Genomic DNA, 72089 nt, shown 5'->3' on the forward strand with positions numbered 1-72089 from the left:
TATCGGCCCAATGACCTAGGGTTGATTTCACAAAGAGATAGGACTAGTCCTAACTATGGACTAGTCCTAAGACATATTAAAAACGTATAGCTATTCTTCGTCCTAACTCGTTATAAGACTAAGACTAGTCCTAACTCTTTGTGAAATCCACCCCAGGGCACTTATGATAAGTGCATTGAGACTGTTATTGTGAAATAATTTGCGATATAAGAACTATTATTATTATTATGGTTCCTCTCATCTCCTACCTGATTTCTTTGGTCTAGTTCATGATCAAGCAATGACAGCATCTGCTTCACACTCCTCATCCTCAAGACACTGAACTAGACTTGAGTTCTTCTTCTGTAAAAAAAAAACAAAGAAAGATTAAGATGAAGGCAAAACCCCCTAATAAACTGTCACCAGGAGCACAATTATCCTTATCCAAAGTTAAAGGCAGTGGACACTATTGGTAATTTCTGAAAATAATTATTATCATAAGACCATTCTTGATTACAAGTAATGGGGAGAGGTTGATGGTATAAAACATTGTGAGAAACAGCTCCCTCTGAAGTGGAGTAGTTTTCGAGAAAGAAGATATTTTCCACGAATTTGATTTCGAGACCTCAAGTTTAGAAATCAACCATCTAATCGCACACAACTTCGTGTGAGAAGGGTTATTTTTTTTTCATTATTATCTCGCAACTTTGATGACCGATTGAGCTCAAATTTTCACAGGTTTGTTATTTTATGAATATGTTGAGATACACTAACTGTGAAGGCTAGTCTTTGACAATAACCAATACTGTCCACTGCCTTTAATATCATTCAAACTTGCTTCTTGTCACTGGAGGAGCTAATTGGCCTAGCAGCCAAGATCTACTCTAGAATAAGGAAAATGTTACTTGGCAGTGGATTTGTCTGCACTCCTATTTCTTTACTCTAAGACACACCACATGGTTCCTCTCATCTCTCATACCTGATTTATTCGGTCTAGTTCATGCTCCAGCAGTGACATCACCTGCTTTATAGCTTAAAACTCCCACGCTCGTCATCCTCAAGACACTGCACTAGACTTGAGTTCTCCTTCTGTAAAGAACAAAGTTGAGAAAGAGTGAGATGAGGTGAAAGTGAAATCCTGTAGAATTCCAACCAATGATGATCCTTACACCATGTTCAGAATCTCATTCATGAGAACCATCTTCTGTCTGAGGTTCATTTTTCTCCCCACAGGACTCTGAAAGCAGCGAGTGTACAGCGCTTATCACACATCAATGAGAGGGTCAAACCAATATTATAAGATTATTCATTATCCCAGCCAGGCTATCATGGGCAGCGCTGTATTGATACTTCTTGTCACTTAATGAGCTGCAAAACATTGCTGATGGTTACATTTGAATTGGTTTATAGGGAAATTTTTCGATTCATCCAGGATTGATGTCGATGGAAGGACACAGGGTTTGGGGGGGGGGCAATTGAAAAAGTGTCCCCCACCCTTTATAAAGTGGGGGACATGTGTCCCCCACTTCGCCCACAGGATTGATGCCCATGGCAGGACACAGGGTTTGGTCTTACACAAAGCACAAAGCAATACTTAAGCTTCATGACAAAGGTGGTCAAAAACTAGGGGGGGGCGCATTTGATAAAGTGTCCCCCAACCTTTATAAAGTGAGGGCGTGTCCCCCGTCGCCCCGAAGGATTGATGCTGACGGCAGGACACAGGGTTTGGGATACAGGGCTTAGGTCTTACACAATGCAATACTTGAGCTTCATGATAAAGGTGGTCAAACACATCGGGGGAGGGGAACACTTGATATTGTGTCCCCCACCCTTCACACCCCCCCCTTTTTTTAAGCTGGGGGGGGGGGCAATCTGTCACTGATGAAGCCTTTACAGCAGTGGGGACGGGGCCTCGCTGAAGGGCTCGGGAAAATTTTGCATTTTAAATTCATTTAAGGGGGGACACTTGACATAGTGTCCCCCACCATTCAAACAGTGGGGGGACACCCCCAGAAACGATGCCCATGAGCTTCATGATAAAGGTGGTCAACAAAACATGGGCGGGACATTTGATATTATGTACCCTACCACTGCCCCCCTCCCCAGACTCTGATTGACACCCATGTTATTATGCAGTACTGATAGGCCTATAGGTAATTGAGATTCCGTGGTGCACTCAGCAGCCACTGCCAGAAACACTGGGGCAAACCCCTTCTCTTAGCTTTGAGTGTAACTGCCTTCGATTTCATCAAATTCTTCCTAACTTATATGATTAATCTTAGGCTTTCAGACTAGTTAAGTTCCATTACCTTAGCAGCTACGTATAGGATACATTGAACACATGTATCCTTATTAGGACAAGTTACTCGTCCTAACTCAAGATATGTACATATATGTAGGATTAATCCTAGCGTTTCGTAAAATCGGCTTACATTACATAGCACCGGACCCACGACCCTTTGTTGCTATGGACAACAAATTCACAAATTTTAAATATGCAGTCAACCTAGACGGACGTGTTTTTGACTTGCTCCGTGGGGCTCTCCGTTTTCTGTCAATTATACACTCCGTCTCTCCGTTAAACCTCGGTTTTTTTCACCATCTCTGCCTTACAACATCGAACAGACTTCTAGATCAAGGTCATGCCTCCAAAAAAAGATAAAAGCAAGGGTTCAACTGGCTCAACAGACGAACCTAGTGCCAAGCTTCCCGCACCTAGCACGTCGGGTGACCAAGGGCCTATCACGAGATCACAGAGCCCCTCATCATCGGACAATGAGTTATCTTGCTTGCGGCGGGAAATTAAGAACATGGCAGTTGATCTACATTCTAAACTAGATCAAGTTATCAACAACCAGCAGGATCTACTTACCAGAATGGGGAAGATTGAGGCCGACCACGAAGAGATGGAGAAATCTATCCTATTTACCAACCAATCTGTTGAAGATCTGCAAGCAGAAAACAAATTACTGGCTGATGGGGCATCCAAGATGGCGAAGCAGTTGGACGAGGCCACGACGAACATCAGTAAGCTTCAGGAAACCAGTCTCCAGCAAAAACGCTATTCCCGAAGCTTTAACATCAGAATAGGCGGCATACCAGAAGCTCTCAACGAGAACCATATAGTCCCTTTTGAAAAGGCTATGCAGACCTTCGCAACAAAATTTAGCATGCCCGACGTGACTATCGAGAACGCCCACCGGACCGGCCGCTCACCGAGATACGCCTCAGACGTGACAGATAAACCTCGCCATATCCTGGTCAAATTCCTGTATCGGCCGGAACGACAGAAGATCCTGAAGCATGCCAAGCGAGCCCTTGCAAACTCCCCGTGTTCATTTTGGAGGATCTCCCTGCCGCCGACATTGCAAAGAAGAGAGAGCTTTGCGACATAATGAAGAAAGCGTATCAGTCCGGCGGTCGACCTGTCTTCCGCAACGGTGAACTATACATAAACGGCTCCAAATACATCAAGACCGACCCGTCTTCTTCTTCTTCTCCTTGAACTTCAGGGCTTCCTGGTATCAAGTTTATTTTCTTAATGGTTACATTTAACTTTACTATGATTCCCATGGAGCAAGTACTGCTCAATGTTTAATTCATATTTATCCATGTTTTGTGGTTATTCATGTACTTGTTTTCCGTTTGAGTTTACTATTCGTCTCGTATGGTATTACACGGCTACTACCAAAAGCTTACATAATAGTATAACGACTGAGGAATGTTGCTTAATCTGTGTTGGGGCAATTGTATATAGTATAATGCTATACTACACTTTTCAATGACTACTTATTGTGAGTTATGCAATAGTCAACTTACATGCCATGAGCACGCTTTGCCTTTTAATCACCTAGAAGATGACATGGATTTCCATGTAGCTCTTGTAGAGCTCCGAACCAATCAAAGATTTAACACTGATAGGCTTTCAAATCTCATACTTAATCCTTTAATATTTAACAATCAGTTTCCTGGAAACGCCGATGTCGATCCTGACAGTAACTTCTATCTTAACACACATCAAAACTCTGATTATTTATTCTGTGATCAATTTCAAGAACGATTCAAGCACAAACCTGTCAAAGATACCTTCTCTACCTTTCATTTAAATGCAAGAAGTTTTCATACAAATTTTGACAGTATTTGCGACTATCTTGATCTTTTGAATTTTCAGTTCTCTATCCTTGGTTTTACCGAAACCTGGCTCCATGAAAATAGCCCTCCATTTAAAATTGATGGGTACAATTTAATTTCTAATAATAGAAAAGACAAGGCTGGTGGTGGCGTTGCTTTGTACATACATGATTCTCTTATATTTAATTTGAGAAACGACATATTCCTAGACAATAACTATGTGAATCACTGTTTATTGAAATCCCTCGCTCGGGACAAAAGAACATTATTGTTGGTGTAGTATATAAGCCACCCAAGGTTAATCCTGCTACTTTTGTTGACTCATTTGATATTGTTCTCCAGCAAATTAACAAAGAAAACAAAAAGACTTTTATTATGGGCGACTTCAACGTAGATCTCTTGCAATATGGTTCCCATCGACCTACCCAGAATTTTGTTAATAGTATTTTTAGTAATTATCATCGGCCGTTAATAAATAAACCAACCCGTATTACTGACACGACTGCCACCATCATTGACAACATCATTTCCAACAATCTCGATGATGACATGTCTTGTGGTATTCTATTTACTGAAATTACAGATCATTTTCCCATCTTCCAAGTCTCATCATTAAAGGGCACTCACCAGCCCCAACATTGTGCTAATCAATCTAGAAGGATAATCAATGCCGGTGGTATTGCCAGATTTTCATATGATCTTGTTGAAACTGACTGGAGTGACGTTTTGTCTAATGAGGATCCTAACCAAGCTTTCAATTTGTTTCACTCCAAGTATACCTCAATGTATGATGCAAATTTTCCTGTTCAACAAGTCAAATCCAAAACGACTTGTAAACTTAAAAGCTGGATGACCACTGGTTTGATTAAATCTATCAAGTACAAACATAGACTGTATAAAAAATATATCAACAAACCAACTGAGCAAAATAAGCATAAGTATACAACTTACCGTAATAAACTAACCACCCTGTTAAAAGAAGCTAAGTCTAAATACTATAAAGATAAATTTGACCATGCAAAACATGATGTAAAGAAGACATGGAAGATTATTAAGCTCATTCTGAATAATAATACCGGTAGTCGTAAGTCAGACACAAAGCTTAATCACGAGGGTAGACAAGTTAATGATCCCCATGAGGTCGCTGATATATTCAATAATTACTTCACTAACATTGGCCCATCACTGAATAGTAAAATTCCACAAACAGATGTGTCATTTAAAGATTTTTAAAAATGTAATCACCCTGAATCAATGTTTTTCTACCCTACCGATCAAAAGGAGGTTTGCGATATTGCCAAATCATTTAAGAATGGTAAAAGTGCTGGGTACGATGACCTGAGCCCTGATGTTTTTAAGTCCGTTATTTCCAAAATTAGTCGGCCATTATGCCATGTTTGTAATTTGTCCATTTCTAAGGGTGTTTTTCCCGATAAACTGAAAACGGCCAAAGTGACCCCCATATTCAAAGCTGGAGACCAGTGTGAAACCGTTAACTACCGACCAATGTCTGTGTTATCATGTTTTTCTAAACTTCTCGAAAAAATAGTCTACATGAGAACTTCTTCTTTTTTATCTAAATTTGGTATTTTGTACAATGGTCAATACGGGTTTAGAAGTAATCATTCTACTGACATGGCTGTAATAGACCTAGTCCATGAAATTACTAAAGGTTTTGAGAATAACTGTATATCGCTCGGTGTCTTTCTAGACTTGTCTAAGGCATTCGACACCATCAATCACAATATTCTGCTTCAAAAGCTTAATTATTATGGTATAAGAGGTACTACTCTGAATTGGTTTTGTAGTTATCTTACGAACAGAAACCAATATACTAAAATTGACTGCTGCTCCTCTTCATTGAATAATATTACTTGTGGGGTACCACAAGGTTCCCTTCTTGGGCCATTGTTATTTTCTTTTTACATAAACGATATTTGTCATGCCTCAACGGTCCTCTCTTTTATCCTTTTCGCAGACGATACTAATATTATCTACTCAAGTGATATTAGACATGTAGGAACTATTATCAATGTACTTAATGTTGAATTAGACAAAGTATCAACTTGGCTCCAGGCAAACCGACTGTCACTCAACTTGAAGAAATGTACATTTATGGCTTTTTCAAAAAGTAAAAAGAAATTGAATTTACGTAATTGTCAAGTGAAAATTAATAATGAGCCCATACAGCGAGTGACTAATACAAAATTTCTTGGGGTTTATATTGACGAATGTCTTTCATGGAACATCCATATCAAAGAATTTGAAAACAAAATATCAAAAAAATATTGGTATCATGAGTAGATTGAAGTATACATGTACACTCCCATCGAGCATTCTGCGTACCTTATATTGTTCATTTGTTCTTTCATACCTCTCCTATTGTAACATTATCTGGGCCAATACATACACATGTACAAGTCAAATCTGGATAAGTTGATTAAACTTCAGAAAAAGGCTATTCGCATTGTATGCAAGGCCCCCTTTCTCGAGCACACCACTCCCTTGTCTAAGAAACATAAGCTATTGTCTCTTATGAATATAAATGTATTTCAGCAAGATGTTTTTATGTATAAGTTTGTAAACAACCAACTTCCTAAATCATTACTCAATCTTTTTGTTTTTAACAGCACCGTACATGATTACAATACTAGGTCGTCAGCTAAATTTCATGTTCCCCTATTTAGATCAACTCTTTCCCAACACACAATTTCTTTCACTGGACCAAAAAACTGGAATAATCTTCTACCACCAATTACTAATTGCCCCTCAATTAGCTCGTTTAAATACCTACTAAAACGTTTTTACTAAATTCCCAACATAATTGATCGATTTGCTTTTTTATACTGGTAGTTGGCTTAGCCGTTACTTACTTACCTACCTACTCGTCTATGTTTTCTAATTTGTATTGTTTGTTTTATTGTTGTCCCTTTGTTTACTTCACTTCATGTTCTGCTTCATAGTTATATTTACATTTGTGTAGTTATCTACCGTAGTGGTATGTATTTATTTATTCGTCTATTTAGTGCTGTATTCCTGTTTTGTTCTGTAATCCTGTAACGGGCACATCCGCCACAAGCCTCGGCTTTTAGGATGATGCCTCCATGTGATGTGAATGTGGAAATAAATGTTTTATTGATTGATTGATGGGTGCGGCATTGTACTGACTGAGTACACAGTGCTTACTACACATCTGTGTAAGGTAAACAAAAAATAATATGTTCATCACGAATGCAATTGTGGCACCCGCTACTAACACATACATGCAGGATTTGAACTGCCTCTATCCACTAGGGTCTAGTGGTAAGACATTGCCAATGGATTTTTTTCACAGCATTCAAGAAAGTACTGAGGCAAGAGTGCTTATTAGAGTAAGAGTATTAGAACTAAAAGTAATTTTAGTAAAGCCAATTAGTTATAGCAGCTAGTAGTTTCCCTTGAAGTCTGTAGTGACTTATCGATAAATACAAGTCATGCAACAGCAGTTGATTTTCTCATGTGCTTTAGTTTTTAGGCAATGTCATCTTATTTTGTGAGTTCACTGGTCGAGGATGGTTTCTGATGCAACAGTTCTCTGCTCCTACCGTTTGACTTTATAATTTTATTTAAGCTTCAGTTAGGGTAATCTGCAACCTCGTTCCCAAGGATGAGCGATCTCGCCGCACCATCTTTTCCCAGCATGACTAGCTCGATCATAACCCCTGAAAGTGTAACTAGAAAATATCTAAATATAAGGGATATAACAATTAGTCCTGTGGTTGATCCGTTCTGTGTTGGGCGTTAGTCGCGCACACGCTGGATGTGCTGTGTGTAATAAAAGTAACACACTTGCATTGGCGTTCAGTGTTGCGTGTTGCTTGACAAATAAAGTGAATACGCTCATCTTTATACACACGCGTTTCGGCAGTTTAATGGCGCCCATTTTGATATGTCAGCGGACGTGAAAGCAACAAATGCTTGCGAAAACCATTTCTTAAAATAATGTGTTAACCCATGGGCCTGATGACGACGCTACCTATTGATTGACATCCATTTCGGTTGGAACAACCTTGTTTTAAAAACTAAATCAAAACTACAATTTGTTATACATTTTGCTTTGTGCGCCGCGCCAATTATAACCACAAAGGGATGAACGGCATGCCGCATGTTAGAATTTAGAAAGTGGGTGACCGGACCATGATGATCGGACGGTCTCCGTGTGCAATTTTCAAAACGAAAAAAAAAAAAAAAACCAAAACCCACAGTTTTGGACGTTCTTATCCCCAAATTATGGCCCTAAATATTACTTTTTCCATCAAAAACCATTTCCATGAATTGGTGTTCCGCCGTTAAGAACTTGTTTGTAATAAAATAATCAAGATTCATCGATCGGTAACGCACCGAACAATATTTATTTATCAATGAACTTTGCCCCGCATTGCGCAAGCCCTAAAGGGCAAAAGTCAACATCGAGGCTGTACATTTTACCATTCTGTACATGCGTGCAGCACACTGTATAGCAATTCTTTGTCAGTTTGTGAACGTGTTTATTGTGTTGGAGTCTATCAATGGCCAATCACAGCGTACGGACTGTTCATGCACTATGCTTGCAGTGGGTATTCCCATGGTCTGGGGGTCGTCGACGTGTGCGTGGTGTGTGTGCATTGGTTGGTTGATGCACTCGGCATATGAACCATGTGCCGTGTGAACATCGTGTTTTAATGTTTGTTTACGATTGCATTCCTGATGCTATGATTTTGAAGTCGACTCTGGCTTGTCAGCTACTCGTTTGATCTTATTAAATGCAGTCTTAAAATAGTCTCTTTGTCCTTTTTTGGGCAGGGCAGCCAATAATTTTAGCAGGGCGGCAAATTCTTTGTCAGGGCGGCCTAAATTTAGGAGGGCGGCTCGCCCTCCCAATTTACGTGTGTGGAGAACACTGACTTCCATTTGAAAACATTGACCAGTCTCTCATTGGTTTCCCTCTATGGGTACCTCTAATTGTCCCTAAAACAAAACACCCCATCCCTTAAAGGGAAGGTACAAGTTTGGTAATTACTCAAACAAATATTAACTTAAAAACTGACTTGGTAATGAGCATTGGAGAGCTGTTGATAGTTTAAACATTGTGAGAAACGGCTCCCTCTGAAGTAGTGTAGATTTTGAGAAAGAGGTAATTTCTCACTAAAATATTAAAAGACTTCTAGCCAGAAGTCTTTCATTCCTATCTGAAAACACACAGGGTGTTTTCCTTCATCATTTTCTTGAACTTCGATGACCAATTGACCCCAAATTGTCACAGGCTTGTTATTTTATGCTTATGCTGGGATACACCCACCAAGTGAGAAGACTGGTCTTTGAAAATTATCAAACGTGTTTAGTGTATTTAAAGAGATAAATCATAAAATATTCTAAACTCCCCCCACCTGACATGCCTGAGGTAGACTGGAGATGTTGCTGGTCAATATGTGTGATTGTGTGAGGCTCAGGCTGGATCCTCAGCAAGGTTCCACATCTTGGCATTGAAGCGCCCAACACCAGTCCACAGTCTCTCGAGTCTCACCCATTCCAGATGCATCAAACTGACGACCAAACTAATCTATGGAAACAACAATGTTTACCGAGAAAATCATAAAATAAAAAGTTTGCTAATTGTTGTGCACCGTTACACATAGCTTTAAAGGCAGTTGTCACTATTGGTAATTGTCAATGACTAGTCTTGTCTCTTGGTATATCTCAACATCCTTGTATGCACAAAATAACCAACTTGTAAAAAATAGAGCTCAATTGTTTGTCGAAGTTGCGAGATAATAATGAAAGAAAAAAACACCCTTTAAGTTGTATGCTTTCTAGCTGATGCTTGATTTCGAGACCTCAAATTAATTCTAAATCTAAGGTCTCGAAATCAAATTTGTGGAAAATTACTTTCTCAAAAACTACGTTACTTCAAAGGGAGCCGTTTCTCACAATGTTTATACGTCAACCTCTCCCCATTACTTGTTACCAAGTAAGGTTTTATGCTAATAATTGCATTTTGAGTTATTTCCAACAGTTGTCAACTGCCTTTAACACCTGACGTCACTCTTTAATGATAATAATAATAATAAAAATAAGACTTGTAATGCGCACATATCCACCCTGCTGGGTGTTCAAGGCGCAGTAAAACCAAAAAAAAAACAAGAACAAAACACAAGAAAAACAGACACAACAAAATTAGTCATTGAAACCTGTGACATAAGATAAGTTATGAGAAGAGACTTGAATTTTGCGGTACAAAGACAAGATCGAAGATTAAGTGGTAGAGAGTTCCAGATGCGTGGCGCGACTGAAGAAAAAAAAAAAAAAAAAGGCTAACAAACACCAGAGAGTGGACTAACAAAGGATAATCCCTGTCAATCTTTACCTTTCACCTACATTCATTTCACATAGAGATACATGTACACCGTCAAACTCTACACCAACATTACATGCAAGTACACGCACACATGCATGTACATGTACTGTACATAACACACACCCGGACACAGCATGCAGACGACCGAAAGTAAGCTTTCCATATCAGTGTTTTGATTGGTTCAAGGTGATGTTTGTCAGCTACACAAACATTGCCTCTGGCCAATCAAAACACAGATACGGTAAGCTTTTAGTCACTGCACGTTTATCCAATGACATCATTGTAAGCAATGGAATCACTGATTCTGAATAGCAAGTACCAGTCTTTATCCTATGTTGCGGATAAAGACAGCCCGGACTAGTCTAGGTTACACAAACCGATCAGCCTTCCATGTATGTTTGACAGTGTGAGGGCGCTCTATATATACCAATTACTTCCCCGGGGTATGTGATTATCATCAACTTTCTGTCCTACTTCTGTGACATGGGGTAGTTTAACCCTTTCAATACCATTGTCGAGTTTACTCGACTGCGCAATGCAAGCGCTTCCTTACATTGTCGAGAAAACTCGACCATGCGTTGTGTAGTCGCTTCCGTACCAATGTCGAGAAAACTTCGACAGAAAAAAGCATTGCCTTTGAGAGATTGTATTTAATTTGTTTGGCGCCCTCTGTTGTTAGGTTTTATATAGACGGGTTGCTTGTTTACCAAGCATTGCAATGGGTATGTATTGTATAGGGGGTCGCCATTATGATTTTCCAAGAAAAGTACACCTCAAATTTCACGCTTCCGGTTTTTTTTCGTCAAAATCACCATCATGTCTGCTCATTGCACGGAGGTTTTGGCTTGAATGTTTGCCTATAGTGACTCTATAAAAAGACTTGGGAAGTTCTATCAAAGTATCTAGTGAACATTTAGCAACAAATCGTGGTATTTCGTCGCCAGACATGCAGTCAGATGATGACAAAACCGGACTATATACCAACGGTAGCTAACTGGACCGAGCACGTCACCCGTTCAACGCAGTGGGTTGGCGTGCATGGCGGGCGGGCCTGGACCCACTCGTGCTGGTCGAAGTGACCGTGGGTAGCTGAACACTTTCAAAACAGATAAGATTTTTCAGCAAAATAGGTTCCGATTATGGTACAAATGGAAATAGAAGCCTATAATAAAACGGTTATATTTTCTGAGAAGTTTTTACAAACTTTTCTTGAGGAAAATAGGTTGAAAAATCTTGTTGTTATTCTTGAGACAGAAATCCGAGAATAAAATATTAAGTGTTTTTTTTTCAGCCAGAAATCTTGCAAACAAAATTAAGAAAATATATACAAATTTGACATCGTAGGAAAGGTCATTTCATATTCTACAAATTGCATGCACAAAGTTTTTCAAAAAAATAATGTCTTTCCACAGAAAATCAAGATTGAAAACAGTACACACTGCAAATTGCGTTATATTTTTTTTAGTGTGAAAAAATACGGTACACAGCATTGTGACCTTTGTCAACAATGCGATATCCGGTTGGGCGCTTGCAATAAACAATGTGGTATTGAAAGGGTTAAGTTGCTTCAATTCATGTAGGTGGGTTATAAATGCTCAGCTTTAAAAGTCTTATATTTGTTCGTAAAGGCAGACGGAAACTGGCTTGACGCTCAACCATGCCATGGTGATTAGGCTGTTTTCCTGGTACATTGTAGGAATAATCTACATAACAACAGGTAACACGCCAATACAATTCACAGTATGCAAGAGACATACCAACTATTCCCCCACAAGCAAAGACTGCTTCAAATATTCATTCATACCCAAAACAGTATTAAATGTGTAAAAATTAGTTAATTATTTTTTTATTTTTTTAAATTGTCGGATTTTCATTTTCTGTTGCTGTTTAAAGTCACCTGGAAATATAATTTTTATTTTTTCAAATATAAGAGTGTATATTTAGGAACAATAAACAGTCACGATTTATATGTTTAAAACATAGATAAAGTTGTTTGGGGGGTTGACTCTGCCTACCCCTTTTGTGACGTCAATCGAGGCCGACTTCGCCTTGATGCATAGTAAACACACGTGCAAAGTACCGAAGTCCAAGTTGTGAGTTTGTAGGTTTCTAAAAAAATAGTTTCTTGCATTTTCCCGGCAATGCCAATCAAGTGTATTGCTGCTGGATGCAGCAAAACAACTAAAGATGGGGTCAGTCTGCATGGCTGGTCAGACTCACAAGAGCAATAGTGCCTAGTGGTCCGGTCCTATGTCTTTTTCCTACAGCATTTTCTCTTCAAATTCCTCGATTGACGTCCTGAACAGCGACCTCTCTGGTCGGGGCCTACTCTTAAACTTGTAAACCAGATAAGAACTAACTTTTTAGAACCTTAGTTAACTGTTTATTCACATTCCACTCATCAAAACACAATGATTAGTGACAAAAGCTTTGTTTTAAATTGACAAAATACCACTTCCAGGTGACTTTAAATATTTGTCAACATCCCCCACTGTGCACGTTCCATACTCAAAATCTTTTACCAAATATTAGTTGAAACTGAAAGGCATGGGCTGTCAAAACGGTGTATGGCATCATGCCAGGTAGCTCTTAGTATATTACAATGTATAAACAAAATAGCTTTTAATTATGACAATACCAGGGTCATAATTTCAGACTTACAAATGGTCCATGTACTATAAAAAGAAGATGCCTTAAAGCCATTGGACACTTTCGGTAAACAGTGTTGTCCAAGGCCCACACTTCGTGTATCACAACTTATATATAAAATATCAAACCTGTGAAAATTTAGGCTCAATTGGTCATCGGAGTCGGGGAAAAAATAACCACCCTTGTTTCCGCACATTCAGCACGTTTCGGCGTGTCATGACATGTGTTTAAAATAAATCTGTAATTCTCAATACCAAGAATTTATATTGTTTTAATGTTTTCTCAAAAAGTAAAGCATTTCATTTTATGGAATAATATTTCAAGAGAAGTCTTTCACCTTCTACTTCTACTTGTATACTCGGTAGGGTCCATTAGACAGGACGAAAGCCTTCTGTAAACCCTGTAAGTTATCTGTAAATCTGTGAACCTTTTTTTTCGGTTCTGAAAGTGTCCAATGGCTTTAACACAATTTTAACCTTCTTAAACAGGAGGTACAAACATAAACAAATTGCGATGAAGTGTGTGTTCACATTGTAGAGAATATTTATTCTCAGAACGTCAGTGCAATGGCATTGACGTCCTACTCCTAGCCTACCAATACCATGCCACTACATCTACATTGGATTTTCCCTACATTGTACCACTACCACCAGTATCATGTATGCAGTAAAGTACTGGACTAGGGCTACATGTAGATGGGACCCTGCTGCCGACGCGTTATGCCACAGACTTGGTCGTTAGTCCAACTAAACAGCTAACTAAAAACTAAAACGTGACAAGGAGAGGCAAGGAACAAGGAATTACGTACAAATAAGTACATGTACATTACCATTAACTTGTCACCTGTATTTGTCGAATGTCAGTCTCTCAACTCAGCGTCAAAACTCATAAAAACAGTGATGTGTTTTGGAGTCACTTGATCCTTGAGTTTCTGTTTGCGTAAAATGTACATGTACTGTACATGTACATTGGGTAGTTGTACAAATAACAAGACCATTGATTTGTCACATGCTAGACAAGAGGGGCGGGGTACCACATCTGACAGTAGACTGTTCCCATGCCCATGGACTTGCTGCGCCACTAGAGGGAGGTATAATAAGTTCGCCTGGATTCTCCATAGACCTTATCGCAAATACCAATGCGCAAGCGCAGACTGTTGAATGAGGTGCATTGTGGGATAGATATGGATCAAATTTGGATACCAGCAAGACCACAATGCACCTAATTCCAAGCTTTACGCGCGCGCCCCGGTATTTGCGAAAAGGTCTATCCAGGGGCGCACCAAACTAAAACAAACAAGAGTTTATTTTGAGTAATAACGTTTTGGGGTCATGTAAATAATAGATTGTGTAGAACTGGATACATTTTTAATTTAGACTTGAAAGTTTTCTGGTAATTAGCAAACATTCAAAACGGCTGACCCCCAAAAGTTTAAAGGAAATTTGTAGTTCATTTGTCGGAAAATAATGGGAGACTTTAAATATTGGTTGAATATTTTTGAATATCGTTGGTTGATATAGGAGTTTATTTTGTGTAGTGGTGAACCCGCCACTATCCACTAGGTGTGTGTGGGGGGGGGGGGGGTGAATGAACAGTAAGCCGGTCACAATAATGAGCACTTTTGGATTACCGTAGCTATCAAAACTGAATCATTAATACATTTAGTTGGCAGCAATTTAAACAAGTTTATATTCAATGGGCTTAAAGAATTAAACATATCATTTTAAGTGATTTTACAATTGTGTTTGGACTAACTTCAGAAAAAGAGAAACAGGCTTCGTATAGGGAGACGGGAGAAGATTTCTCCAACAAAAGGGCTGACAAATTAAGACGAAATTTGTGAACTCAAGAGAAAAAACTTCTGCCAAAGCTTCATCTTTGTATGCAATGGATGTGCTAGAGGAAACAAGAACACGTACAGATATTGGTTACACTGGTTCTGGGCCCAATTTCACAGCGCTGCTAACAGTAAGCAAGTTGCGTGCTTACTGTAGCAGAAAAATTTGCTTAAGCCTTAGCGTATTTCACAGGTTAGCAGAAAAATTGGGCGGCCATATTGCGTGATTTACCGTAGATTTGCATTGTGACGTCATTTATTCGTGCGGTAAGCACCGGAAGGTTAGCATGCCTTTTCGTTTGCTTACGGTTAGCAGCGCTATGAAATAGAAATCGCACAGTAAGCAATAAATCGGCCGCTAAGCAGCGCTATGAAATTGGGCCCTGTTTAGAGACCTCTATAGAATGCATTGTGGTTGAATTGCCTTTAATAGTTTGTTGTTTGATGTTATTAACAATGAACCAAGGCACGTCAGGTCAAAGGCTAACCCAGGATTGCTCTTTGTAGTCAAGATTTAGAGTTGTGTATATTGAGTTCTGCATAACAGCGGCAACTCGATCATTTATTGTAGTCTATTTATTGTAGTCTATATCTATTATATAATAAAATATGTAGACGTAAATGTACCATGCATTGAACGCGGGTTCGTGAAGGGACCTGTGACATACGAAGTTTCTGAAAACCTTTAATTCTACGCCTCCACACAAGCTTACTACGATCCTTAACGCGGTCCCTCACAGCAATTAAAACTGTCAATTATTAGGGTGCGTTCGTTTAGCTTCCCTGGGTCGACGACCCCGGTGTGTGACGGTTTTTTCCCCAGGACGAACGTGTGCAGATAATTACCCACGTTCGTCCTGGAAGAAAGAACCGCAACACACCGGGCTCGACCCAGTGAAGCTAAACGAACGCACCCATAGTTACCGAACGTAGTGTCAGGCAAACTTCCTTCCAACCTCGGTACGGTATGGATAATGCAGGAAATCCCAAAGAAACAATCGCTTGACATATTTATACTTCTTAAAAAGATTCAATAAGAAGTTTTCATAAGTTTGTTTATGATAAAAAGTATTTAGGTTTTATCAACGAACATTTCATTGAAGACCATTCAAAGTTGAAATTTATGTGGGGGTCTTCAAAAGGGATACATTTTACCAACTTTCGTTTATAGAGAAAAGGGGAAGAAAACCATCCACAAAATTATTTGAAAAAATCTTTAAAGTATCATTGCGTATTATTCCCACAGAAAAGTGTGTTAAAAAATTATATCAAATGCCTTTGTAGTGTTATATAACAGAGCAGACCAGTACAATACTAAGTTCAGGCAACCTTTAATCATATCCACAAAAAGTTTGCTACGGTCCCTATGTGAACACGGTCCCTCGAAGCAAATAAAAGTGTCAAATACTTAACAAGAATAGGGCCAGGCAATATCCCTGTCATATAGTTTTGGATACAAAAAATCAACGCAGAAATTACTATGACAACAAAATATATTGAAACGTAACTCAAGCTTTTAAGCATTGTTTTAAACCAATGTTTTTTAATGAACGAAAAAGGAGGGGGGGGGGGCAGGCATTATTCCTTCCATAAAAGTTAAGATATCACTTATTTCATGGGAGTGCAAAAAAAAGACAAAAAATATATTGCAAAATTAAATTCAAGCTTTTAAGAACAGTTTTAATTTATAAGTGACTTATTAGGAAAAAAAAAGCTTGAGAGAACAATTAAATGTTTATTATGAAATTAACTTTCAAATATTTCATCGGTGGACACTGGTTTCTTCTTTTTCTGTGTTATTATATCCAAGCCTGCCAAAGTGCCTTTTCGAACTTTCGGCAGTGATCTACATATCTATAGGAAGCAAAGACTAGCTACAAGGAACTGGCAACCACACCATTGTTCAAAAACCACGTCAACTGAAACCAACCTTTGTAGTGTTATATAACAGACCAGACCAGTACAATGCTAAGTTCAGGCAACCTTTAATCATACCGCAAAACGTTTGTTACGGTCCCTATGTGAACACGGTCCCTCAAAAGCAAATGCAAGTGTCAAATACTGATCAAAAAAGGGCCAGGCCATATCCCTTTCATATAGGTTTGGATACATTTATTTCACGCCAGGAAAATACTATGACAACAAATTATATTTAATCGTAATTCAAGCTTTTAAGCTTTGTTTTAAATTAATTTTTGTTTTCATGATAAAAAAAGAGGCAGGCACTTTTCCTTCCAAATAAGTTTGGATACACTTCTTTCCAAAACTAAATTCAAGCTTTTAAGATTTGTTTAATTTATATGTGAATTTTGCAAAAAAAAGGCTCATGAGTACAATTCAATATTTAATCTGCAATTAATTTTCAAAGAGTTTATCAGTGGACATTGGTATCTACCTTTTTCTTTGTTATTATACATATCCAAGCCTGCCAAAGTGCCCTTTCGTACTACTGGCAGTGATCTACATATCTATAGGAAGCAAAGACTAGTTACAAAGGAACTGACAACCACACCATTGTTCAAAAACCACGCCAACTGAAACCAACCTTTGTAGTGTTATATAACAGACCAGACCAGTACAATGCTAAGTTCAGGCAACCTTTAATCATATCCAACAAAGTTTGTTACGGTCCCTATGTGAACACGGTCACTCGAAGCAAATAAAAGTGTCAAATACTTAACAAGAATAGGGCCAGGCAATATCCCTTTCATATAGTTTTGGATAAAAAAAAATCAACGCAGAAATTACTATGACAACAAAATATATTGAAACGTAACTCAAGCTTTTAAGCATTGCTTTAAACCAATGTATTTTAATGAACGAAAAAGGAGGGGGGGGGGCAGGCATTATTCCTTCCATAAAAGTTAAGATATCACTTATTTCATGGGAGAACAAAAAAAAAGACAAAAAAAATATATTGCAAAATTAAATTCAAGCTTTTAAGAACAGTTTTAATTTATAAGTGACTTATTAGGAAAAAAAAAGCTTACGAGAACAATTCAATGTTTATTATGAAATTAACTTTCAAATATTTCATCAGTGGACACTGGTTTCTTCTTTTTCTGTGTTATTATATCCAAGCCTGCCAAAGTGCCTTTTTGTACTATTGGCAGTGATCTACATATATATAGGAAGCAAATACTGGTTACAAAGGAACTGGCAACCACACCATTGTTTAAAAACCACGTCAACTGAAACCAACCTTTGTAGTGTTATATAACAGACCAGACCAGTACAATGCTAAGTTCAGGCAACCTTTAAACATACCGCAAAACGTTTGTTACGGTCCCTATGTGAACACGGTCCCTCAAAGCAAATGCAACTGTCAAATACTGAACAAAAAATGGGCCAGGCAATTAGATTTATTTATTTCACGCCAGGAAAATACTATGTCAACAAATTATATTTATAAGCAATTCAAGCTTTGCTTTAAACCATTGTTTTGAATTAATTTTTGTTTTCATGACCAAAAAAGAGGTAGGCACAGTTCCTTCCATATAAGTTTGGATACACTTATTTCCAAAACTAAATTCAAGCTTTTAAGATTTGTTTTAATTTATATGTGAATTATGCACACAAAAAAGGCTCATGAGTACAATTCAATATTTAATCTGCAATTAATTTTCAAACAGTTTATCAGTGCACGTTGGTATCTTCTTTTTTTCTGTGTTATTATATATATCCAAGCCTGCCAAAGAGCCCTTTCGTACTACTGGCAGTGATCTACATATCTATAGGAAGCAAAGACTAGTTACAAAGGAACTGGCAACCACACCATTGTTCAAAAACCACGCCAACTGAAACCAACCTTTGTAGTGTTATATAACAGACCAGACCAGTACAATGCTTAGTTCAGGCAACCTTTAATCATATCCACAAAAAGTTTGTTACGGTCCCTATGTGAACACGGTCCCTCGCATCAAATGCAAGTGTCACCTACTGAACAAAAAAGGGCCAGGCAATATCCCTTTCATATAGTTTTGGATAAAAAAAAATCAACGCAGAAATTACTATGACAACAAAATATATTGAAACGTAATTCAAGCTTTTAAGCATTGTTTTAAATTAATTTTGTTTTGTTTTCATGAACAAAAAAGAGGCAGGCACTTTTCCTTCCATATAAGTTTGGAAACACTTATTTCCAAAACTAAATTCAAGCTTTTAAGATTTGTTTTAATTTATATGTGAATTTTGCACACAAAAAAGGCTCATGAGTACAATTCAATATTTAATCTGCAATTAATTTTCAAAGAGTTTATCAGTGCACGTTGGTATCTTCTTTTTTCTGTGTTATTATATATATCCAAGCCTGCCAAAGTGCCCTTTCGTACTACTGGCAGTGATCTACATATCTATAGGAAGCAAAGACTAGTTACAAAGGAACTGGCAACCACACCATTGTTCAAAAACCACGCCAACTGAAACCAACCTTTGTAGTGTTATATAACAGACCAGACCAGTACAATGCTAAGTTCAGGCAACCTTTAATCATATCCACAAAAAGTTTGTTACGGTCCCTATGTGAACACGGTCCCTCGCAGCAAATGCAAGTGTCAAATACTGAACAAAAAAGGGCCAGGCAATATCCCTTTCATAGGTTTAGATGCATTTATTGCACGCCAGGAAAATACTATGACAACAAATTATATTTAAACGTAATTCAAGCTTTTAAGCATTGTTTTAAATTAATTTTGTTTTGTTTTCATGAACAAAAAAGAGGCAGGCACTTTTCCTTCCATATAAGTTTGGATACACTTATTTCCAAAACTAAATTCGAGCTTTTAAGATTTGTTTTAATTTATATGTGAATTATGCAAACAAAAGGCTCATGAGTACAATTAAATATTTAATCTGCAATTAATTTTCAAAGAATTTATCAGTGGACATTGGTATCTTCCTTTTTCTGTGTTATTACATATATCCAAGCATGCCAAGGTGCCTTTTCGTACTACTGGCAGTGATCTACATATCTATAGGAAGCAAAGACTAGTTACAAAGGAACTGGCAACCACACCATTGTTCAAAAACCACGCCAACTGAAAACAACCTTTGTAGTGTTATATAACAGACCAGACCAGTACAATGCTAAGTTCAGGCAACCTGTAATCATATCCAACAAAGTTTGTTACAGTCCCTATGTGAACACGGTCACTCGAAGCAAATAAAAGTGTCAAATACTTAACAAGAATAGGGCCAGGCAATATCCCTTTCATATAGTTTTGGATAAAAAAAAATCAACGCAGAAATTACTATGACAACAAAATATATTGAAACGTAACTCAAGCTTTTAAGCATTGCTTTAAACCAATGTTTTTTAATGAACGAAAAAGGAGGGGGGCAGGCATTATTCCTTCCATAAAATTTAAGATATCACTTATTTCATGGGAGAACAAAAAAAAAGACAAAAAATATATTGCAAAATTAAATTCAAGCTTTTCAGAACAGTTTTAATTTATAAGTGACTTATTAGGAAAAAAAAAGCTTGAGAGAACAATTTAATGTTTATTATGAAATTAACTTTCAAATATTTCATCAGTGGACACTGGTTTCTTCTTTTTCTGTGTTTTATATCCAAGCCTGCCAAAGTGCCTTTTCGAACTTTCGGCAGTGATCTACATATCTATAGGAAGCAAAGACAGCTACAAGGAACTGGCAACCACACCATTGTTCAAAAACCACGTCAACTGAAAGCAACCTTTGTAGTGTTGTATAACAGACCAGACCAGTACAATGCTAAGTTCAGGCAACCTTTAATCATACCGCAAAACGTTTGTTACGGTCCCTATGTGAACACGGTCCCTCAAAAGCAAATGCAAGTGTCAAATACTGATCAAAAAAGGGCCAGGCCATATCCCTTTCATATAGGTTTGGATGCATTTATTTCACGCCAGGAAAATACTATGACAACAAATTATATTTAAACGTAATTCAAGCTTTTAAGCTTTGTTTTAAATTAATTTTTGTTTTCATGATAAAAAAAAGAGGCAGGCACTTTTCCTTCCATATAAGTTTGGATACACTTCTTTCCAAAACTAAATTCAAGCTTTTAAGATTTGTTTAAATTTATATGTCAATTTTGCAAAAAAAAAAGGCTCATGAGTACAATTCAATATTTAATCTGCAATTAATTTTCAAAGAGTTTATCAGTGGACATTGGTATCTTCCTTTTTCTTTGTTATTATATATATCCAAGCCTGCCAAAGTGCCTTTTCGCACTACTGGCAGTGATCTACATATCTATAGGAAGCAAAGACTAGTTACAAAGGAACTGGCAACCACACCATTGTTCAAAAACCACGCCAACTGAAAACAACCTTTGTAGTGTTATATAACAGACCAGACCAGTACAATGCTAAGTTCAGGCAACCTTTAAACATATCCACAAAAAAAGTTTGTTACGGTCCCTATGTGAATACGGTCCCTCGAAGCAAATGAAAGTGTCAAATACTTAACACGAATAGGGCCAGGCAATATCCCTTTCATATAGGTTTGGATATATTTTTTTCAACGCAAAAATTACTATGACAACAAAATATATTGATACGTATATCACGCTTTTAAGCATTGTTTTAAACTAATGTTTTTTAATGAACGAAAAAGGGGGGGGGGAGGCATTATTCCTTCCATATAAGTTTGGATATCACTTATTTAATGGGAGAGAAAAAAAACAAGACCAAAAATATATTGCAAAATTAAACTCAAGCTTTTCAGAACTGTTTTAATTTATGAGTGATTTATTAGAAAAAAACAAGCTTGAGAGTACAATTCAATGTCTTTTATGAAATTAAATTTCAAAGATTTTATCAGTGGACACTGGTTTCTTCCTTTTGCTGTGTTATTATATCCAAGCCTGCCAAAGTGCCTTTTTGTACTAGTGGCAGTGATCTAAATATATAAAGAAGCAAATACTGGTTACAAAGGAACTGGCAACCACACCATTGTTCAAAAACCACGTCAACTGAAACCAACCTTTGTAGTGTTATATAACAGACCAGACCAGTACAATGCTTAGTTCAGGCAACCTTTAATCATATCCACAAAAAGTTTGTTACGGTCCCTATGTGAACACGGTCCCTCGCAGCAAATGCAAGTGTCACCTACTAAACAAAAAAGGGCCAGGCAATACCCCTTTCATATAGTTTTGGATAACAAAAAATCAACGCAGAAATTACTATGACAACAAAATATATTGAAACGTAATTCAAGCTTTTAAGCATTGTTTTAAATTAATTTTGTTTTGTTTTCATGAACAAAAAAGAGGCAGGCACTTTTCTTCCATATAAGTTTGGATACACTTATTTCCAAAACTAAATTCAAGCTTTTAAGATTTGTTTTAATTTATATGTGAATTTTGCACACAAAAAAGGCTCATGAGTACAATTCAATATTTAATCTGCAATTCATTTTCAAAGAGTTTATCAGTGCACGTTGGTATCTGCTTTTTTCTGTGTTATTATACATATCCAAGCCTACCAAAGTGCCCTTTCGTACTACTGGCAGTGATCTACATATCTATAGGAAGCAAAGACTAGTTACAAAGGAACTGGCAACCACACCATTGTTCAAAAACCACGCCAACTGAAAACAACCTTTGTAGTGTTATATAACAGACCAGACCAGTACAATGCTAAGTTCAGGCAACCTTTAAACGTATCCACAAAAAAAGTTTGTTACGGTCCCTATGTGAATACGGTCCCTCGAAGCAAATGAAAGTGTCAAATACTTAACAAGAATAGGGCCAGGCAATATCCCTTTCATATAGGTTTGGATATATTTTTTTCAACGCAGAAATTACTATGACAACAAAATATATTGATACGTATATCACGCTTTTAAGCATTGTTTTAAACTAATGTTTTTCAATGAACGAAAAGGGGGGGGGGCATTATTCCTTCCATATAAGTTTGGATATCACTTATTTAATGGGAGAGAAAAAAACAAGACCAAAAAATATATTGCAAAATTAAACTCAAACTTTTAAGAACTGTTTTAATTTATGAGTGATTTGTTAGAAAAAAACAAGCTTGAGAGAACAATTCAATGTTTATCATGAAATTAACTTTCAAAGATTTTATCAGTGGACACTGGTTTCTTCTTTTTCTGTGTTATTATATCCAAGTCTGCCAAAGTACCTTTTTGTACTACTGGCAGTGATCTACATATCTATAGGAAGCAAATACTGGTTACAAAGGAACTGGCAACCACACCATTGTTCAAAAACCACGCCAACTGAAACCAACCTTTGTAGTGTTATATAACATACCAGACCAGTACAATGCTAAGTTCAGGCAACCTTTAAACATATCCACAAAAAAGTTTGTTACGGTCCCTATGTGAACACGGTCCCTCAAAGCAAATGCAAGTGTCAAATACTGAACAAAAAAAGGGCCAGGCAATTAGATTAATTTATTTCACGCCAGGAAAATACTATGTCAACAAATTATATTTATAAGCAATTCAAGCTTTGCTTTAAACCATTGTTTTAAATTAATTTTTGTTTTCATGACCACAAAAGAGGTAGGCACAGTTCCTTCCATATAAGTTTGGATACACTTATTTCCAAAACTAAATTCAAGCTTTTAAGATTTGTTTTAATTTATATGTGAATTATGCACACAAAAAAGGCTCATGAGTACAATTCAATATTTAATCTGCAATTAATTTTCAAAGAGTTTATCAGTGCACGTTGGTATCTTCTTTTTTCTGTGTTATTATATATATCCAAGCCTGCCAAAGTGCCCTTTCGTACTACTGGCAGTGATCTACATATCTATAGGAAGCAAAGACTAGTTACAAAGGAACTGGCAACCACACCATTGTTCAAAAACCACGCCAACTGAAACCAACCTTTGTAGTGTTATATAACAGACCAGACCAGTACAATGCTTAGTTCAGGCAACCTTTAATCATATCCACAAAAAGTTTGTTACGGTCCCTATGTGAACACGGTCCCTCGCAGCAAATGCAAGTGTCACCTACTGAACAAAAAAAGGGCCAGGCAATATCCCTTTCATATAGTTTTGGATAAAAAAAAATCAACGCAGAAATTACTATGACAACAAAATATACTGAAACGTAATTCAAGCTTTTAAGCATTGTTTTAAATTAATTTTGTTTTGTTTTCATGAACAAAAAAGAGGCAGGCACTTTTCCTTCCATATAAGTTTGGATACACTTATTTCCAAAACTAAATTCACGCTTTTAAGATTTGTTTTAATTTATATGTGAATTTTGCACACAAAAAAGGCTCATGAGTACAATTCAATATTTAATCTGCAATTAATTTTCAAAGAGTTTATCAGTGCACGTTGGTATCTTCTTTTTTCTGTGTTATTATATATATCCAAGCCTGCCAAAGTGCCCTTTCGTACTACTGGCAGTGATCTACATATCTATAGGAAGCAAAGACTAGTTACAAAGGAACTGGCAACCACACCATTGTTCAAAAACCACGCGAACTGAAACCAACCTTTGTAGTGTTATATAACAGACCAGACCAGTACAATGCTTAGTTCAGGCAACCTTTAATCATATCCACAAAAAGTTTGTTACGGTCCCTATGTGAACACGGTCCCTCGCAGCAAATGCAAGTGTCAAATACTGAACAAAAAAGGGCCAGGCAATATCCCTTTCATAGGTTTAGATGCATTTATTGCACGCCAGGAAAATACTATGACAACAAATTATATTTAAACGTAATTCAAGCTTTTAAGCATTGTTTACAATTAATTTTGTTTTGTTTTCATGAACAAAAAAGAGGCAGGCACTTTTCCTTCCAAGTTTGGATACACTTATTTCCAAAACTAAATTCAAGCTTTTAAGATTTGTTTTAATTTATATGTGAATTATGCAAACAAAAGGCTCATGAGTACAATTAAATATTTAATCTGCAATTAATTTTCAAAGAATTTATCAGTGGACATTGGTATCTTCCTTTTTCTTTGTTATTATATATTTCCAAGCCTGCCAAAGTGCCTTTTCGTACTACTGGCAGTGATCTACATATCTATAGGAAGCAAAGACTAGTTACAAAGGAACTGGCAACCACACCATTGTTCAAAAACCACGCCAACTGAAACCAACCTTTGTAGTGTTATATAACATACCAGACCAGTACAATGCTAAGTTCAGGCAACCTTTAAACATATCCACAAAAAAGTTTGTTACGGTCCCTATGTGAACACGGTCCCTCAAAGCAAATGCAAGTGTCAAATACTGAACAAAAAAAGGGCCAGGCAATTAGATTAATTTATTTCACGCCAGGAAAATACTATGTCAACAAATTATATTTATAAGCAATTCAAGCTTTGCTTTAAACCATTGTTTTAAATTAATTTTTGTTTTCATGACCAAAAAAGAGGTAGGCACAGTTCCTTCCATATAAGTTTGGATACACTTATTTCCAAAACTAAATTCAAGCTTTTAAGATTTGTTTTAATTTATATGTGAATTATGCACACAAAAAAGGCTCATGAGTACAATTCAATATTTAATCTGCAATTAATTTTCAAAGAGTTTATCAGTGCACGTTGGTATCTTCTTTTTCTGTGTTATTATATATATCCAAGCCTGCCAAAGTGCCCTTTCGTACTACTGGCAGTGATCTACATATCTATAGGAAGCAAAGACTAGTTACAAAGGAACTGGCAACCACACCATTGTTCAAAAACCACGCCAACTGAAACCAACCTTTGTAGTGTTATATAACAGACCAGACCAGTACAATGCTTAGTTCAGGCAACCTTTAATCATATCCACAAAAAGTTTGTTACGGTCCCTATGAGAACACGGTCCCTCGCAGCAAATGCAAGTGTCACCTACTGAACAAAAAAGGGCCAGGCAATATCCCTTTCATATAGTTTTGGATAAAAAAAAATCAACGCAGAAATTACTATGACAACAAAATATATTGAAACGTAATTCAAGCTTTTAAGCATTGTTTTAAATTAATTGCAAGTGTCAAATACTGAAGAAAAAAAAAGGGCCAGGCCATATCCCTTTCATATAGGTTTGGATGCATTTATTTCACGTCAGGAAAATACTATGACAACAAATTATATTAAAACGTAATTAAAGCTTTTAAGCATTGTTTTAAATTAATGGTTTTTTATGAACGAAAGGGGGGGGGGAGCAGGCATTATTCCTTCCATATAAGTTTGGATACACTTATTTGCTCTTTTGAGGTTAAGGGTCAAAACACCCGAGCCAGCCTAAGAACCCTTTCTGGTACTAGCAGTGGTTGACACTATATTGGAAGTAATGTAGAGCTGGCACTATTGGCAGACAGACCATTGTTAAAATACAATTGGCACTGGATGCTATTCACAATGAACGCAAGCATACCGGGCTAACCCAATAGCTTGAGGTACGATTTCAGAATAGTACAGACTGACTGCTACATCAGAACAATGCAAACTGAAACATCCATTCGAGTATTATATAACTTTTATTGCATAGAATAATAAGATTCAAAGGGGGATTCTAAAGTCTATACATAGCCATACGGTTACTAATTTGTCACAGTCCCTAAACGCACTTGATTGTCACTAAGGAAAAAACAGGCCACGCAGTTGTTTTCCAAACCATTCAGCAGTTGACTAGATATATAATTATTTTAGGCTTTCATATTGTAAAATAAAAAATCTTGTCTGACTTACCACATGATAAGTATCAACAGCAACCAATCTCCACTGAGCCATAATCGAAGCACCTTCCATCTTTCTGTGTCGCCCCGTGATCCAGACTGCAATAACAATAACATATACGGATTTTGAAGTTAGAACTAAGGGACCAGACCAATTTCCCTTTCTGCCTCGGTTTGATTACAATTGGTTTCAGAGTAGAGAAAATTGCGGCACTAGCAGTTTCTAACTATCCGATTGCTATGTTTTTGAAGTAATACTTACTAGCAGTAAATTCGCCAAATTTAACCTTAAATTTGAATTGTTTTACACTCTGTAAATGAGTGATCTAGTTAGAATATTTGTTGTATTGTAACCTAGTCAGAGGGAAAACCAATAAAGGTTTATCCAGGGAACCTCACATTACAGAAGAACATCAAAGTAGTTGGCCTACCACATGAGTTTACATCTTGGTAAAACGAATAAGAGTATGGAAGGTCGCCCAGTATTAATTTGCTGATGAGCAAAATTATTGGAAACTTTATTTTGTTTTGTTTTCTTCTAAGGCGTGAACAATAAGTTTTTCAAATACAAGTTAAATTCTTCAGAAGTACACACACGTATACAGTCGGCGTATATTCCATTTCACATTACAGAACATTTCCCACTTCTTCATTTACTTCTAATAAACAGCAATTTTGGCACTCTGTCTTAGCACCTTCATATCGAGGCTGAGAGGAAAAAACAATGGATGCCAAGCTTAGGATTTCCCTTGGAATGAGATTTAATTTAAAGTCAAAATCACATTGGACCTCATGGGACTCCATCAACTTCTTGAACAAAAAGCCCCGACAAGAACAATGGATCATGACTTAGCCCGGTGAGGGAGCTATGTCAGTTTAACGGTCCCAAAAAAGTACGACGACCTAGTCGAGACCTCTTAGATTTGTTGTCCCGAGAATCTCAAAAAGCGACAGTATTTCCTTGACCGTGAGCAAGGGGCCTGGAAGGTCGGTATGTCTGATGGGAAACTTAGTCGCTTCAAGATGATACGTATCTCAGTCCGGTCTTTTTGAAAGTTTAAAAATTACAAGAACGAAATGATACATTTTAGATTGTAAGCCAGGGTTGTTAATTCGTGGAGCAAGCTTAGCGATGGATATAAAATACATGGTCTAATTTCACGATTCGGCTAACTGCGGAGCTATGCACCCCTAGAGTTGTTGGTTGTTTCCGCGGTTCAAAAACCTCGAAAAGCCATGCTTCGACCCCACGGTATCAAGTAATGTTATGTACCGTGCAGTATAGTATCTATGCAGTTCGTGAATTCAGAGCAGGCCGGTGCTTGCGTACAGAGCCTTGGACGAGGCTACACAGCGCTACCTATTTCATCATGTACAAGGTCAACTTGGTTAAAATTCCTAAAAAATAACAAATTAAAGCTTGTTTGGACTGGCAACAGTAGGCTACACAATAAAAACCGTAAATTTGTTAATTTATGATTTCAAATCAACATCAAATTGGTCTTTATAGGACTCACACAACTCTATAACTCCCTACGACTTAAAAGAACAATGAATATATCGAGGAAAACAGAGCAAAGTGAGGGCGCTATGCCAACTTAACGGTCTCATTTTTACTACGTTATACAGGGATCTAGCGGGAACATAGACAGATTCAGTCCTTACATGTTGTTGTGTTGTCAACCCCTTGGCTTAAGTTTTTGCCGGCTACAGTTTAGGGTGCAAGATTCCCCATGTAATAAAAGTGCTAAAAATAAGCATTATACTGATGAGAAGGTTTTGACAACATTGTTTGGGACAGCGTTTTAGCCCGTAAAAGAGGGGGGGGGGTACATAGTTTGGATTTTGGTGGTCTTAGTCAAGTAGTTTTTTTTTATTTGTGTATGACAATGCTTTAAATCACATTTGCTGTTTGATATTTCCAGTATTCTACTACAAAACAGGTTTCTTTTTGAGAGTATGGTTAGAGACTACGTAAATTACTGAGGTTTGAGCGCGCCCGAACGCCGTGGTTTTTGCGCTGTGTACGGCTTGAAGTTGGGCTGTGATAAGGGAGAGATCGCGAAGTTGTCCGACTCGTAGCTGACAGCTACCCCTTCTAACAACTAATTTGAGGGTGTAAATATAGGGATTTGCAGCTTCTTCGGAGATTTATCTTAAAAGTATTGGCAGCAAAATCATTACAATGAGGGCAATGTAAAACCATAGGCTACTTTCCGTGCACAAACACATCACATCGAGTGAACATTGGTCAATCTGTGTTTACCCATTACTGGCAACGTCAGCCACCGTTAAGGTATCATGTTGCTAACTCCGGAATATTCTTCCTTTCCAGAAATATACTTCTAATTTTTTGTATAACGAGACTAAGTAAATGGTTTGTTTGCGCTCGGCCTGTCGTTACACGTAACCGTGTGCAAAACTCATTGGTTTTCCTAATAGCATCTTCTCCAAGATAAACTTTGTTTAATTTACTGGCAATTATTTATGTGAAGCTTGTTTGGGCTGGCAACAGTGCAGAACATAAACTGTGAATAATTAAATAATAAAGAATTCCAGAATTTCAATTCAATATAACATTGGTCACTGTAGGACTCCTACAACTCTATGACTCCCTACGACCGAGAAGAACAATACATAAATTGAGGTAAACAGAGCAAATTGAGGGCGCTATGCCAACTTAACGGTCTCATTTTTACTACGTTATACAGGGTATCTAGCGGGGACATAGACAGATTCAGTCCTTACATGTTGTTGTGTTGTCAACCCCTTGGTTTAAGTTTTTGCCGGCTACAGTCTAGGATGCCAGATTCCCCATGTAAATTATACTGATGAGAAGGTTTTGACATTTGTTTGGGACAACATTTTTAGCTCATTAAAACTCGCGACCAAAAAGAGGGGGGTAGGTTGGTAACGTTGTTAGGAATTTGGAGGTCCGAGTAGTCAAGTAGTTTCTGCTCATTACGGAAATGCTAAAATAAATATTCCTTGATGAGTAAATTTGTTGGAAATATAATAATGAACAAATAAAATATATGATTTGAGGCATAGCATGGTGATGAGGTATCAATTTGGTTTGCTGTAACATCATGTGCGTGTCTACACACCAGATGGAGTTTGTTCTTTTAGAGAACTGCCTTGCTATTATTATACTACCGCAGAGAAGATTTATCGGATTTTTGGGGAGACTTCTAAGTTCTGAAAAGAACTGTTCTCCTTTGTAATTACTACCTGGGTGGAAAGTATAGAAAACATGATGTAAGTATTATGCTAATAAAATGCTTGCATGAAAACTTACGTGGTATAAAGAGAAGTAAAGCAGATTTGGATAGTAAGTAATGCATTTTAAAATAATTTCACTTCAAAGTACTGCAGTTATGGAAACATATTATTACTTTTTCTTCCAATGAGTTAAAAACGCTTCTCAGATTGTGTATTACTCAAAGGATTATTCTTCCTGAGTGGACATTATTTGCACCAGAGTTTCGAGAATATCTCAATAGAAAAAAATATGATGCAACAAAGTGCTCACAGTTGTACAACCCTATAATATAATACAAAAGAAGTTAAATTTGCATTGGGGATAACAAATGTTAACTATTTTTGGTTTGTACCCATATACACCGATGTGTGTAAGCACTGTATACTCAGTACTTACCCAAATTCTGTGAAAACAAAAATGCATAGTACTCGGGTGGGATTCGAACCCACGACTTTTGCACTTATAGAGCAGTGTCTTACCAACTAGACCACCGACATTGCCCGGTAGCTAGAGGCATTTCAAATCCAATGTTTTAGCAGCGGGTACTGCAAACAATTTAATATATGTTAAGTTTGCATAGGGGATAAAGAATATTAATTTTGGTTTTTACCCATATATATCGATGTGTGTTAGCACTGTATACTCAGTACTTACCCAAATTCTGTGAAAACAAAAATGCATATTACTCGGGTGGGATTCGAACCCATAACTTTTGCACTTATAGAGCAGTGTCTTACCAACTAGACCACCGACATTGCCCGGTAGCTAGAGGCATTTCAAATCCAATGTTTTAGCAGCGGGTACTGCAAACACTTTAATATATGTTAAGTTTGCATAGGGGATAAAGAATATTAATTTTGGTTTTTACCCATATATCGATGTGTGTTAGCACTGTATACTCAGTACTTACCCGAGTTCTGTTTTATACTATATGATTAAAACTTTAAAACAGTCCAAAAACAACAAAGGATTACAAAGGTCTTAAAACATCTATTTGTTGGATAACTGCTTGAGGTGGTAAACGCCTAATTTAAAAAAAAAATGTTTACACCAAACATACCCAAACAAACATTAAAAATAAATTGTTGCGACGAGATAATTATTATTTAATTTGTTTGTATATCTTCCCCGTCAATTGATGTATGTTTGGGACTGTGCCTCCCTTTGCCGTCGATCTTTCTGATTAATTAAATAAAACATACAACATGGAATAAAACAAATATTATCAAAATAAAAAACAAAAAGTTACTCTGCGATTTGTCAGGTATTCAGGAGCCGCGATTCGGGTTATTCCCCCATTGCAATTTATGGTCCGCGCAACACATAAACCACTAACAGAGGCCCCTTACCGGCTTCCATATAGCACCCTTCTGGTATGACAACCGACTTCACAGTATATCCTTCCCTATCTCTCAACCCTAGCAGTCCTTGCCCCCCTCGCTCAGGGTAAACAAAGCGGCTCCCAAACCATACTGGTGTCTTTCCCAGTAATTAATGCCTTGTTTCGTATTATTGCGAGGGGCCGGGATCGAACTCGGAACCGGTGGCTCATACCGATTCAGAATTCAGAGACAGTACCAGCGCCTAACGAATCGCCCTAGCACGTTGGTGCTTGCCAGAGCCGGTTTTTAATCTGATAAAGGCAAATAAATCCAGGTGCATTGTAGGACGGTGGTTTGATCACTGGGACGTGAACAACAGACCATAAGAGACTTAAATAATACTCTAATAAAAGCACTACCACACTAGCTCAGTGAGTTAAGGTGCAGTGATTATCACACTTCAGACGACATGTCCGAGTTCGAATGCCGGCCCCGCCGAAAAAGAATAATTTCCTTTTGATGTTACAGTATTTTTTTTTACTTAAAAAAAATCAATCTGTTTACCAAAAAAACAAAGCCACACTGGAGAAGAAAAGCTCCTTCATGGACTAGAGTTTTTAAAAGAGTTTAAAGTTGAGTAATTTAAATTGTAGTAAAATATGTATTTTGGAAGTAAACTTTTTCCGGATAGTGAGTTTTTACAAGGTTTTATTTCTTGCAATTAAAATGTTGTTTTATATAGCAAATAGGGCTGTCCATGCGCTTACGTCTAGACGAAAGTGCCTTTAAATTTTTGCGTTAGGATTTGATTCTCTAATGTCTTCTGAGGCAAGTTTCAAGCATTACAAAAAAAGTTGACAACCAGCACCCGCGGCGCAATGGAGGCGAGGGCGGCAGCAGAACCCTGGCCCCACCCACCCAAAGAGATTAAACACACCTCAAAATCACTGGTTCAACACATCAAAGCCCAAACCCGTGAATTATGTATTTGCCCCTGCTTACCCCCCCCCCCCCCCATTCCAAATGGAATTTCTTGGTTACGTCAGTGATCACCACTAAGCTAAAAAGTTACCTCCTGTTCCTTTGCATGCTTAGCGGGGAAAATGTCATAAGGACAAAACTGCTTTACTCTGAACAATACCAGCATCTGACGTTATTGACTTGTTGTTTTTAGCGCTACCAAGATGCACACTTATAGATAAACACTCTATCTATCTCTATCTATTTAAAAGCTTGGCTTTCTCGGTAAGTTTGAAAACGTGCACATTTGGTACAGGTTTCCATTAAATAAGAGGGCTAGAGTTGGAACCAAAGCCTTGGTTCCAGAAAGGACCTACAAAAGTAATAACAGAGGGCGCCCTTTTATATTGTTGTTAATTGAGCGCGCGCACATGTCTACAAATTGAATTTGATTCACATACCTGATGTATTCCATTTGCTCTCTTCCATGGACCTTCCTTGACTCACACTGAGATATAAACATCTGGTTTGAAGCAAGTTACGTTCTTATTTCTCCTCCTCCCAGTTTAACACTTCGTCAGCTCAGAAAACCTTGCATTCTGTACGAAAATTAACAGACAGGATGCAGGCACGTTGTGTTTACAATGGCCATAGAAAGCTGGGTCTGGTTCCCTACGCATGTGTGATGGGAAAGGGTCTAAATGACTAAGAAGGGGCCAGGCTATAGACGTGTAGTAATAGTTTAATTTGAAGACTTTTTAAACCCATTTCTCTAGTTGATGAATAGCAAGTTTCATTTAAATAGCATACAGTGTACACATCAAATTTTTCCAGATTTGACTTAGTCCTTGTTTAAATAAAAACAAAACAAAGAAGGCTGACTAAGTTGTGTTAACAAGTCATCAATAACGTACAGTTAAATCTGTAGTCAAGTTGTAGTGATGATTAATATTAAGTGCTCTTGGAACAATCGAAATATTCAACGGTTTTTAAAATTTAACTGAAACTTTTTGCTTCCTCTGTGCTCAACGATGTTTTTTTCTTTCGTTTTTTCCCCCAGACGGCGTCTCCACCCCTTCCCAATGACCGAAACAAAACCGAGAATGAAACGTCAAAACCAGAACCAGTCAAAACACAACAATAACTCAACAGCCAAACAATAGAGTAGCAATAACAACAAAGATCACTAAAATTGTAACTAAAATAAAATCAACAGTAAAGATCAACAAAAAAACGGAAGAACAAAAAACAACTTTATGTAATACTTATTTATTTTAATTCAATCAATTCGGCACAGCAACAATTTCTTACTACTTCGATAAAGTTTGTAAAGAAACCGAACAGGGTTAAGTAAAAGAAAACTGATGAATGAATGAACATTTTTCGTTAAAACTAAAACCAACCTGAGAATGTTTATGACATTATTGACTTTGCTGCAACAGTCGGGTCCCCGACGCCCACAGTGACAATGACAGTTCTTATGCTGATTTCATTAAGTCTTGTTTGCCTTGTTTTTTGGTTACTCTGGTTTGAATTAAAGACAAATAAAATGGTTGCGTCATGATGAATTGCTTATTGATTTAACTTTTACCCCAAAGATAGCGGTAGCATGATGATAACATCAACATTAAAACGGTAGTAGAATTGATGCAAAATAAGTCTGTGTGTAAGCACAGTAGTACAGCACAGAAAAGTTTTGCTTAACAGAAACTGGTTACCAGCCAAAATAACGTTAGGTTTACACTGACTTGTGGCCGACCCATCTTTTTACTTAGCAAAGATATTTGTTTAGGCAGTTCTGCTTAACAGCTCTATGAAAGTTGGCCCTGAATGTAACATGAACACAAGTGATTAACACCAGTGTCCTTTGTTGTGTAATATGAAACTTATGGTAAGTATTGCCTAATCAAGAACCATTGCCAAACCACAGCCCTGACAACCCTTTCAATTTATAAAGCTGTTAAGCTGAAAATACTGCTTAAAACATGACTTGGCCACCCGGTTACAGCAACGAAACTTTACGGAATTTTAGCTGGTAACCCATTTCTATTAAACAAGCTTTTTTGTGCTTGGCAAGGTAATGCTGACAGGCTTTATGAAAGTGGGTCAAGATCTATATTCTTTATATTCGGAACAAGCCAGAGATAAAAGTCGGAAAGCAGTCAGGCTAAAAAAGGGCCATTCTAAGAACAACAGCTACACAAACATTTGGTACATAGTTTGTAAACAAATCAACACTTAATTACTTTACACCCTGCAATTGTTCATTGATAATTTAAACAGGCTTTTCCGAGAACACATAAATATTAGCGTAAATCTAAGACTGATTATGTACAAGGTTGTTAAATGGGGGGGGGGGGGGGGGGTAGTCAAATCTTCTAGATTTCATGAAACATTTGGTTATTGGAAGAGAACATTCATCCAATCTTCTAGTATTCAAGAAACATATCTCAAAAGGGGTTGTATATCATTAGTTATTGGAAGAGTACATTCATCCAATCCTCTAGTATTCAAGAAACATATCTCAAAAGGGGTTGTACATCATTAGTTATTGGAAGAGAACATTCATTCCAATCCTCTAGTATTCAAGAAACATATCTTAAAGGGGTTGTATATCATTGGTTATTGGAAGAGTACATTCATTCCAATCCTCTAGTATTCAAGAAACATATCTTAAAGGGGTTGTACATCATTAGTTATTGGAAGAGTACATTCATTCCAATCCTCTAGTATTCAAGAAACATATCTTAAAGGGGTTGTACATCATTAGTTATTGGAAGAGTACATTCATTCCAATCCTCTAGTATTCAAGAAACATATCTTAAAGGGGTTGTATATCATTGGTTATTGGAAGAGTACATTCATTCCAATCCTCTAGTATTCAAGAAACATATCTTAAAGGGGTTGTATATCATTGGTTATTGGAAGAGTACATTCATTCCAATCCTCTAGTATTCAAGAAACATATCTTAAAGGGGTTGTATATCATTAGTTATTGGAAGAGTACATTCATTCCAATCCTCTAGTATTCAAGAAACATATCTTAAAGGGGTTGTACATCATAAGTTATTGGAAGAGTACATTCATTCCAATCCTCTAGTATTCAAGAAACATATCTTAAAGGGGTTGTATATCTTTGGTTATTGGAAGAGTACATTCATTCCAATCCTCTAGTATTCAAGAAACATATCTTAAAGGGGTTGTATATCATTGGTTATTGGAAGAGTACATTCATTCCAATCCTCTAGTATTCAAGAAACATATCTTAAAGGGGTTGTATATCATTAGTTATTGGAAGAGTACATTCATTCCAATCCTCTAGTATTCAAGAAACATATCTTAAAGGGGTTGTACATCATAAGTTATTGGAAGAGTACATTCATTCCAATCCTCTAGTATTCAAGAAACATATCTTAAAGGGGTTGTATATCTTTGGTTATTGGAAGAGTACATTCATTCCAATCCTCTAGTATTCAAGAAACATATCTTAAAGGGGTTGTATATCATTGGTTATTGGAAGAGTACATTCATTCCAATCCTCTAGTATTCAAGAAACATATCTTAAAGGGGTTGTATATCATTGGTTATTGGAAGAGTACATTCATTCCAATCCTCTAGTATTCAAGAAACATATCTTAAAGGGGTTGTACATCATTAGTTATTGGAAGAGTACATTCATTCCAATCCTCTAGTATTCAAGAAACATATCTTAAAGGGGTTGTATATCATTGGTTATTGGAAGAGTACATTCATTCCAATCCTCTAGTATTCAAGAAACATATCTTAAAGGGGTTGTATATCATTGGTTATTGGAAGAGTACATTCATTCCAATCCTCTAGTATTCAAGAAACATATCTTAAAGGGGTTGTATATCATTGGTTATTGGAAGAGTACATTCATTCCAATCCTCTAGTATTCAAGAAACATATCTTAAAGGGGTTGTACATCATTAGTTATTGGAAGAGTACATTCATTCCAATCCTCTAGTATTCAAGAAACATATCTTAAAGGGGTTGTACATCATTAGTTATTGGAAGAGTACATTCATTCCAATCCTCTAGTATTCAAGAAACATATCTTAAAGGGGTTGTACATCATTAGTTATTGGAAGAGTACATTCATTCCAATCCTCTAGTATTCAAGAAACATATCTTAAAGGGGTTGTATATCATTGGTTATTGGAAGAGTACATTCATTCCAATCCTCTAGTATTCAAGAAACATATCTTAAAGGGGTTGTATATCATTGGTTATTGGAAGAGTACATTCATTCCAATCCTCTAGTATTCAAGAAACATATCTTAAAGGGGTTGTATATCATTGGTTATTGGAAGAGTACATTCATTCCAATCCTCTAGTATTAAACAATCATGTCATAAGGGGATGGTACAACATTATAAGATATCACACAAGCGTAAGTGGAATACGGAAAAATATAGTGCTATATTTTCCGTATTTCCATGATAACGTGTTTATCTTCAAGCAAACTTGGGGAGTGACATAGAACACACAGGACGCAGGTAGTGATATTAGCCGTGCAATATAGGTTTTTATCACCACTCCATTCTGCGAATCTGATTGGAGGATTAGTGCATACTTGAAGATAATGGTAAATGGAAGAGTACATCCATTCCAATATTCTAGTTTTCAAGAAACATATCATGAAAGGATGGTGAATCATTAGTTATTGGTTTTGTTGATGTCTTTAATATTATATTGTACCATAGATGGAAATTTGCATCGAGGCTAAAGAATAATTATTTACTTTTATTTTGTTTACCCAAATGAACCGATGTGTGTAGCAGCACTGTATGTTCAGTGCTTACATGGGTTGTATGAAAAAAAATCGCAGGCCCTTTACTCAGCATATTAGCTACCGGGCTATCTAGTTGGTAAGACACTGCTCTAGAACTACACAGATTGTGGATTCCAATCCCACCCGAAAAATATGTAAGTTATTTTTTCAAACCTTGAGAAAGTAATGAGTATACAGTGCTAACACACATCAGTGTATAAAGGTAAATCCCTACCATGTTAATAGGCTTCATGGTTGTCATCCATCTTGTGTTGTTTTTTTGGCAGTACTTTGGGGTTCATGGTACGCCTTCACTGCTACTGCAATATCAGAGGTGTCCGCATCATCAACTTTGGTTGAGATAGTTAGGATCCTTTTGGTGCAGTGGCCTTCTCAGCTACAGCATCTTTTTGAGGAGTACTGTGGGGGTCCATGGTACGTCTTCACTGCTACTGCAATATCAGAGGTGTCCGCATCATCAACTTTGGTTGAGATAGTTAGGATCCTTTTGCTGCAGTGGCCTTCTCAGCTTTGGCAGCTTTCTGAGCAATGCATGGCTGTGGAGTACTTTGGGGGTCCATGGTACGCCTTCAATGCTACTGTCGGCTGTCTTGGGGGCCCAGCACATGGCCCCAACTTGGTGGAAATACGGTCTTCTGGGAGCACAGCAAAGTGCAGAGTCAGAGGCATTCATGGGAGAGATGCTTCGTAGGGGCCAACGTCCCTCCATGCCCCACAAGCATGCAGGAAAGACGAAGTCTGTTATTAAAGTACAACTGGTTGACCTCAGATGGAATTGTTGAGATACCACATCAAATTCCAGCAGCACTAACTTAGTAACTGGTTGATGCATGAACAGCTGCAACTAGATTCCAGTCAGAGATTCAAACCCTGGTGCTCTCCACTCACCCAATCTCAGCCATCTCGTTGGACTTCTGGTCGGAGTTGCAACCAATGAGTATCCCAGGCACCACAGTCCACAGCCTGCTTGGTTCCCTGACGACCATACTTAGTGTGGTGGTTTATCTCATTCTTGATAATATCAGTTAGTTTGTCAACCTGTGAACATAGGGAAGCATTATTGATATAAAAGCTAGCTCAAAAATGTAATTATTTGAAAACTTTACAAATACAACTTTGTTTGTATCTGCAGAAAGGTTGATACTTTTTTGTAAGTTGATTTGACAGTTTTGTGAATGCACTCATGTTGTGATAAGAAAACAAATATGACATTAATTAGGATTTGAACCTTTTCATGGTGGTAACACGACATAGTAAAGGTTTGCAGTAACACCATGTAATGATAATCTCTAAATGAGCATACTGATCAAAATGTTGAGTTCAAACTAACGGTTCTTTTCAGAACCACCCCAACGATAATTTAGAGATTATCATTACATGGTGTTACCACAAACCTTTACTATATAAGTATGACATTGCAACTAACTCAAGTTCCTACCTCATTATATGACCTTGTCCCACTGATGCAATACATCCATAGTTATTGTGAAGTCTTGTCTACAGAAATAAACTTTGTTTTCCACAAAATGAGCATTAATTGTGTATGTATTTACCTCATCAATTTTGTCGTGCAGTTTTGTCTCCTCACCGCCACATCTTCTTGCACTTCATCATCAGTCCAATAGTTCACATCCTTCTTCTCTCTGAAGGTATGGTGCATTGACATCAACTGTTGGGGGTCAGGAAGTTGGGAATGAGGTTAGACTAGTAGACTAAAATGATGAGTTGGTGCAATAATGTTTGACAACAAGAATAAAAACCACGACAGAGACAGGTTGTGATACAAGCTTGAACAATGAGGAACAAAAGAGGTCCACTTAATGTATAGCAATGAAAAACTACAAGGACTTTCAAATGTCAACACAGTAACTTTTACAATGTTCAAGAATAAAAAAATGTTTAAATATATGTAGAACAAAGCAAATTCCACAGAGTGTATGCATCACAAAGATAAACCAATTAAAATGCCACATTTTTGTTACAAAAATAGTTATCATTATCCAAAGATTCAAACTGGCTTCTTGTTAATGGGTGAGCTCATTGACCTAGCAGCTAAGATCTACTCTAGAATGAACAAAATGTTTGTTTGCAGTGGATTTGTCTGCACTTCTATTTCTTGACTCTAACTAAGACACACCACATGGTTTCTCTCATCTCATACCTGATTTCTTTGGTCTAGTTCATGCTCCAGCAGTGACATCATCTACTTCAGCTTTAGACTCCCACACACTCCTCATCCTCAAGACACTGAACTAGACTTGAGTTCTCCTTCTGTAAAGAACAAAGTTGAGAAAGAGTAAGATGAGGTGAAAGTGAAATCCAGTAGAATTCCAACCAATGATGATCCTTACACCATGTTCAGAATCTCATTCATGAGAACCATGGTTCATTTTTCTCCCAACATGACTCTGAAAGCAGTGAGTATACAGTGCATCAATGAGAGGGTCAAACCAAAAAGATGTAATCTAGAATGAGGAAAATGGTGTACCACTTCAACTGCCTCAGTATTTCAATATGATTCAAACTTGCTCATTGTCACTGGGTGAGCTCATTGGTCTTGCAGTTAATATCTACATGTACTCAACATGAGGAAAATGGACTAGCCCATCTCAATCGCATTTCAATATGATTCAAACTCATAACATTAAATTTGCATCGGGATGAAGAATATCAATTTTTATTTTTTTACCCATACACCGATGGTTGTCAGCACTGTATACTCAGTACTTTCCCTAGTTCTGTGAACAAATATCACAGGCGTCTGGTTGGAATTCAAACCTGCAACTCTTGCAATTCTAGAGCAGTGTCTTACCAACTAAACTAATGAGATTGCCCGGTAGCTAGAGGCAGGTCGAGTCCTATGCATTGGCAGCTGGTACCGCAATGATATAATACATATTTGTTATGATTCAAACTTGATGTGTCCCAAACACCTTCCTTGTTTGTCCATTAATTTTGTCTAGACAACATATGCACTTAGTGAAATTAGACTTAGTTTTGCATTAGGTACAAGGTCTAATAACCAACAGGCAACATTGAGTTGATGCTCCAGGCGCACAATATATAGTAGTATTGGTAGTAAAAACAAAGTACATTGGTCGCAATGTAACATCTATCTAAAATTGCAAGGGTCGTGGGTTCAAATCCCACCCGAGTAACATGCCTGTGATATTTTTTCACAGGACTCGAGAAAGTAACGAGTATACAGTGCTAACACACATGGGTGTATGGGTAAAAACAAATTAATATCTATTATATCGTTGCGGTACCCGCTGCCAAAACATAGGGTTCAAACTGCCTCCAGCTATCGGGCAATCTCGGTAGTCTAGTTGGTAAGACACTGCTCTAGAATTACAGTGGTCGTGGGTTCGAATCCCACGCGAGTATCATGCCTGTGATTTTTGTTCACAGGATTCGGGGAAGTACTGAGTATACAGTGCTAACACACATCGAAGTATGGGTAAAAACCAAAACTATTATTCTTTATCCCCGATGCAATTTAAAATCTATTATACATTGGTTCCGGCCAAACTTTAGAATCAACCCAACTATAGTTGGGACTTTAGTCCCAACTTGAGTATAACTGGGTTTGCCTGATTGCATGAAAGAAACTGTGCACAATGCACCAGGCATAACACAAGTTGGTCCCGTCCCAACTCTAGAATCAACCCAACTATGGTTGGGACCAGTCCCAACTTGATATAACTGAGTTTGCCTGATTGTGTGAAAGAAACTGTGCACAATGCACCTGGCATAATACAAGTTGGTCCCGTCCCAACTCTAGAATCAACCCAACTATAGTTGGAACCAGTCTAACTGGGTTTGCCTGATTGTGTGAAAGAAACTGTGCACAATGCACCAGGCATAAAACAAGTTGGTCCCGTCCCAACTCTAGAATCAACCCAACTATGGTTGGGACCAGTCCCAACTTGATATAACTGAGTTTGCCTGATTGTGTGAAAGAAACTGTGCACAATGCACCCGTCATAACACAAGTTGGTCCCGTCCCAACTCTAGAATCAACCCAACTATAGTTGGGACCAGTAGAACTGGGTTTGCCTGATTGTGTGAAAGAAACTGTGCACAATGCACCCGTCATAACACAAGTTGGTCCCGTCCCAACTCTAGAATCAACTCAACTATAGTTGGGACCAGTTTAACTGGGTTTGCCTGATTGTGTGAAAGAAACTGTGCACAATGCACCTGTCATAACACAAGTTGGACCAGTCCCAACTATAGTTGGGATGATTCTAAAGTTGGGACAGAACCTACACACAATGCGCAATGTACAGCCAACGAGGTGATCCTACAGTAACAAACCCAAACCCCATACACCCACTCAATATTGATATATAAGAATATCCTGCCTAGTTTGAATCTGAAAAGTTGACTCAAAGTTATCCATGCATACTACACTTCATTCACACAACACAAAGACTTAAATATAGAATTTGGTATTTCCACATTTGCAATGTTCACAGTCAGACTTATACCAGTACCAGGTAGGGAGTGTCACTGTGTAATAGTCCAACGGATCATTGCTTGAATATACTACTCATCTAACGGATTGGATGCTGTGTTTCTAGCCATCTTCTTCTGCCATAACTCAAGTAAGTTGATTAAAATTTAGTCAGAGGCAATCAGTAATGACTTTGAGGAATGAAGAATTTGTTTAAAAATACCAATCCGGTCATTTGGCATAGGCTACGCTGTATAAGCTGCAAGGTGTATCAGGTTCAGGATTCTAGAATCAGCAAAGCAGCAAAGTAGAGTGATGGTGTCAACCTATAAGCCACATTAGAATAGGTGTTGAGTGCAACCCTGGAGAAAGTCATCCCATGCATGTGACTCTTGTTACTGTTGTCAGTCACAGCAGCCTTAACCAAACTGCATGTTATCGCAGTTTGTTTGTTTGTTTATCTATGATTAATTCCACCTTTCATTTCATCACCCTGGTGTTCTCTAAAATTAGTTTTGGATCAAGATTTTTTGCCTAAGCTAGAGAATCTCTGTTGCTTCTCTTTAATAATTGTTTGGACTGCACCGCATTTCATGCAGTCTTCTATTATTAAGTTGGTATATGATTTTCTTCAACAACTTTTTTCTTCTGAATATGTACATGGCACACAATCTTTGATTCAAGTAACAAGAACTAGTCATTAGTTGGTTTCCTTTTTTTGCTTTTCCATATTTAAAGTAATTCTTAATTTGTATGCTATCATTCAAAGTTATAACAAACAAGAGTAAACATTGAAATAAATATTATAATACAAATCACTGCTTTGTTTAATCGCTCCTTGTCACTGGGTGAGCTCATTAGTCTACATGTAGTCGTTAAGATCTACTCTAGAATGAGGAAGGTGGACCACCATCCCAACTGCCTCAGTATTTCAATATGATTCAAACTTGCTCCTTGTCACTGGGTGAGCTCATTGGCCTAGCAGCTAAGATCTACTCTAGAATGAGGAAGGTGGACTACCATCTCAACTGCCTCAGTATTTCAATATGATTTAAACTTGATCCTTGTCATTGGGTGAGCTCATTGGCCTAGCAGTAAAGATCTACTCTAGAATGAGGAAGGTGGACTACCATATCAAATGCCTCAGTATTTCAATATGATTCAAACTTGCTCCTTGTCACTGGGTGAGCTCATTGGCCTAGCAGTTAAGATCTACTCTAGAATGAGGAAGGTGGACTACCATCTCAACTGCCTCAGTATTTCAATATGATTTAAACTTGATCCTTGTCACTGGGTGAGCACATTGGCCTAGCAGTTAAGATCTACTCTAGAATGAGGAAGGTGGACTACCATCCCAACAGCCTCAGTATTTTCCCAGCAAGACTAAGGAAGTCTTTAGTGAAAAACACACAACCAGTTAATTATCTTTTGCTGTTATATTATCAAAGTATAACTTGGTTTGAGTGTGAATAGTTGATATTTGCTCCCCAGAGGTAACAACTTGCAAGAACAATGATAGCTTATACTATTATGTATTCACCACAAATTAAACCATGTGTTATATTTATTTTACTATACTTCATACATCTTCAGTTACCGGAACAATATTATTTGGAGCGAGGGGAAATGACGTCTGTGAAATAAAACCTACCATGACAAGTTTGTTCATGTGTTGGATGTCGCTACAGCTATGTTCCCTTGTGTGTACAACAGTACCACAATGGTAAAGTGCATGACAAGTAGATTATCGCCCGGGCTGCCCGGGAGCTATTCTACTTGTCATTTACCATGTGTTTGAATACTCATGTGCGCGCTTGGTAATAGCAAAAATAGCACCTGGCCCGTGATGATGAATTGACCAGTGAGAACTAGACTCTCAGTCATGAGTATGTATGAGATATAGTTACATAAGCTAAAGAATGACTGGGTTTCCCTATACCTGTTTCCATGAGTTAGTCTTCATCACCAGCAGTTTGTGAGCACAATAAATCTGGAATAGTTAAGATATAATCAATTAAATTATCAGTAAATTATTAATCAACTGGTATAAAGGACAACGAACCACAACAAGGCTATACATTGAAGTGCATGAAAGTGTGGTGAAAATTAAGTCTCTAACAACACAGTCAAATAGTAAAGAATGCAAACTCTTCCAGAGCCAATTATAAACATTGTCCAAAAAACATCAAAACCAGTTGGGCCCGTTTTTTTGGTGTCAGTCGAAAGGTTAAATTAAATGCAGTTTTAATTGAATTGTTAAACATAAACTCTCTGTACCAAAATGGACATAAAAACCCACATGTAATCCCTTATACCTGTACAAGACCTGTCTCCAAATTGTTGCACAAACGAGGATTATAATAGATCAATAAACTACCTCCATTGTTTATATTTATTTTCTGTTTATGGGAGGCAAGTTCAAAACACTAGTATACACTGTACCATGGCAGATTATTGGCAACGGACAATAAAGGAATCAATGTGTAGTAAACAGGGTTTTAAACTAGCGATCTTATTCCGCCAAAGTATTTAATGAATAAGGGAATAAAAGGGAAGCGACAGGTTCTTAAATGGTCTTTTAAAACACAAAGGGTCAGTGCTGTGTGAGCAAGGTTTTAAACGGACGTTTAAGAACGAGTCACTACTCTTTTATTCCCATTCATAAATGCCCTTTTGTTAAAAAACACAATTATAGACACTTTAACAATTGAAAATTCGAGGTTTGACATATTTTTTTGAAGAATCTGTTTGATGCGCGTGGGTTGTGTGTACGTGTACGCGCTTAGATTACGCACCCGCGCTTAGATTAAGCGCTGTTACTAATAGCTATGAATTGCGTTCCGCGTGATAATATTGGCAAACGTTAGGTTGCGTAACTCAGTTTTTGAGAAAGAAGTAATATCTCACTAAAAAATTTGAATTGAATTTGAGACCTCAGCTGAGTTCTCCAATACAAGCATCTGAAAGCACACTTAGCCAAGGGTGCTTTTTCACTATTCTCTTGCAACTTTTCACAGGTTTTTACAGGTGTGTTATTTTATGCATATTTTATGCATATGTTGAGATACACCATGTGAGAATTCGGTCTTTGACAATTACAGAGCCTTTAAGGCAAAGGTTTTAACCTATTCACAGTTGGACAAATCATAAGTTAATTCTCAAAGAGACCCAAAACTCACGAAGCAATTGTCTGATTGTTGGACGATTGTTGTTTTTAAATCAAGTAAGGGTTTCATTGTGACAACAACTTTCTGAACTATGATAACTTTTTTGGAAACTCATAAATATGATTACTATGCAGAAATCCCAGGAAAGTATTTTTTTAAACAAGTGCTACGTTTGTATTAAAGGGTCTAAGCTAAGGATGTGGGCTAGGGTGAGAGTTTGGGGTTAGAACTTTGGGGGGGAAAAAAGGATTTTATAATAATTTCCATGTCCCATACTGGGACTTTAAGATGCCATATGCACCCTCTATAATCCCTTTTACATATATAGCCTTTCCACATGGAACATCCTTTTTTAGTGGTTGCATCTCAACTTTTTGTAATGTTCAGCAGCTGTTTTCTGTTACTGATGGTTTTTTTTTTTTTTCATTTACTCATCAATGGACTCCTCTCCCACTTTGTCAGTCGTAGATTGATTAAGATAAATCCTAAAAGGACCACTTACCCTTTCTAGGAATTGAGCTCCAAGAGATCACAGTGCCATCCATCTTGTGAACAACCAACATGCAGACTCTATTATCATGAAGTGTGAAGCTGCTGGCTGCCCCATATCCACTGGTTCATCCAAAGCAAGTTAAATTGCTGAAATGGACAAATAAAGAAGACAACATTCATTTTAACTTTTGCAAAGGTGAAGAACTACGTGTATAAAGATAGATGAGCCTATAATAAGCACATCATGTCGTTCAGAACGCTTTCACACTTGCTTTGCTAAGAACAACTTGCATCAACCTGGCCCACTATTCCAAAGTCAAAGGTCAACCATTCTACAACTTATGAGGGGCTTAAAGTCTACAAACAGTTAGGCCTACTGTAAAATGTTTTTTTAAAATCATCTTTACACAAAAATACCCAAAACATGGAGTTCTACTGTGGAGTTCTTCTAGTGAAACTGTAGGGCTAGGTCTAGCCAAGGGTGAGAGTTAACTTTAGTCTGGTGCCTAAGGTTAGGGTTTAAAGGGCTGGGTCTAAAGTTGTTGTGATTCCGAAAAAATTGGGGATGCAAATTAGGGTGATCAGTTTGTCACATCAATTTAGGCCTATAGTGTTTGTTTAGTTGTCCGTTGTTAAAAAATATTCCCACTGAGGGAACTCCGCAAGCTCCCACAGTAGAATACACATAAATTTCAAGCTGGCAACACCCAATCTCTTTCACAATACAAACATACACAGTCCCAGTTTTATATGAACAGGTCAGAGGTTAAGGTTGTTGTCAAATCAGTATGAGTATCTGTACAGGAAATTGCAAAACATCACATACATGTAGCACAGCATTCAACGAAAAGGCTAAATAGGAAATCCCAAATTATGAGAAATCCATACATGGTAGGGCTTGGTGTGGCATCCTTGAAAGATATACAGAAAGCAACCATTCAGTGTGTTGTGCCAACATCTAACGGATCTATGTTGGAATTTACTCTTCAACTACAACATTTGATGTTTTATGCCAGTTGATGTTTCAAGCTTTGTTCTTTCATTAAAAACCAGTAAGTTATAAATGTGTTGTGTTTTGTCAAAAACAGGGTTTACATTCTAAAAAAAGGGTCGTATTTTAAAACGCTTCAGGGATTTTCTTACAGCAATAATTTAGTGGGTATGAACAACCACATTAAAAACAATGGCCTGTTGCGTTTTAAAACAAGACATATTACGAGTGTACCGGATCTTAGATGATAAATTGTACACAATGTACATGTACAGCAAAACCTTCACACACCACAGCATGACTTGTACAGCCAATATTGTGCAGCATCTTCATGAACATGTATAAAAAGGACATTAAACCATGAGATAGTGTATATTGCTTTAAATGAATACAGAGACGATATATTATTGATTTATAATGGCAACCAAAACATAGCTTTGATGGATTTTACGTTTCGGAGTATTAGTTTAGAGAGCTGCAAAAATGTAATTTTCAAGTACATGATAAAGTCCGAAGGGGATCGTACATAACAATTATTGTGTATGAAAATGTATTGTACAAACTATTGTGTATCAACACAATATACTATCATACACACTAAGTCCAGAGTCATCGTGTATACTTGAGTACATAATACAGGGTAATTATAATGTACGTAAATGAAAGTTGTCATGTACGTACATAATTTATATAGGATTAAAACAATCAAATGGTTACAAACAAAAATGCCAACTGTTTACTTTGCTTTTAATGAAAATTTGAAACATTTTTATTTATATTTTTTTATGTTTAAATTTTTTAAATAACAACATCGGATCCCATCAGTTTCCATTTTATTTTCAAATATGATCTCAATAAAGGATAAAATTAACAATTCTGAACTCATCAGTCTTGGAATTCGGGACACAAGAATATTTAAACGTCGCTTCAAATTACTCCATCAGGTATAAATATGAAAATAGTTTGTCTTCATCAAATATGTCTGACTTTTAAAAGGACCTTTATACCCTGGACCTGTCTGCATTGTTTAAACGGAGAGAAGTCCAACCTTAGCCTCATACAATAAGCAGAAAATTCTTCTCAGCAAATTTACTGGCTTAGCAAAAGAAGAGTGGGGCACATGTTGTAACAGTATAAACTTAGGAGTGAATGTTGACAGTTAACCGGTTTCTGCTAAGTAGGGTTTTTCAGTGCTCAGTGAGATTTTGTGTTTATGAGGCTCTTTGTATTGGGATTAGTACAAGATCTGCTAAAGCAATAAATATTGTTCAGCCGATGCTGCTCAGTCATTGCCATTCAGCCAATGCCACTCAGCAAACTTCTTTGCTGAGAAAAAATTGACAACAAAGCTTAATGAACTGTTGGCTGGTAAACAGTTTCTGCTAAGCAGGATTTTCCTGCGTTTAGCAAATTTATATGTTTACAGGTTTTAAGAAATTGGGCCTTAGGCTACATCAGGATGGCCACCATGTCTAAGATGGCCGCCATACCGTATTTGAAGATTGTTTTATGGTTCAAGGTTCATTTTATTTCCACAGTATCAAAAGACAAAAAAACAATATCAAACAGCAGTCACAAGAAATCATTACAACAATGAAAAATAATCGTTTCACAACATAGGTTTGAAGAAATAGATGCATAACAATGTTGACACTGCGGAGGGATCCATTTAAGAAGCAAAGCTTGTAGGCAATGGTCCCTTATGACATGCATATGCATTGAGATTATAAAATAATGTCAAGTGAACCGTAGAGGTCCGTGGTCGAGTCGACCACCAGTAAACAAAATATAGCAGCAGGTCTCAATGCATATGCATGTTTACAAAGAATAATTAGTAAATACTGAAACAAACAAAAAAACATACACAAACAGAGGACTGGACTTAAGACAAAACACACAACAGTCAATTTATGAGTATGTTCTGTATTTCCTCAAATTCTGTGTTTGTTTCTGTTTCCATACATTGTTATTCTTTCCAAAGAGTTATTCTTGCTTTTGCTCCAAAGTTATTCTGTGTGTGTGGCATCACGTCCTGGTGCAAAGAACAGTGGCATGCAAACGTGAAGGGTAAAACGTTTCAAAGTAACAAGTTTTTCATTATGCGTTGTGATAGGCCTACATGTAAGAAAGATGATGAAATTGCTCAATAAAAATGAAGGGTACATTTGAAATAGCTATCAATAATATGGAAATTGATTTCAATTATTAAATCAAGTAAGGGTTTCATTGTGACAACAACTTCCTGTACTATGAGAATTTTTTGGAAAGCTCAACAAAAAAATACTGTGCTGAGACCCCAGTAATATAAGTTATTTTTTTAAACCAGTGCTATATGGCTACATGGGTGTAAGGTAAGGGCTGGGTGTAAGGCTAGGGTTAGAGTTCGGGGTTAGAACTTTGGGGGAAAAGGGAATTTTTATATTAATTTTCATGTCCCATACTGTGGCTAATGCAAGTTCCATGAGTTGTTGAAGCAATGAGTCTCCATAGAGGTGATGGAAGTTCACACACAATGAATTGTGGAAAAGGTGGTTCACTTATTGCAGGGGTATTAAAACCTTCCAGTATGTAGGATGTAAACCAACTGATGGATTCACGCAGTATGCATCATTGTACATTAATAACTGGACACTGGACATTCATGATGCCTTATGCAACCCCCTCTCCCTCTATACTTCCCTTTATAAAGCCTTTCCACATGGACATTCCTTTTAATGGTTGCATCTCATTTGTCTGTTACGTTCAGCAGCTGTTTTCTGTTACCTGTTTTTTTTTTTTTTTTACTTTTCATTTACTCATCAATGGCCCCTTGATCCTCTCCCACTTGGTCAGTCGTGGATTGCTTAAGATAAATCCCAAAAGGACACTTACCCTTTCATGGAATGGAGCTCCAAGAGATCACAGTGCCATCCATCTTGTGAACAACCAACATGCAGACTCTATTATCATGAAGTGTGAAGCTGCTGGCTCCCCCATATCCACTGGTTCATCCAAAGCAAGTCCAATTGCTGCAGTGGACAAATAAAGAAGACAACATTTGTTTATAAACTTTTCTACTATGTATATTAAGATAGATGAGCCTTTAATGGGCACAGTGTCGATCAGAACGCTTTAACACTTGTTTTGCTAAGAATAACTTGCATCAACCTGGCCCACTAGTCAACAGTTACAGGTCATTCATTCTACAACTTATGAGGGGCTTAAATTCTACAAGGAAAACAATTACTGTTAAATGTTTAAAAAAAAATCATCTTTATAAAAACAAAATATAAAAACATGGAGTTTTAAAGAAACAGAGTGAAACTGTATAGGCCTAGGTCGAGCCAAGGGTGAGAGTTAACTTGACTGGGGTTAGGGTCTAACGAGCTGGGTTTGGGGCTCTGAGGGCTGCATGGTCAAAATTTATTTATGTTTCTTTGTTTCGTTTTTAGAAAATCTATCTATAAAGAGAACTTAAATCATTATAATATAACGTAAATTATATTACTTTTCTTTGTGTGTGTTAAAAATACAAGAAATTAAATTAAATGAAATCAAATGAACTTGGCAAGCTCTAATGTTAGCAAGCTCGTGTTGTTTGAAGCATTGCACGGTGTGGAGAGATAAGAAGAAACTATTAATAAATAGTAACCTTGCGGGTACAACCATGTGTAAATCTCTTAGGGTGAGTGTTGGCTCTGAAAAGAGCCGGTTGGGTCACGACATTTCAAACAGTATACTATGCTCGTCTTCTTGTTAGGAAGCTCATACAACGGGATAGGCCTACAGCCAATCTCTTTCACAAAACGAACATATACACAGTCCCAGTTTTATGTGAAGCGGTCAGAGGTTAAGGTTATTGTAAGGTCAATGTGTAATGCAGTATGAGTATCTGTACAGTAAATGACAATACATCACATAGCACAGCGTTCAACACAAAGGCTAAATATAGAAACGGGAATTCCCACATATGAGAATGTACATAGGGCTTGGTGAATGATATACAGAAAGCAACCATTCAGTGTGTTGTGCCAACATCTAACGGATCAATGCTGGAATGTACTCTTCAACTACAAGGTTTGATGTTTCATGCCAGTTGATGTTTCAAGCCATGTTCTTTCATTAAAAACCAGTAAGTTATAAATGTGTTGTGTTTTGTCAAAAACAGGTTTTACATTCTAAAAAAATGCTTTGGGGATATAATTTTGTATAGCAATAAATTAGTGCGTAGGAACAACCAAATATAAAAACTAGGAGACTCCATCCAAGTAACTGCCTAATGCCTTTTTACAAGAAGTATTACATGTACTAAAACTGAGTTGATATACAGCAAAACCCTCACACACCACAGCATCTCCATGTACAAAAAAAAACAAGATTGTGAAGTAGTGCCTTATTTTACAGAGATGATGTACTTTTTATTTTGATGGCAACCGAAACACAGCTTTGATGGATTTTACTTAAAACTTGAAGTATGATGTTAAGTTTGTACCCAACTTGTTTGGGAGTATTCTTTCACTTGGAGAGCTGCACAATATCATTTTTAAATACATGTAAGTCTGCAGGGAACACACATTAGAATTATTGCGTATGACATGGAAATATTCATGATGCACATGTACATGTACAAGGTAATTATTGTGTATCAACACAATATGTTTTTGTACACGATAAGTCCAGAGTCAAAGTGTATACTTGAGTATACATACGTGTATACAGGGTAGTTATTAAATGTACGTAAATTATAGTTGTCATGTGTAGTGTGTAGGTACATACTAATTATCGTGTACATATATACACGACTTACATACAGGAAAAGTTGTATGTTTACAGGTTTTTAGACATTGGGCCCCAGGCTACACCAGTCAACTACATGTATGCTAGCAAAAATACTCAGTCTAAATAACTGCTATGTTACAGTCAAAGTAAACTTATCATCCATGTTGTCCTCTGCTCAATTTGACACAAGGGTGTCCCAAGTCTCATTGAGTTATTCTCCCTTCAAATATAAACAACTCTTCATCGGTGTAAATTTCCAAAGGTTCCAGCATCAACCTTGAACAAATTCCCCTACAACTCTTGGTTAAGAGAACTATTTTTTTCAGGTCAATTAAAAACAACCCATGTCAACAACCCCAAGCTGTAAATTTCCAAAGGTTCCAGCATCAACCTTGAACAAATTCCCCTACAACTCTTGGTTAAGAGAACTATTTTTTTCAGGTCAATTAAAAACAACCCATGTCAACAACCCCAAGCTATAATATCCAGGCCAAAATGCTTTGGGCCACCCACTCACAACATTAGAATAAACATTTTCTCCACTGTCCCCTCGCTTAATGTTGATGGGAGCGCCAAAGACTGTGCAAGGAGAGCCAGAAGAGCAAACATTGAAAGGGGGGGCATGGGGCCATGGTGCAGGGGCCCAATTGTCCGGGATTGTCTGAAATTTGTCAGCGTGAACTAAAAACAAAAATAATAACAATAGGAAAGAATAATTCTCATAATAATATATAATATTTATATAGCGCCTTTTACAAAAGTTACAAAGCGCTGTACAAAACTATGAATAAACACAAAATTATAAAAACTAGGCTTAGCAAAGAAGTAAATGAGTCTTTAACTTGGCTTTGAAGGATTCAAGAGATGAAGCCTGACGGATATGTAGAGGGAGATTGTTCCATGATGTAGGTGCGCTGACTGTGAAGGCTCCTTGGCCTTACCGGGTGTGGGTGCGGGGTGCAGGAGACAAACACAAATGGGAAGTAGAAGAGGAACGAAGATTGCGAGAACTGTGGGCTTTGGTAGAAATAAGGTTCTGAAGATAAGTAGGAGCGAGACCATTTCTGACTTTGAAAAGAAGCAGGAGGACTTTGAATGTGATTCGCTTGTTAATGGGAAGCCAGTGAAGGGATTGAAGGACTGGTGTGATGTGTTCTTGGAGTTTTGCTCGGACAATTAGACGTGCTGCACTGTTTTGGATGCGTTGGAGGGGAATTGTGGATGTTACTGGTAAACCTTAAAGGAGGCTGTTACAATAATCCAGCTGTGAAGATACAAATGCATGGACAAGGCGTTCGGTGGAATTCTGGTCAAGATTACGGCGCAGTCTTCCAATTTTGTAGATACCGTAAGATACATTTCGACAAACATTCTGAATGTACTAGTCTATTCCACTTCCCTTAAAGAAGGCTTTAAAAATACTAAATATGTGCACAGAAAATCAATGCTTAAATCTTGCTGAGTACAGCATTTACCCTTTGGTGCACAGATTAATTTTTCAAACAGCCAAAAAATGAACATGTTCAACAATGTTTTTCTCAACAAATTTCAAAAGCACACCCTGTTGAATATCACACCAAACGAAAACTGATAAGGGCAGTATGTATGGGGGCTGTAGTTTTTAAGTAATGACTAATTATAAAAGTACAATTTGACGTGTTCTTTGGTGGTCGCTAGCGGGCGCCATGTGCACCAAAGGGTTAAAACTAAATTCAAAAACATTCATGAGGCGGTTGTTTTGTTTTCTATCTACTTGGGGGTAGGGACGTGCGCCCTTCATGGAAGGAAACAAAGTAGTACTCTCTTCACTTAAATAAAGACAAGATATTTTCATGGATCATTTTACAAACTGTGATTTCTATTGGTGCATGCTATAATATTTGAAATCAGCTTGGCTCAGTGGTTTCTTTCCCTGTCTTTCACCCTCTGTGGACCCTGGTTCAAATCATCGCCCAAAGCCTTGCATGAGGAATGTGTTTTCAGTCCCTACCTCATTGCATGGGTTTTCCCTGACTGGGGTTTCCCTCCAACCTCTCCAACTTAACATAGCTGCTCAAGTATGACAACCTGCAAAAGAGCCATCAAGTCTTATACTTCTTTGATCTTGTAATATGTATGTAACTTTATCGACATGCAGTTTAGTATGACCGTGTAAATTATCTACTTGATTGGTCATCATAGAACTTAGAACAAAAATCAAGACCTGTTATGAAATCAGTCAATTTAAAAATCCTTAACTTTATGCCAAGGAGTGTAATATGGTCAAGAAATCAAGTCTTGCATTGATGAGGGAACTACCGGGATATGTACATTGTTGATATCATCTAATTGAGTCAATTTCTTCTTTTACAGATCATCACTAAAGCAACTTCCAACAAAATGGCATCCAATATAACAGTTCAGTCAGTGCTAGCAGAAATAAGTCAGGATCATCTTGAATGTCCAATTTGCAGTGGATGCTTCAAGCAACCCAAACTACTGGAGTGTTCTCATTCATTTTGTCTTGAATGCCTTCAACAACTCAGACAGAATAGTCCAAGTACTACAAGGCTTTCATGTCCAGTGTGTAGACAAGAAACTCTAATAAATGAAAATGGCATTGATGGTCTCAAAACAAACTTAACAGCCCTTTCATTGATAGAAGCAATTGAAACAAAGGAAACCCGACTGAAACAGCAGCAAGGAAAACCAGTACACAGTCAGGAGTTTGTTTCCAAGTGTAGCAAGCATACTGGCAAGGATCTTATCCTGTATTGTGAAACCTGCAAGAAACTGATATGTTCAACTTGCATTGCTAAAGACCACAGAGTGCACCCTGTAATAGAACTGAATGAAGCTTCAGACAAAAGTAAACAACATGCCACAGAACTTCTAGCAGAAGTAAGACAGAGTATCACAACCTTCAACATTGCCATTCAAGAAATAGACACGTCTCGTAAGAAACTAGACTCTATGTTTGCTGCCACCAAAGAGAAAATCTCCAAGAAGGCTGATGAGGAGATTGCCAAGGTGGCTGCCAGGATCAGAGAGGAGAAGCAGAAACTGATGCAAGAGGCAGAACAGATTTATAAAGACAGAGTCAAGATAATGCAAACTGCACGAGCTACAAACAGCAAAGAGATAAACAAAGCAGAGCTCAAGCAGGATGAGGTAAATCAACTCATGGATCAACAGATCAAGATTGTACATCACATAGAACAACTCTTACAAGACCTCAAAGAATACAGAGAGAAGAAATCAACAAAAGTACCTGATGGGTTGAGTTATATGGACTTTAAAGAAGGCCAGCAGTCACTAGGGAGACTGGTGCTGAAAGATGAACAACAAGTAGAATCAGCAACTTCTGCTCAGGCTAGAAAGCCAACATTTCAATCCATGAAACAAGACAAATGGACATTAAAAACAGAAATGAATAATTACAAGAACATGAAACAACAGATGGTGAAGATTTGTGCAAGGGATGTTGCAGCATACTCTAACAGTGATATTGTTGTGGCAGATTGGTATAATACCAGCTTGATTACAATACCAGCAGAGAGCAACCCTCAATCCTATAATGTCTCACAAGAACTATCAATCCAAGGACTTACAGGACCAAGCAAAGTGACTGTGAATAAGAATGATGAGCTCATTGTTCTAGATAGAGGAGCAGTCAAGATCTTCAACAGGAATTATCAGCTCCTCCATCAGTTCAATCCAGGCAGTAAACCATCATGTATTGCAGTGGATGACAACAATCTGATAGCAGTGGGTCATAAAGACAAGGCAGAGATCTCTCTACACAAACCAGATGGATCCCTCATCAGAAGACTGTCTGCTCCAGGGATTCGTGGATACTTGACTACCCACAAACAACAACTCATTTACACCAACAGGAGGGGCTTTAAGTTAGTATCAGTAACCTACAATGGTGGAACGGTATTCTCAGTAGATACCAATCAGTCTGGGAGGCCTAGTGGTGTGTGTTGTGATAAGGATGGTAGCATCTATGTTGCTGTACAGAGAGAACCATTATCATCATCACATGATATCCATCATTACAGTCCTGATGGCAAGTACATTGGATGTATCATCAAGGATTGTACTGTTCACAATGGTCTCACATTCACACCTGCTGGTGATCTGGTTGTGGCTACAGGCTATTCAGTTCAAATCTATCAGCATGAGTAAAGACATCAACAAACATTATGCTGGACCAGAATAACATTCAAGCTGAAATAAGCATTTAACAACATAAAAATGTGGATGTTTTTCAAAAACATCTTCAATTTTATATTCTCATAAATTTCAGAAAGAGTGATAACATTTTTGACATACAATTATAATTGTTTTTAAGGGGAAACAAAACTTTTCATTGAACCATTTCAACCAACCTGAGTAGATTGCAGAAGCAAATTCAGTCAACTCACAAAAAAATGAACATTTTGGTAGGAATACAATCTTTACATAGTATGTAATTGATTGCTGATCTCTAGAATATCATTCCTTTTAATGTTGTTATGTCATTTCAGTGACTTACCTCCTCCACCTCAACCATTAGGCAACATTCACATCAGAATTGAAATAATTCACTGAAAATAACAACCTCTTGCTCTGATTGGTCTATTGTTTGCATGACCGAATGATACATTTTTTTACCACTACTTGTAAAAGGAATGTTCAAGAGATTCAATTTTTCCATAACAAAATGCATTTACACAGAGTTGTACACTACACATTCATTGTAAATAACCATGTTGAACTGCAGAAAGGTGCAGATCTGTGTACAAAATGAGGTATCACTCTGTAACCATGAGTCAGTTACAAACAATGTAACTGAGTGACCTAAATTACGTAGTTATAATTGTTAAACAAAAGCAATGTATGTATAAACAAAATATATAAAGTTGGTTTTATTTGGTCTCAAATTATGTAAAATACATATTTGAGAGAACATGTATTTGTTTTCTATTTTTATTTCACTCCATCACCATGAACCAGCAATTTTACTTCTGGTTTATGGTAATGGAGTGACATATATACAATTACGTAATTGTTTAATAAAAGAGAGAGTTTGCAAGCAATGTGTACAGATACAGATATGATAAACAATATTCTTCCCAGTTAGATTTGTAAAAGATTTTGTTCGCAATCATAGATTCATGTATCAGGTCTTGGCCAAAGTATGGTTAAAAAACTATTGTGTTTCCTCTGTTTACATTGGAGAATTTAAGCGAGTAGTCTTTTTTATTTAACTGATCATTTTCAGACCCACATATAAAACTCTTATAAAGAAAGTTTCCAGCAAGCGAGTCAAGAATAAAGATGCCTTTTTGTTATGCTGCATATCAACAATAATTTGCTTATGAATACAAGCAATACCAGGGAAAATGTTTTAATCCAGGACAACATTACAACTAAATCAGCAAAACAGTCTCCATTCTGGACATACATACATGTGTATGAGCTCCAGTATCTGTTGTCAACATGCATGAAAAACAATGAAGCAACATTTACGCATCACATGAACACATAAAGTGTTGACATATCAGTATCTGAAGCATTGCTAAACAACTCAAATGTAATTTGTTTAAAGGGAAGGTGCACGTTTGGTAAATGTCAAAGACCAGTCTTCGCACTTGGTGTATCCCATCATAACCATAAAATAACAAGCCTGTGAAAATTTGGGCTCAATTGGTCATTGAAGTTGCGAGAAATTGATCAAAGAAAAAACACCCTTGTTGGACGAATTGGTGTGCTTTCAGATAAGAATAAAAGACTTCTACCTAGAAGTCTTTTGTTATTTTAGAGAGAAATTACCTTTTTCTCAAAAACTACAAAACTTCGGAGGGACTCGTTTCCCACACTGTTTTATACTATCAACAGCTCTCCAATGCTCGTTACCAAGTCAGTTTTTAAGTTAATGTTTGTCTTGAGTAATTACCAAATGTGTACCTTCCCTTTAAAAAAGAAAAAATTCAGATTTGTAAAGCAGAACCATATAAATTGTGTTTTAAATATTGTAGAGTTTAGTTTTCTTTTAAATAGCACTGGACATGTTTGGTTATTACTAAAATGCACACTTTTTTAACAAGCACCGGGGAGATGTTGATAGCGAAAACATTGTGAGAAACGACTCCCTCAGAAGAAACATATTTTTGAGAAGAAAGTTATGACTCATTAAAAATTTTGAATCTGAGAAAGAGTTCAGGAATGAAGCCTTTTTCAGGCATCTGAAAGCATGCATTTGTGCAACATGGGTGTTTTTTCGCTGGTTTATTTCCTTGCAACTTCAATGACCAATTGATTCCATATTTCTGAGATTTATTATTTCATGCACACATTGGAATACACAAGTGGGAATCATGGTCTTTGATTTTAGCAAAAGTTTCCAGTTCCTTTAAGTCTTACATGTACAAATGTACATGTAGTCTTTGTGATTATTTTGTTGCAGTTTTTATTACTGTGGATTTTAAAGTTCTATTTTACTTTATTTTTAATATGTAATGTTAGGTTTTCTTAAGTCTTTTTTTTTTCTTGTCGTTCCTATTCAGTACAATAAATGGTTTAAGGTAATGGAGTGACATTACACTTTTGCAAGTAATTACTAATTTTTATTTTATCAACAATTGTTAAGATTAGATTAAATGGAAAAAAAAACACTTTGAAGTTCTTATTGAAATCATTTTCATATTGAGTTTAACTTCTGAAGTGTAATTTAGTTAACTCTTTCAGTGCTCGCTTTTGGAGGTTTTTCGACATCCAGTGCCCCTCTCTCCCCCCAAAAAATAAAATAAAATAAAATATTAATTCACCTCATTTTGCTTGCTTACATAAACGTATCTCAAAATGCAGAAACAAATCTGACTATGTCAGCATTTCAAAGAGTACAGCTATTTACCACCATTCACTGTACTACATGTATGTACAGTACCTGGTAACAGACCTAGATGTACTTCAAACTGTTTTTGTATTTACAGTCCAAGTTCATTATCAGCAGCCATACTCCAATAAACTGATAATCTGGCCATTGATCATTATAATGGTTGTTTTGTCTGATCTTCATTCTTAAAGGCACTGGATACATTTGGTAATTGTCAAAGACCAGTCTTCTCATTTGGTGTATCTCAACATATGAATAAAAGAACAAACCTGTGAACGTTTGAACTCAATTGGTCATGGAAGTTGTGAGAGATGGTAGAAAGCACCCTTGTCGCACAAAATGTGTGCTTTCATATGCTGGAATGCAAGAACTCAGCTGATCAGGTCTCAAATTCAATTAAAATGTTTTAGTGAGAAGTTACTTCAGAGGGAGCCATTTCTCAAAATGTTTATACTATCAACAGCTCTCCATGCTCGTTACCAAGAAAGTTTTTATGCTAACAATTATTTTGAGTTATTTAACAGTAGTGTCCAGTGCCTTTAAATGCCATTTTGACTGGAAACCCAATCTCAAGAACATACAAAATTACATTGTACATTGTGTCACATTCAACAGGATTTACAGTTTGTATAATCACTCCTTTATGTAGGGCAACTCTCAGGGTAGAATTTGAGGGAAGTTGAAACCATTTACAGTTATGAGAAGAAAGGATAGACTTGAGGAATATATATCAATATTATTCACGCATTATTTACAAAGTCATCACGGAGAAAATTGGTTCCACATTATTTGGGGATAAAAAGTGTTATATTTTACCAAACCTACAGTACTTTGAAGTGAAACATTTCTCAAAATGCATTACACTATCCAAAGCAGCTGTACTTTTTGTTGTAAGTTTGTATTGCCATTAATCTTTTAGAGTCATTACCAAAACAAATACAGATCCTTTAAACAAGAAGTAAGATCAAAATCTAAACTCGCGACAAAAGACGTGGTTAATTTAAGGTTTGCATTGTTATACTGTTTTAAAACTGCTGTCTAGCTGTACTCGACTAAATTAACAAGCTAAATACTACCATTACAATCGAAAGATCACGCTCCAAGCTGAAGCTGTATAAAACTTGACTTGTGGCCAGTATTACTTAAGTGCTATCTGTTTGCTTCCATATTCTGCCCCCCCCCCCCCAAACACAGTACATACGGCTCTACATTTGATCCCCAAAACCGATCCGATCCAACAATAGTTATGTGACTTGTTTAATGACACAAGTCACAAGACTGGGACTCAAATCAACACTCTGCTGGTCAGAAACACCAGAGCCTGTGCGTGGTGCACTTAGTCACAACATTTCAGTAGCAAATAGAAGCCGACAACACTTTGCACTTTGTCCTCCACATTCAGAGTTTTCAATCTCTATTATTAGGACTTTGGGAAGTATTTTTAATATTTCTCTAAAATCTCACGTTTTTCACGATGTTTACCAGTTACCAACTACTATCGACAAAGAATGAGTACACCTGAAAACATTTTCTATAAGGCCATGCAGTCGGGTACCTCATAATAACCTTCTCAGTTTGCTGTTGTTTGAGAAGTTTCTTAAATCAAACCAATTCTAGATATCATCCTCCAAGATATGTCAAAGATGGGAGCATAACAAACAAACATTTCTTGGCTATAAATAAAAATGTCTGTGACAAACAAGAAGATCTGTAAGTCTGTGACGAGAGATGTCAACATGCAATAAACATTGACAGTAAATGCTGACTATCGCTTACCTCTCAGTGTGAGCTTCCTGTTTCTTGTACATCTTCAACTCTCCCTGTAGTGTCTTCAGAGCTTCACTGCCAGAGTCTTCAGCATCTACCCTGGGAGTCTGAGACTGAGTAGGATCTGATGGGTCTTGGGTTACCATGGTTATGGGCATCCAAGATGAGGAGCAAAGCCTGAGATAAAAGAGGATCAGAGTAAAGAAGAAGGGTTCAAATAAGGGATTCAAAAGATTGTCAAACTGTTTAAACCACATGCTTCAGTGTGATTGTGCAATGCCAATGACATGACTATGGATAATACACAACTTATCGGGTACATGCAAAATAAGTAGTTTTACAAAACCCAAAATCATGTCTACGCTCTGTGATGAAGTTAAGGGCAAAGCTAAAGGCTTTCTAATATAACAACTGCTGGGTAAATCTTGTATTTCTGTATTTCAAACAGTATAATAAACAGGACTGGGATTTGTTTTTGAAAGCTTTAAACATTTTTAATGTTTGATTTATGTGGTAACCATTAATTAACTAAAATTACTCGAGCAAGCAGCAAACAGCAGTGCATTAATTATAAACAGAAGTTCAAACAAGAATGATGAAAGTCTGTATTTCAATGACTAAAACACAGAAAACAAATTCATTTTACAAACAGCTTTCTTATTTTCATATGCATGAGAATGAGTCTGCCATGATGGGTAAAAATGGAAAGAAGTTTCAAAAGAAATAGTTCTGTTCAAAGATGATGTCTCAATCTAAAACCAGACAAGTATTGTAGTATGCTGTGGTCCAATGTTCAACAACCTGTTATTGATTAGTCACTGAGTCACAGTAATGTACATGTAGGGGTCACAGACACCAAGAACTTTCAGATTGATATCATTTCAGTGTGTAAATATGCGCTAAGTGCAGTATCAGAAGAACTATACGGTAACCATAACACTGCTACAAACAAGAGCTAAATTAAGAAACTGGAATTTCCACAAAACAGTAATAAATAGGGCGTGTTGTTCCAAAGTTTCTATGAGCTATGTAACTCTATGGAAATACATTGTTCAGTGTGTTGTGCCGACATTAAACAGATCATTGCTGGAATTTCCTCTTCAACTTTAAGGATTGTTGCTGTGTTTCATGCTTTATTCTTCACTCAAATACTGGTAAGTAACAATTGGAATTGTAGTTTAGAATAAAAGGCCTCTTTAATAATTAGTGGTTCCAGTCAGAAGCCATTAAACCTGTAACTGCGGTATAGCCAGGGATCACATCCAACGGTGGCAGAACACTTTTAAAAGTGGGGGGGGGGGGTGGCAATTTGTTTTTCCTATGTCAAGCCCGGTTCATACTTCCTGCGAATAAGAATACGAAGCGAATGCGACGTGAATTTGACGCCATAAACCTCCTTTCGCAACGAGTTGAGCACAGTTGAACTGCTGCGAATTATTCGTTGCAAATTTGTGACGTCAACATTTGTAACGCATTCGCATTGGCAGGAAGTATGAACCACGCTTGACATATTACTATTAAGTACAGTAAAAATATTTGTTGAGCTTTTGATCTTTATGCAGACTAGTGGGATGCCGCGCCAACCCCGCTAGAAAGCTCTACGTATAAAATGCTGTAAGTGTAGCGTTGTGTACAGGGGAGGGTTAAAGTGGCTGGGCAGGGTCACAATACAAATCACTGTGGCAAACCACCCATCCTACGTTAAGATATCTCAGTGCTTTGTAAAATCGTACACTTGTCCGTCTGTTTTCCGTTTCGACAATGTCGATCCCATTCATATTTTCCAGTTTCCAGCGGATCACGATAGTAGTTCTTTCCCAGTCCCGTTTATATCCCGTTTCGTTTATTTTGTTCCCGTTCAGTTGATTATTTTCTGTCCTGTATCGTTTTAAAACCCCTTTTCTTTTTCCCCTCTCACCAGCTCCATTCATTTTTTTCCCCCAACTCCCTGTCCCATCGTGTGCCCCTTCCCTATCCCGTCCCATATCTAACCCACACCTCAGTGCCTCCCGTCCCCACGATCCCCTGCATTGGAAATGTTCTTTGCTTGCCACTGTTTGCCCATAACTCATATTTTCCAGTTTCGTGCGGGTCCCGTTTGTGGTTCTTTCCCGTGTCATGGGCTTGATTTCCCCCCCATTCAGTTTAGTATTTTCCTGTCCCATGTCCCATATCATGATAGTCCCTTTTAATTTTGTTCAATCCCTACCCCAGCCCTGTTCGTTTTCCCCGTCATTTTCCCAGTCCCCCGTCCCACAGACGTACCACTTTGTGCCCCTACCTCCTATCCTCGACCCAAATCTGACCCGTGCCTCCTTCCCGTCATCCCGCCCGTGAATTGTTCTTTACAATAACCATAACTCTCCCCGTTCCGCGCGGGTCCCGCCAGTCAGGTGGTTCTCCGTTTCGTGTATTTTTCTCTGTCCAGTTTATTTTTCCATGTCCAATGTCATCATTAGTCCCTTTTTCTTTTTCCCTTTCCGTATTATTTTCCCAGCCCTTTTACTATGTTCCCTACATTTTTTGCCGTTCCCCCGCCCCCTTCAAACACACTACATGCCCCTTCCTTCTCCCTGTCCCACAACGTGCTCTTATAACCCCCACCAGTCTTTGTCCTGTCGTCATGCCTCGATCCCATGCATTGTTCTTTACTGTATGTACGCACGAAGTTACTGGATGCTCGCGCCGTGACTGTGACATCACAAAGGACGCCTGCCCTCAATCCCAAAGTTACTACACGCTCGCGCTTTGACTGTGACGTCACAAACAACACGTGCCCCCAACCCACGGGTACCCCAAAATTTACCCCAGAACGCTTCATTGTAGCAGGGTGCGGGCACCACTTGACGTGAAAACAACATGGTGGCGCCCATGTAATTTAAGCGCTATACAGTATAGATGACATCGGGGTTTTATCAAATGTTTGCAAACCTTATTAAAATGGGAGACTAACAACAAATCGGACGGTCCTACCTAGTCCTCTGACACCGACTTTCATCACGACTAGAAAAATAATGTCCTCATGACTCCCGTTTCAACGCAGTTGCAGATTGAGTTTTTCTTTTAAATATCACTTTCAAAAAAGTCCAAAGGGGAACCTACATACTAATTGTTGCATCTGACATGGTAATTATCGTGTATCAACACAACATACTATCAAACCCGATAAGTCCAGACTAAAGGTCTATACTTTCAGAGTATATGCAGGGTAGTCTTTTGTTGTTTCTACCAATTTCAATTTTAATTTCAAATTATGATCTCAACCAAGCATCAAATTAAAAATTCTTAACCCATCAGTTATGTAAACGTAGCTTCAAATTACTCCTTCAAGTATAAATTTGAAAATAGTTTGTCCATTACAACAAGTAAACGAACACGCTGCGGTACACACACAGAAAAGTATAGCAAAAATGCACATACCCTATTTATATGAAACCAAAGCTCCCAAAAGAAACTCGTATTGAGCAAAGTAACTGATTCACATAAATCTTTATTCTGTGTACTTGCTGTACAAACCAACAAAGGTTGTTTTCAGAAACATTTTACACACGTACCAGTCAAATTCAAAACAACAACTTTGGCACATCAGCGCTTCGAAAGCTGTACTTACAAATTCACTTCATACATGTTTTCGCGGTGGCCGATACTCGCTTCTCCAGTGGGCGGTCTATTGGCATTCATAAACCATGTTCATCAATAGTAACTGCACAGTTGATTGATATGAACCGTGATGAATATTCATACAAAGTTTCAATGAAATTTACATACTTTTACTGTATGTACCCATGCAATATTCATAAACCGTGGTATGAAGGCGAAGTTCAATATGAGTAACTGCAATCTAACCGCGCCCGTGCGAACTTGTTGAAATGCTACATGTAAGTTATTGATTGTGTTTGCACTTGTATCTGTAAAGGACCGTTTCATACCCTGGACTTTTCTGCATTGTTTAAACAGAGAAAAGTCCAACCTTAGCGTCATACTATATACAAAAACTGTTTAAACCGGAAAATGCTGGTTAGCAAATTTCTTGGCTGAGAAAAATACGCATGGGGCACCTGTTGCACCTGTATAAACTTGATGAAATGTTGACTGGTAACCGATTTCTGCTAAGCAGGATTTTTCAGTGCGAAGCAAGATTTAGTATTTATAGGCTTAATGAATTTGGATACAGTAGAAATTATGCTAAAGCCGTGTTCGCATTGGACTAACGTTTTACCGAGACAGTGGTTAACATTCCCAAAGGGGAAACCTTACCAGCGTCCGCACTTGGATTGATTTGACTCGGGTAAACTAACCGAGACCGTGGGTAAACTAACCGAGCTGGCCCCCTGCGTGAAATTCAATAGTTTGATAATCACGAAAATATTATTCTTCCATGACAAAACATGTCAGCTTCGTCAGGCCACGGACGGATGGGAGATTAACCGAGTCGTCGCGTCCGCATTGGACTTTCTGGCTCGGTTTAACTGACCTGGTCAGTCTTCCTGGGCACCTTTGACTCGGTTAAACTAGCCATTCGGGACGGTTAAGTTACCTGGGTGGAAAACTTCCTGGGCTGTTCTAGCCTTGCTCAAGGCAGTCGAATTATTCACTCCGAAAAAAAAAGACCGCGCTGTATAAGAACCGTTTTCACTGTGCGTAACATTGCACGACACAATTCCCCCGTACACTATCCGCACGCGGAGGCCTGTCAGGCCGACAGCCTTGTAGGGTCTGTGTTGAAGCCACTGACCTCATTACTATAATAAGCGAAGAGTTCCCACGGTCAGCTCATTACCATAATGCCCGCGAAAGACGAGACATGTTTACATCACACACCACCACGGACGCTCAGCAAGCTACAGTCTATTAAATCCATACTCCATATCGTTTTCGAGATACAGCCTCTTAAAATATGCTAAAACCTCCCCTTTTTGGAGCTCCGCCCCTGGTCGACCGCGCGCGTCGTCGTCTTTTTGTCAATCTGTAATTTAATAATTTAATAACGACACCAGCTGTAGGGCTGAAAATGTGTATGCTTTTTAAGTTGTGGCCCTAGATTCATAATTTGGCTGCATTGGGCCTGCTTTTGTCTGGCATTTTTAATAAGAAAAAGTGTTATTGGTCATTTCAACTTGGTTTGCACCACCAATGTTTAACCCGGGAGTGGGGTGTCTGGCGGGCCCAATGCAGCAAAACCTTTGTCTGGCGGTTGATATTAAGCATTAAGAAAAGTGTTATTGGTCATTTCAACTTGGGGTGCGTTCACAACACGGTACTAAAGTTGGTTTAACTCGTGGTTCAACACGATCGAGTTCAACTCTGTGTGTCTGAACGGATCTTAAGTTAGTCCGAATTGAGTTCAACCCACAAAAGATAAACCCTCCAGGGAGGGGATTTATCTTTAGACCGCTTCAGGTTTATCTTTTAACACTGTGTGTGGACAGAACAAAAAAGACCACATCCGGTTTAATTCACAACAGGCGACCCATTGACCTCCGTAATCATTACGTAAACACACGGTGACCAATGAACAGGACAAAAAAACAGGATGTTAGAGTAACGGGTCGCGTTTTCTTTGACCTCTTAAAACCAAAGATAAACCGGATCGGGTTTAACTCAGTGCTGTCTGAACGCAAAGGGGTTTTATTTTATAATCACCCCCTGCTGCTCGTAAAAGTTAAACCGGTTCGGGTCTAACTTAGTACGCTGTCTGAACATACCCTTGGTTTCAGGTGGTTCCTCTGATGTTTAACCTGGGGGTGGGGGTGTTTGGCAGGCCCAATGCAGCAAAACATTTTGTCTTGCAGTTTTATACTGGTGTGGTATGAATATTGTTATCGGTCATTTCAACTTGGTTTCAGGTGGTTCCTCTGATGCTTAACCCCAGGGGTGGGGGTGTCTGGCAGGCCAATACAGCCAAATTATGAATCTAGGACCACAACTTAAAAAGCATACACATTTTCAGCCCTACAGCTGGTGTCGTTATTAAATTATGGGGTCTTACAGATTGACAAAAAGACGACGACGCGCGGTCGACCAGGGGCGGAGCTCCAAAAAGGGGAGGTTTTAGCATATTTTAAGAGGCTGTATCTCGAAAACGATATGGAGTATGGATTTAATTTTTGCTGTGTGTTCATTAAAGTCATAGTGGAACAGTAAGACGAAGTTTCATGTAAATCTGAGCTGATTTGACAATTGGGTAATTTCAACCCATAGGTTTTTGTACAGTAAATATTTGGGGGAGGGGGTGTCTGGCAGGCCCAATGCAGCAGAAAATTTGTCTGGCGGTTGATATTTTTTGCTAAGTATCATGTCAATGACCATTCCACTTGGTTTCATGTGGTACCTAGAATCTTTGATTCAGCCCATTATTTTGCCTCTTTGTTGGGGGTCCATGCGCCACACGCAGCGTGGGATCCCCTGCAAACATCCATATCTGACTATGTCAGGTTATCCACTAAATGTTCCTGTACTCAGATATTGGTACATCGTTCCTTTAACCAAAGTGCTCTGGGCTGCCGGTCTAAAAGGTTGTTTGCGATTTCATGACCAACATTCACACCACCCCGCACATTGCGTTCCCGACGTCCCTTGTTTATGTGAGATTGCACTGTGGGTTGTTTATCAGTTCGCTGGCGCTCTGACAGTGTCCCGTGTAATGTCATGTATTTGCTTTAGGTTACCATCGATCATTTGTTGGCGCACCAATGTGTTTTTCAGGCTGTGAATCTTCCGGATTTTTCACCTTAAAATAATGTGTTCTCCGAGTTCATTCAGTGTAAATTTAAATTAAAAAACGAGGGGTCCACACCATTTTTTTTTTGCGTGCATTAAAAGACGCTCAGAATGTTTCTCAATCGGATTCAACCCTTACTAGATGTTAAAGTTGCCAGAGTACGCATGTGTGGAGAATTTGCAGCGAAATACATGTACTTCAATTGTACAGCGATTGATCACAACCAAATTCTCATTACATTCTGTAATAGAGTAAGGCAAATTCCTACTTGTGTTTGGTATGTGCAGTGCGCGCGATGTGATGCTTTCGTTGAACGAAAAAAAGACTGACTGTCAAGTCCATCTGGGCACGTGTGTTTACAGATTTTCTTTCCCGTTTTTGATGCAATCAAAATGACACTCGGTAGTCGTTACGTGTTTTGCAACGTCAAACCGTTTGGATGTCAAGGAAATTGACAAAACGATAACAAATAAATATTTTTTCAGCGTCCTGACTCCAAAGATGAATGTATCCGAAAGCATTTTGTTTGCCATTGTAAGCAGAAAAGCCAGATTCAAGGCTTTCTTGATTGGAAGCTTCTTGGTTTAATAATAGAAACAAACTTTAAGGAAAGCAATAAAATAAACTAATTTTCAATTTGTGCTGCCGACACCATTTTGTTGGATGTGGAATATACAAACTTTCTCCATCAGGTAATGACGTGTACTGCTTGAAGATTTGTGCATAAAAAAGAAATGAAACCCCATGGTTTGTGCATGCATGACCATTGTGCGATCACCGAGGACCTTTGTAATCTACTGTTTTTCGTTTCACACGAGTGATCCGGCGATTCTAAACAGGGTTGCGATTTTTTGGAGGAGGTCTTGATCCCGGTTGTTTATTTTGCAGGTCCGTGGTGATTTCATCGCACGGATTCAAGTTTAATTTGTGATTATATAACGGGAATGTGATTTCAGTCCCAACGACCATGGTTTAGAAAGCTCGTGTGAAACGGGCTTATGACAGCAAGAAGCTCTAGTGTGCAATACACATTAAAATAAAATAAAAATACTTTGAAGTTATTGAATCAATGTCATATTGTTATTGAGTTTAACCTGTGAAAAATTTGAACTCAATTGGTCATGGAAGTTGCAAGAGAATAATGGAAGAAAGCACCCTTGTCGCACAAGTTGTGTGCTTTCAGATGCTTGAATTTGAGATCTCAGCTGCTCAGGTCTCTTATTCGATTCAAATATATTTTAGTGAAAAATAACTTCTTTCTCAAAACTAATGCATTGGTCTTTTTACTTATTTTTATTATTAGTAAAATTCATGGTTTGGTTATGGAGTGTCATATACTTTTGCGAGCAATTACTGTTTTTTTTTATATAAACAATTGTCAAGAGTAAAATAAAAACACTTTGAAATTCTTATTGAAATAAATGTCATATTGTTAAATAAGTATAACTTCTAAAGTCTTATTATAGATAACTCTTTCAGTGCTTGCTTTTTCAACATTCTGTGCCCCCCCCCCAAAAAAAAAAAAAAAAAATCACCTGAACTCTTTTGCATATATGTAAAAGTATTGCAAAATGCAGACACAAATCTGATTATGTCAGCATTTCAAAGAGTACAACTATTTACCATCATTCACTGTACTACTTGTATGTACAGTTCCTGATAACAGACCTAGATGTACTCCAAACTGTTTTGATTTAAAGTCCAAGTTCATTATCAGCAGCCATACTCCAATAAACTGATAATCTGGCTGTCGATCATTATAAATGGTTGTTTATCTGATCTTTGACTATGACAGCAAGAAGCTCTAGTGCACAATATACATTAAAACAAAAATAAAAATACTTTAAAAAGTTATTGAATCACTGTCATATTGTTATTGAGTTTAACTTATAAAGTCTTATTTCGTTAACCCTTTCAGTGCTGGCTTTTTGAGGTTTTTCAACATTTCCGTGTTCATTTCTTTGACAGTATCGGATTATTTAGGGCCTAAGAATTGTTCCTGAGGCAGTTGTTCTGTTTTCGGGGGGGGGGGGGGGGGGGGGGGGGTAAGTGCGCTCTTCATGAAATGAAACAAAAAGTAGCACCTTTTAAATAAAGACAAGATATTTTTATGGATCTTTTTGCGAACTGTGCTTTCTCTTTGTCCCTGCTATATTTGAAATCAAGTTGGCTAAGTGTTTTTTTCCCTGTCTTTCATCCTCTACTGTGGACCCCGGTTTGATACATTGGGCCGTATTCATAAAAAGTAGCAAATCCTTTTCTAGGCTTTTGCTTACATCTTCATACATAAAAATAAGCAGTTGCTAGCAAGCGTAAGCCCTAGTTTTAATAAAAAGCACAAGCTTGTTTCTTGCAAGCAAATGCCACCTTTGTTAGCACTTAACTAAATACCTATACATAACAAGAACCCAAGTGTGAACGTGGCACAAAAATGCTTGATCTCGCTTTTGGGACCTGATCTTCCTTGGATCCTTGTAAGAGGGTCTAGTGTAAACGGGGTGTCGGTACCCAGGTCGAAATTCCAGTTGAACCTAGTTAAACTGGGTTTAACTGGAACTAGTTGAAACCAGTTGATAACACAGTTAAAACCAGTTGGTTTAATATGGAAAATGGACAGAGACCAACTGGTTTATAATTTCAACCTACATTAGTTGAACACAGTTAAACCTAGTCCAAACCAGTTGGTTAATATGGAAAATGGACGAGTTTGATCACTATCCAGTTGAACCAGTTGACCCCAGTTAACTAGGTTCAACTGGAATTTTGACCTGGGTAGTTGAGATTTGTCTAATTGCATAAGATGTTTTTGAAGCTGCACTCTCTGGCTGATCACATTTGACAACCTTTTGATCACAACTCTATGCAGCCTTTACAAAACTGCTTCTATTACGCTCCAGATTAACACATGCTTCATCGCACGTTAATAGCGAACCCACAACCCTAGCATTTCTAGAACAGTGTCTTACCAACTACATGCCTGTAATATTTTTCACAGGACTCGGGAAAGTACTGAGTATACAGTGCTAACACACATCTGTGTATGGGTAAAAACCAAAATTAATGTTCTTTATCCCCAATGCAAATTTACCATCTCTTATATCGTTGAGGTACCCGCTGCCAAAACATAGGCTTCGAACTGCCTCTAGCTACCGGGCAACCTCGGTAGTCTAGTTGGTAAGACACTGCTCTAGAATTCCAAGGGTTGTGGGTTCGAATCCCACCCGAGTAACATGCCTTTGATATTTTGTTTTCACAGGACTCAGGAAAGTACTGAGTATACAGTGCTAACACACATCCATGTGTGGGTAAAAAACAAAATTAATGTATAAGGAACTCACTTAATTTACTTCACAGATCATCATTGAAGCAACTTCCAACAAAATGGCATCCAATATAACAGCTGAGTCAGTGCTAACAAAGATAAGTCAGGATCATCTTGAATGTCCAATTTGCAGTGAACGCTTCAAGCAACCCAAACTACTGGAGTGTTCTCATTCATTTTGTCATAAATGCCTTCAACAACTCAGAGAGAAGGGTCCAAGTACTACAAGGCTTTCATGCCCAAATTGCAGACAAGAAACTCTGCTAAAAGAAAATGGCATTGATGGTCTGAAAGCAGACTTTAAAACACTTTCTTTGATAGAAGCTTTTGAAAAACAGGAAACCCAACTGAAACAACTTCTTGGGAAAGAATTTGTTTACCAAATGTAGAAAGCATACTGACAAAGATCTGTTTATGTTTTGTAACAATTGCAACAAGTTGGTATGCACAACTTGCATTTCAAAAGACCATCAAACCCATTCTCTGATTGAAATTAATGAAGCTTCAGAAAAATGCAAACAAGGTGCCAAAGAACTTGCAGCAGAATTAAGACAGAGAATCGAAACCTACAACATTGCCATTCAAGAAATAGACATGTCCCGTAAGACATTAGACTCTATGTTTGCTGCAACCAAAGAGAAAATCACCAAGAAGGCTGATGAGGAGATTGCCAAGGTGGCTGCCAGGATCAGAGAGGAGAAGCAGAAACTGATGCAAGAGGCTGAACAGATTTATAAAGACAGAGTCAAGACAATGCAAACTGCACGAGCTACAAACAGCAAAGAGATAAACAAAGCAGAGCACAAGCAGGATGAGGTAAATCAACTCATGGATCAACAGACAAAGATTGTACATCACATAAAACAACTCTTACAAGACCTCAAAGAATACAGAGAGAAGAAATCAACAAAAGTACCTAATGGGTTGAGTTATATGGACTTTAAAGAAGGCCTGAAATCACTAGGGAGACTGGTACTGAAAGATAAATGGACATTAAAAACAGAAAGAAATAAATACAAGAACATAAAACAACAGATGGTGGAGATTACTGCATGTGATGTTGCTGCATACTCTAATAGTGATATTGTTGTGGCACTTTGGGATAATACCAGCTTGATTAAAATACCAGCAGAGAGCAACCCTCAATCCTATAATGTCTTACAAGAACTATCAATCCAAGGTATTACAGGACCAAGCAGAGTGACTGTGAATAAGAATGATGAGCTCATTGTTCTAGATAGAGGAGCAGTCAAGATCTTCAACAGGAATTATCAGCTCCTCCATCAGTTCAATCCAGGCAGTGAACCATCATGTATTGCAGTGGATGACAACAATCTGATAGCAGTGGGTTATCGTACCAAGGCAGAGATCTCTCTACACAAACCAGATGGATCCATCATCAGAACACTGTCTGCTCCAGGGATTGATGAATACTTGACTACCCACAAACAACAACTCATTTACACCAACTTGAGAGACAATAAGTTAGCATCAGTAACCTACAATGGTGGAATGGTATTCTCAGTAGGTATCAATCAGTCTGGGAGGCCTCGTGGTGTGTGTTGTGACAAGGATGGTAGCATCTATGTTGCTGTATGGAGAGTACCATACTCATCATCAGGTGATATCGATCATTACAGTCCTGATGGCAAGTACATTGGATGTATCATCAAGGATTGTGGTTATCCCAATGGTATCACATTCACACCTGCTGGTGATCTGGTTGTGGCTACATACGATTCAGTTCAAATCTATCAGCATGAATAAAGACATCAACAAACAATAACATTCAAGCTGAGATAAACATTTGGGTAAAACAAAGTCATTATCTTCTGTCAAAATATTATTTCATTCACATCAGCTCTGTGACAAATAACATAAAAGAAATGTTATTGTACTTCATCGCGTGGGTTTGAAAATGAAAAAAATACTACATCAAGTAAAGACAGCAATTATTGTAATAAAATGCAATGCCATTCATGGTATGAAGAGTTCAATGCAGCAGAAAACTTACTCAGAAGACAAATATTTTGAAACCAAATTATATGATATAAATTGTAGATTGTGATATTCTGATTATTTGATTGAACTAATACTTCATTATTGGGAATAGTAATATCAACATGAGAGCAATTTGTTCAAATAGTACTTTGATCAATACTAAATAATACAAATTATCTTTTGGCTAGAGAAGTAAAAAATGTATTGACAAGAGAGCAAAAAGACATTGTTGATGCTTTTCAGAAGGAAAATAAATTGTATATTTCAAGCAGTTTGGCCTGGGGATGGTTTTCACCAAATTTACCCCAAAGGTCAATTGATGGTTCTGAATTGGTTTTGGTACATGTAGTGTGCCAAATCAAAATGCCGTTTTAGTCCAACTCAAACATGCGGCAATGCGGCAACAGGGGGTCAGACTGATCCTCGTGTGTCCAAAAATAAATTTGTGTTTGGTAGAAACTGAGTTACTGTATGTCCAGCCTAGAATCCACTAATGTATATATTTCAAAACCCCAAAATAATGTGTCATGAAGAAGTGATATAATATAAGATGTTAAACATGAAATTTAAATAAAT

General features: G+C 37.6%; 2 protein-coding genes and 2 long non-coding RNA genes across 7 annotated transcripts in view; 2 read left to right on the forward strand and 2 right to left on the reverse strand.

The window, feature by feature from the left end:
* The window catches only part of LOC117300626, a 21992-nt gene extending 12445 nt beyond the window's left edge, over positions 1 to 9547 (reverse strand). The window contains exons 1-3 of one of the 2 annotated variants that reach the window (XR_004520190.1): positions 9516 to 9547; positions 959 to 1068; positions 249 to 342 (exon numbers count right to left, since the gene is read on the reverse strand). This is a non-coding gene — a long non-coding RNA (uncharacterized LOC117300626). Of the gene's footprint in view, positions 1 to 248; positions 343 to 958; positions 1069 to 2851; positions 2902 to 9515 lie in introns of those variants that run through there. The other variant, XR_004520191.1, reaches the window with a different exon arrangement.
* Positions 9548 to 36698: 27151 nt separating this feature from the next.
* LOC117300890 lies at positions 36699 to 43431 on the reverse strand. Its single transcript, XR_004520235.1, has 4 exons — positions 43372 to 43431; positions 39135 to 39244; positions 38527 to 38642; positions 36699 to 38011 (listed from the first exon to the last, which is right to left on the reverse strand). It is a non-coding gene; the product is annotated as an uncharacterized LOC117300890 (long non-coding RNA).
* Positions 40699 to 55885, forward strand: LOC117300888 (tripartite motif-containing protein 2-like). Of its 3 annotated transcripts, none has more exons than XM_033784748.1 (2): positions 40699 to 41583; positions 53193 to 55885. In XM_033784748.1, the coding sequence occupies exon 2, from the start codon at positions 53220 to 53222 to the stop codon at positions 55008 to 55010; it is 1791 nt and encodes a 596-aa protein (XP_033640639.1). In that variant the 5' UTR covers positions 40699 to 41583; positions 53193 to 53219; the 3' UTR covers positions 55011 to 55885. The 3 variants fall into 3 exon arrangements, with proteins under 3 accessions (XP_033640639.1, XP_033640640.1, XP_033640637.1); XM_033784749.1 differs by lacking the exon at positions 40699 to 41583 and adding an exon at positions 45364 to 46143; XM_033784746.1 differs by lacking the exon at positions 40699 to 41583 and adding an exon at positions 50002 to 50193.
* Positions 55886 to 69897: 14012 nt separating this feature from the next.
* LOC117300752 lies at positions 69898 to 71279 on the forward strand. The gene has a single exon (XM_033784534.1). It carries the CDS (start codon positions 69927 to 69929, stop codon positions 71277 to 71279), a length of 1353 nt encoding a protein of 450 aa, XP_033640425.1. The 5' UTR covers positions 69898 to 69926.
* The last annotated feature ends 810 nt before the right edge of the window (positions 71280 to 72089 follow it).

Source organism: Asterias rubens, chromosome 16 (genome assembly GCF_902459465.1).
Source record: "Asterias rubens chromosome 16, eAstRub1.3, whole genome shotgun sequence".
In the NCBI taxonomy this organism is placed as follows: domain Eukaryota; kingdom Metazoa; phylum Echinodermata; class Asteroidea; order Forcipulatida; family Asteriidae; genus Asterias; species Asterias rubens.

Excerpts from the sequence above, each read along its gene's own strand:
- LOC117300888 (XM_033784748.1), top strand. The coding sequence starts at position 53,220 with ATGGCATCCAATATAACAGTTCAGTCAGTGCTAGCAGAAATAAGTCAG.
- LOC117300752 (XM_033784534.1), top strand. The coding sequence starts at position 69,927 with ATGTTTTGTAACAATTGCAACAAGTTGGTATGCACAACTTGCATTTCA.